The sequence below is a fragment of the Numenius arquata genome, chromosome 7 (genome assembly GCF_964106895.1).
Source record: "Numenius arquata chromosome 7, bNumArq3.hap1.1, whole genome shotgun sequence".
NCBI classification, from domain to species: domain Eukaryota; kingdom Metazoa; phylum Chordata; class Aves; order Charadriiformes; family Scolopacidae; genus Numenius; species Numenius arquata.
The window spans coordinates 31,662,618-31,734,706 of NC_133582.1; the positions used below are offsets into that span (position 1 = coordinate 31,662,618).

The 72,089-nt window shown below is 41.7% G+C and overlaps 1 protein-coding gene across 5 annotated transcripts; it reads right to left on the minus strand.

Annotated features, from left to right (window-relative positions):
* Nucleotides 1–10,021: 10,021 nt before the first annotated feature.
* On the minus strand, nucleotides 10,022–46,989 carry AFTPH (aftiphilin). 5 transcript variants are annotated; one of them, XM_074150141.1, is made up of 10 exons: nucleotides 45,189–46,958; nucleotides 32,965–33,116; nucleotides 32,323–32,449; nucleotides 31,940–31,996; nucleotides 29,480–29,602; nucleotides 23,043–23,103; nucleotides 21,305–21,388; nucleotides 17,167–17,290; nucleotides 14,233–14,235; nucleotides 10,028–11,243 (listed from the first exon to the last, which is right to left on the minus strand). In XM_074150141.1, exons 1-10 carry the CDS (start codon nucleotides 46,956–46,958, stop codon nucleotides 11,099–11,101), a joined length of 2,646 nt encoding a protein of 881 aa, XP_074006242.1. In that variant the 3' UTR covers nucleotides 10,028–11,098. The 5 variants fall into 5 exon arrangements, with proteins under 5 accessions (XP_074006246.1, XP_074006244.1, XP_074006245.1 ...); XM_074150145.1 differs by lacking the exon at nucleotides 14,233–14,235 and having other exon boundaries at nucleotides 10,022–11,243; nucleotides 45,189–46,970; XM_074150142.1 differs by lacking the exon at nucleotides 21,305–21,388.
* Nucleotides 46,990–72,089: the final 25,100 nt, after the last annotated feature.

The following is a 72,089-nucleotide window of genomic DNA, read 5'->3' on the forward strand; positions in this document are numbered from 1 at the left end:
AGTCTCCTCCTGCCTCCCAGGGCTTTAGCTTTACCCTAATTTTTCAGGCAAAAACACAGTTTTGGGGGAGAATGGCTTGAGAGCAGCCCTGAGGAGAAGGACTTGGGGGGGTGTTGGTGGATGAGCAGCTCAACGTGAGCCTGCAGTGTGCACTGGCAGCCCAGAAAGCCAACCCCATCCTGGGTTGCATCAAAAGAAGTATGGCCAGCAGGACGAGGGGGGGGATTCTGCCCCTCTTTTCTGCTCTGGGGAGACCCCACCTGGAGGCCTGCATCCAGCGCTGGAGTCCTCAGCACAAGGAGGACATGGACCTGTTGGAAGGAGTCCAGCGGGGGGCCACAAAGATGATCAGAGGCCTGGAGCACCTCTGCTGTGAGGACAGGCTGAGAGAGTTGGGAGGGTTCTTCTCCAGAGCCTGGAGAAGAGAAGGCTCTAGGGAGACCTTATAGTAGCCTTCCAATACCTAAAGGGGGCTCCAGAAAAGCTGGGGAGGGACTCTTGATCAGGGAGGGGAGCCATAGGACGAGGGGGAAGGGTTTTCAACTGAAAGAGGGGAGATTGAGATGAGATATTGGGAAGAAATTCTTTGCTGTGAGGGTGGTGAGACCCTGGCCCAGGTTGCCCAGAGAAGCTGTGGCTGCCCCATCCCTGGAGGGGTTCAAGGCCAGGCTGGAGGGGGCTTTGAGCAACCTGGTCTGGTGGGAGGTGACCCTGCCCATGGCAGGGGGGTTGGAACTCAATGATCTTTAAGGTTCCTTCCAACCCAAACCATTCTATGATTCTAATGCTTCTGTTCCAAGGAGGTCAGTGCCAGGCTCGCTGCAGGGAAGGGGGCTGAGAGAAGCCCTTAGTGCACCTTTGCTGTACTCTGCCTGTCACACCACTGTCACTGCAGAACTGACTCAGCCCCTACAGAGGAAAAAAAAGGTACGATCTGGAGCTCCTCACGCTGTTCGAACACACCGCAACCGCAACGCAACAGCCTCTCGAAAGTTTTCTTTAGAATTCAGAGGGTAGGGCTGTTCTTCTGAAGGTAGAAATATTCAATTTTGGGCAGCATGGTAATACCACTGCACTACTTCATTTTTCATCTGTTGCCAGTCATCTGTTGTCATCACCCCGCAAGCTCTGATCTGAGGACCGATACTGATTTAGGGACCACTTAGGAGTATGCCAAGCGGTATAAGGGTATTAGACACCCAAATTCATGGAGAAAACAACAGAGCACCTGAGTACTTTTTCCATGAACTAACCTTTCTGCAGCTAAATGGGATCTGCTGACTTATTAGAGGCAAATTTATCTTTCAAATCCTTTCGTTTCTGCATCCCTCAAAAAAACGAGCTTCTCTAGCAGCAATACTAGGAAATCTGTACATTTCTTTCTGCAAATATGTTAAAATCCTCCTCGCCGCTGTATACCACAGCTTTTTCCACCATCGCTTGTAAACCAGGGCAGTGACGCTGTGTTCACACTTGCGAAAAACAAGAACGAATATTCAACCCAGCCGATCAGAAGCGGCAGAATAAGATCAAGATGTCAGCAAGGGAGATTTCTGCACATAAGGCCCATTATTTGCTAATGAGATTTCAGCAGTGATCTTCCCCACTCACATCTCCGCGATCAAATCACGCGTCAGAGATCAGAACACTCTGAAACAGGTTAACAGCAAATCCTGAACTATCTCCCCCAACGCTATGGTGCCACGAGGCTGGCCTAGGCAGCATGAAACCTCACCAGTGCCTAGTCTAAGTGTGGACCAGTACACCTCTGGTCTGACTGATTTTTGTCCTGGGGGTCCAGTATATTTTCCAGCACATTTAAAGTGATACAATACAACCCGACATGCAACACACCAACTTAGCAGAGCCACGATCCTATGTGCGCTGCCAGCCCAGAAAGTCCCCCACATCCTGGGCTGCCTCCCCAGCAGCGTGGCCAGCAGGGCAAGGGGGGGGATTCTGCCCCTCTGCTCTGCTCTGGGGAGACCCCCCCCCAGTGCTGCCTCCAGCTCTGGGGCCACCAACATCAGAAGGACACGGACCTGATGGAGCGGGGCCAGAGGAGGCCACGGAGATGCTGGGAGGGCTGGAACCCCTCTGCTGTGAGGACAGGCTGAGAGAGTTGGGGGGGGTTCAGCCTGGAGAAGAGAAGGCTCCGGGGAGACTTTAGAGCCCCTTCCGGTCCCTAAAGGGGCTCCAGGAAAGCTGAAGAGGGACTCTTGATCAGGGAGGGGAGCCATAGGATGAGGGGGAAGGGTTTTAAACTGAAAGAGGAGAGATCTAGATAAGATCTCAAGAAGAACTTCTTTTCTGTGAGGGTGGTGAGACCCTGGCCCAGGTTGCCCAGAGAAGCTGTAGCTGCCCCATCCCTGGAGGGGTTCAAGGCCAGGTTGGAGCACACATTTCAGAAGGCAAATCACAGAATCACATACTGACAGGGGTTGGAAGGGACCTATGGAGATCATCTTGTCCAACCCCCTGCCAGAGCAGGGTTACCCAGAGCGGGCTGGACAGGAATGCATCCAGGCAGGTTTTGGATGTCTCCACAGAAGGAGACTCCACAACGCACAGCCCAAATGCCACCTTTCTCACCAGGACGGAGGTAAGGTCTGCAAGTCCTGCAGAAATCGTTCAAGTATTTATTCACCAACCCTTTCCCTACATGCAGGACCTCCAGCTGCTTGTGCAGGTCAAGGGGAACTGCAGTCCTAATAGCACCTGAGGGGCTGACCACATCCATCTCATTTTCTTAAAACCTACTCAACTCGGAGATTTAACCTGAGCAGGGCTCAACTGGAAAATTCCAGATCTCCTTCCTAAATCCACTTCCAATCTCAGGGGAAAGTGGCTTTCCCAAAGAGAAGGGAATTTGAGCGTGCACACCACAGCACTTCTGTAGTTTCCCGAGACAGGCTAACCCCCAATGTGCCAGCCCGGTCCTCCAGTGCACTGCATAAATGAAACACTGCGAATAGGAGCCCGTGCCAGCTATAGTGGTCCTAACAAGCTGGAAAGGACCAAACTCCCAACCTCTTTGGTCCTGGGCTGGGGGAGAATTGGCTCAAGCTGCCTCCCGAATGAAAGAGCAGCTTTCCTAACGACTGAGCTCACATTGCCAGCTTGCTAAGGAGCTGCATTGATTGGAAACCTAAAGGCCAGCTGTTTCTTCCTCCCTTCCCACCCTGCTTCCTCCTCCCTGGCCAAAGGAGGCGGAAAGTTGCCAGAACGGACTTCATCTAGGTGGACAAGGAAAGAGGGAAAGAGTGGATAATCCTCTCTTCCCCGCCCGCCCCCCCCCCCCCAACAAAAAAAAAGGAAAAGGATGGAAAAAACGTACCCTTAAGAGCACAAAGCAGCTGTACGACTGCTCGCTTTGCCATTGCCAGAGGGAGGCAGCTCAGTCCAAGAGAACGTGGAGTAACCTGCAGTATTCCCTACAGCTGCAAAACACCCGGCACCAGCTGCGTGTCCATTCTTAACTCGCTTCGGCATTAACTAAGTGACAAAAGGCTTTAGTGCTCCTAATGAAAACACAGTCCCTGCACTCAGGAAAATAACACAGCCGTGAAAAAAGAAAGCTCTTTTTGGTCGCAGAATTTGTGCGCGCAGAGGTTTCGAGTCCAAGTGGATGAGATCTGGACAAAACGTTTGATGAGATTTGGGGCTGAGGAGGGAAAGGAAAGGGAGGGTTTAAAGGTGTGTGTGCGTGACACTTCACGTCTGCTTTCCATTTGTTTCCAAAACAGCCACATGCTTTTGTATTTGTGCTACGGCTCCCTGTAGCTTAAGAGCCAAAATGTGATCAGAAAAGGCCTTACGGACCCTGAGCCAACCTTTGCATTTTTGAACAAGCCTGTTAGATACTTTCCACTCTGCTCTGAACTCCTGGGGAAGCTGCTCCCAGAGTCTTTTCCAAGGCTGCTGTGAGGAGCTGAAGGGCCTTATGAACAGATCCAGGACAATTGTTTTGCCCCGTTTTCTGTAAACTCCTTGGACTGGTGAGCATAAAGGAGTAAGAAAGCCAGCAGTCTGACTGCTCGTGGAGTGTCTGCGCAGAGCTGCCAGCGTCCACTTGCTCTTTCCAGGCAGCCTCCTCACATCCTTTTCCCCCAACTGAAACAGACCTGAAAAACCAGCTTCAACCGCAGCAAAAATTACAATTCAGTCAATATCACAGCTCTGCAGACCTGAGTGACAGCCTGAGGGGACACTAGAAGAGACATTAGACACCTTTTCTGCTGTGACCAAACACATGTCTCCTACACGTCCCACCGGAGGTCAACCTGCCCCTCTGACCATATAGCTTTGGAACAGCATGCTGGGATGAAGCAGCGTGGCAGGAACTCCAGGGCTGCCCTTCCTTTCCCTGTGTCACTGCGGCCAAGACTTCTTGCCATCCCAAGCAGCAGAGCAGATCCTGATTAGCATGTTCTTTTGGATATTTAGACGAATAAAATATTTGCTGCAGTTAATAATGAGAAATATCATTGGGACTAGCACTGGAGAAGTCAATTTGTCTGTTTCTTTTACTATTAGAGTTGGAGTCTGTTACAGAGTCCAACCAAAATTCCCCAAAGTGGCACAAAGTGCTGTAACAAACACCACCAAAGGCAGTTGGGATGGGAAGGCTTGTTCTTCCCAAGATACAAGTCCAAAAGGCTCGCACCCCTGCAGAGCCAGAAGACCACGGTGGTCTTCAGGGTTTGTACCGCAGCAAGGCTTGCGGTGGTTCCTGTAGTATAGGCCAAGGCCACCACTACCTGAGGGATGCAGGACAACCCCTTTTCCTGAGAGGCCTCCTGAGCTGGAGGCCAGTCAACAGATTATAGTCTGATCCAAAGAACTTGCTTTTCTCCCCTTGTGTAATGCCTTCTGAAGACCAGCTCAGGCGAGACAACACTTCCTGCCATTTTGAAGACTAAGGCTGCCTTGAAAACTACACCTGGCTTCAGCGAGCTGCCCTCGCTGCAGTTCTTCACTGTCCGAGGAAAACAAACACCAAGTGTTTTATCGCTTAAAGATTTCAAACCAATCGAGAGGCATTTCATTGGAAAAGTACAGACAAAGACACAGACAAGGCTGCTGAGCTGAAAACTGCCCCTTCTGCTTCCCCTCCCTCCCCATTTAATAACTGCATTGCTTGAAACATGGGAGGTGACGCTCATGCAATGGCAACGATCCTGGCAGGAAACCTACTTGTATTCTGTGGGGATTTGCTTGCTAGACCCGGCGTCAACCATGCAAATGCCTGCGCATGCACGTGTGCTAATAAACCCCCCACGGTCCGGCCCTAACGAGTAAGGACCAGCTCAACCACCACAGCTCAATTGCCAGTGTGAGCACAGGCATAGGCCAGCAGCAAGTGCCACCTTGGGCACAGGAACAGCAGGGACACGGGCGGAAGCCCAGCAGAGGACCTGAGAGCATGTAGCCTGAGAGAGGCAGCTTCATTTTGATGCCTCAGTTCAGTTTACTGCACACACGGGGACATATTCTAAAGATACAAAACTATGCCAAAAATGATCACTAGAGCACATGAAAAACCATGAGAAAAGGGATCGTTAGGCAAACATTCCAAAGTGGTTTATACCTTAATTTTACTCTCCTTTGAATTAGTCTTTAGTTACAGAGTCTCATTATTTTGTTTTCCATGGGACCATAGTCTCTTTTTAGTACAAAGAGAAGCAGTTTTCTGCCCCTTCACATTCGACAAGTAGTCCCCAGCCTTATTTAAGGCACACAATCCATTCCTATATGGAATACAGTATTAGGAACCTCTGCAAGTACGTGCCCTAGTGCCAGGTGAGTAAGGACCTGACTAAAACAGTGGATCCACAGAGGAAGATTCAGAGCCCGTAAAACAGAAGCTTAATTTTCTTCAGTGCCCATATAGTGAATCCAGACCCAAGACGGTGAGCGGTCCCCTATGCCTTTGAGATGTGTGCGATACCCACATCAGCTGAGTCCTTCTCGGATGTCGCTGACAAACTACAAAGATGAGCATGGCTTTTCAAACGGAGCCAATCTCCGCAACCTTGCTGTAACGTGGGGATAATGACATATATTACAAGTTTAAGAACAGGCTGATGGGATGAAAACAAGAGCTCCAGCCATTTCAGGTGCTTAGCACATGCACCTGACCCCTGGTGTCGCAGAGCCCCGATTGCGTATCAAACAAGCAAAGCTTAAGCTATGCCCCAGAGCGATTAGCATTTCTGCACATCCCAATCAGGCAACTCACACTGGGCACCAAGTGACAGAAAAGCACAACTGACCTCCTGCAAAACAGCTGGCGTGGCCACCCGCTTCTAGCCAGGAGAGCATCACACTCTCCTGTGCCTTCCCCCGAGCTTCCACATAAGGCCATCTTTAGCTCTTTAGCCCCAAGAAGCAGGGGCCCTGCAGAGAAGAGTTGCACTAAACTACGCCGATTCAGAGAATAAATCTGTGCAGGGCACGAGGCAAGGACAGGGTGAAGACAGGATGATAAGAAGGCAACGACTGTCACATTGCAGACGCACGGCAGGACTGAAGCTGCAGTTCCAAATCACAGCAGCAGAGCTTAGCTTTTGAGGATCTGATTTTATACCTACAGTCTGGATTTATAACGTACCTCCATATTTAAAAATAATTTTTAAAAAGGTCTTCTAACACCTGGACTTGTATCGATGCTAAAACATGCACCAGTAGCTGCATTTAAACCCTTATGCCTGCGGTCCAGCCCTCTATCAAAAATAATTGATAGCGATAGCAGGCTGCTGCAACACACACAACCAACACTCACCCAACAGGTTTGCCACATTTTCTCCACAGTACAGTAACACGGAGACTGGGGTCTCTGAGGCTCAGTTCCAGATTTTGGAGAAACGCAGCCAGTGGGCACAGTGTGTGTGTGTGTGTTACTGTAATCCATCCCAGGCTTTCTCTCCTCTCCAAATGCCCCTGCTCCTCATGCTCGTATCCCACTTTCTCCACCACCTGCTCTTCCTATAGCTCTCCCAGCTGCCTATGCTCAGAGTCCTGCTTCACCTTCTTATTTCCCCTACTCAGAGCTTCTCCTGAGCTCTTGCTTCTTCCTATTTTCTTCCAGCTCCTCCCCACCCTGTTTTTAGCCTCCTGTTTCTCCCCATCTCCTTTCACTCTCCTAAGGAAGCAGACCAGGCTGCTTGCCACCTTCACCGGCTGCGCTCTTCAGCACAGAGGCCAGATTATGAAAAACTTCTCTGCTTTCGTAGCAGACATTCCTAGCAGGTGCCATGCAATTACCAGATGCCACATGCTATTATAAATTATATTCAAGTGTATTTTGCAACTATCCTGTATTTCCAGACTGCTCTGAAACTTAAGAGATAATTATGCAGAGGTAAAGAACCAGCACAAAGAAGTTGTACCTAGATGTAAGCGGCTGGGCCAAGGCTGAACCCTCTCACACGTGCTGAGCTAAGCCTCCCTCACATCCTTTAAAGGCTCCTAGATATTCAGCCCAAGCAAAGTGCTCCTGCAGTCCAACAACAAAACTTTCCACATGCCGATTTCATTATCGCGTAGAATTCTATACAACAATCCAGTGTGATGAAGGGTTAACTTCAGTACATGCCAATTGCATTTGAGGGCATCTACGTACATTGTTTGTCAGCTTTATTTTTGGCATCTCAAAATGAATCGGTCAAGCTAATGATATTCTGAGAAGGTCTTAACATTTCAAGTGCTGTGGGAAGTCCAGTGCTGCCAACACCTGCAGCAGGTGGTAAAGCTCCTGGAAAAGTCAGCGCCGAACGACTGAGCATCCGAGCACAGTCTTTTGGATAACAACAAGCAGAGTCCAGCTCTTCTTCGCAGTCATTTGGGGCCCGCAGCTCGCTTCATGGCAGGAGTTTTGGACTTTGCTTCGTGGCCACGTTCCAACTCTGGCAAATTGCATCTGAACCAAGTGTCCTCTGCCGCTTCTGTTGGCTGAGCACGTAAGCACCTCACTATTAAATGACACCGTTTCTCGAGTATATGTGATACACATCAACACGTCTGGTGACAACGCACAGCAACACGTATGTGCGGAAAGTATCAATTACCATCCTGCCCATAAACCTACTGGCAAAATTCAACTAGATAAGGCACCCCGTGTCAACGGGAACAGCGTGGAAGGATGGCCCCGAAGTGGCCGGATCTGCCAGACAAAACTTTCTGCGTGAGAACGAAGCTGCCCGTACAAGAAAGGGGGAGAGAGGACGAGGAGGCTGCCCATCCACCCCATGATCGACAAGAAAGAAGGGAGGCTTACGCTAGGAGACAAAAAGCAATGTTATGTTTTAAGGCAAGCAGCATCCACCTCCAAAGGCTGAATTTAGATGAAAGATTTATGTCTTTCAGCACTGTGATGGTCTGTGGGATGCAATTATTTTATTTTTTTGGCAGAAAGAACATAACCCCCCCCCAAACACACTCTAGGTAGTACCAGGTTTCACAGAAGTTTCACACTAGTACATCAGTCACAATAGAAATGTCCTTTTCCCTCTGCCATTCCTCTCCCCTCCCCCATCTACAGCGGGCCACCAGTCCGGCGCTGGGAGACTGGAAGACAAATGCGCAGCTGCCTCTAGAGGCAATTGTGAGGAGACTAAAGATCAACTCGCAGCTGGCACTTCCACCCCCACCTCTCCTTAATACTTTAGTCCACTTGCTGCCAGACAAGGATCATGAGTCAGCTCCTAAACATATTCTCCTCGAAACAATAGCTATAGCTCCCTACAGCAGCTATAGGCTACTCTGGCTCCAAGGGACACGCCGCGGTTAGGAAAACAAAAGAGCTGATTTTAACCTACAGCAGCCCAACACCAGAACTGAATGATATAATAAGCATACACTAAAGAATACTGCACTAAACCTGCAAGATTAGCAAAGCTAATTTTGACATGGAACCGGCATGAAGTCAGTGCTGTGATGAAAATCTGCAGAAGGAGCAGAGAGAAGTGTTTTTTGGGGATCCATGGTAAAGCAGATGGCTTTTGCATAAGCCTTTTCAGCTCCAACAGGGTGCAGTTTGATACCGTGGCATTGTACGCTGCAGCACTGACTGAAAGGCAAAGGAGCCAATTTAGCCTTTACAAATTAACTTTACCACAACTGCAGGAGCTGCGCTCTCAATTCTAAGGAGCCATCACTCACTGAAACTCCTGTGTTCATGAAGGTAGAGCTCCAGCACTCGTCTCTCAAGGATGTTTCAAGATTCCCTAGAAGGAAAAAGCTTCCTTCTGCAAGGACAACATTTCAGCTTGTCACCTAATGACATCAAGCCCAAACTTTAACTTTTCTGACTCAAGTGATGTCAGATGATAAAGAATTCAATAAAGAGGTAAGAAAATGCACTGGAGATTTTTCAGAACTAGATGTTAACCGAGGAACTGGTGGTGACCACTGAATGCTTCAAGTCTTCTGTGCACGTAAGTAAAGGTTAGACATGAGGAGTCTACGCCCATGCAAGGCACTCAAGAAATATTAGCACCCAGGGCATGCCTTACCTGCAGACAGTCCACCGACAGCCTCTGAAGAGATGTTGCTGAAAGAGCTATAGTGCAAGCTAACATGTTAGGAAACTCAAATCCTACCTTTCCGTTTTTATTTCTAGCTAAGAAATAGGCAAAAATCAGTTGTCCTTTCTCACCTCACCAGAATTTGTGCTTCTTACAGCCGAGTATCACCAACTACTCTGAACAAGCCTCTAACCCAAGATACCGACATGTCTTGAGCCACATCGCCCTACAAGCTGGCAGGCAAGCTGGAAAAGGAAATAAAAGACTCCATCACAACACGTTCATAGAGATGGGACAATTAAAGAGAAGTCTGCTTCTCCTTCTGCAGGATCCCGACGGGGGTGTTTCAGGGGTCTGCATAACACAAATGAGAAGGTTCTACTGTTAACGCAGTGCATCAACTTTACCATCAACAGAAAAGGGAATAATGTATACATTCTGTATAAAAAGATAGCAGACTATATACATATGTATCTTTTAAATTATTTTATTTTGTGTAAGCTAAAAGGAAATTTACACACTTAAATCTCAAAAGACCTTGGGCATGCACATTGACCTTTTTAGAGGTTCTTCTACATAGCTCTCTTTTTTCCATAGGAATTTCCCCAGACATTTACAACCCATAGTTTTTTACTGTATATACAGCCTAAAACCATAGCAATCTATGATTATGTCATTTTACACTGTGCAAAATCAAACAGGAATAGTGGTACAACAGAACATAAAAATTTTTAAACAGGTAAATTTCATTGTAAGACATTCATATAGTTTTGGTCCTTCTTTTCCAAATCAAACTGATTAAAAGCAGACAACCTTCTAATGACCCCCAAAAATCAAGTGTTTAGACAGAGATCCATAACTGGAACAAAAAATTACTGACAGCATACCCTTCAAAAGGCTATATAGTGACACAGCCATACTATTGAAGTTTAAGAACATAAAAACTGATCAGCCAACCAATCAACCGGGGTGGGGGGGAGGAGAAGAGAGGGGGAAGAAGAAAAGGAAAAACACATCTTAAGCTTGTTAAAACAGAAATGAAATTACTGGGTTTTAAAGAAACAACAATAACTGAAAACCCACAAAGGGACAATTTAACCTTTTGGGTTTTTTTTCCCAGCAACACTTATTTTAATATATGCAGGAAAGAAAAAGATGCTCAATGCAATCTGAAAACTTTTGAGGGGGACTTCACAGATTGTGAAGATTGACATTTTCATTATGTGTTTCTAGGATTTTTTTTAATTTTTTTTTTTAAACTTTTTAAAAGTTTTGTAAGAAGGACACCACCAGTGTATTTCACAAAGACATAAATGTATACACCCCAGCACAACAAAAAGAATAGATCTTCAAAAAGATTTACCCCCAATTATTTACATTTTTCTCTAATATAAATTTAGGACTCCAGTATGTAAATAAATATACATTATTATGTATACCTTTCTAGTGCTGCTTACCAACAAATCATCTGAACTTGATTTTTTTTAATTAAAGCAAGATTGCTTTTTATGACCCACAGAGGGGGGAAAAAGAAAAAAAAAATCAATAGAAAACGTCCAATTCACATCACTTTAGTCTACCTTTTCTTGGCAGCTTGTTGAAGGTGTTAATGTGGCTGGGAACATCAACACCTTGGCATGCATGAAAGTTAAGTCAGGAAGGCTAGAAATCACCTTGGCAGCCTCTTCACTAAGATGTTCTTCCTTTTTAGGCTTCCTGTTGAGAAGAGAAGAACAAAGTGCATTAATCCAGTACCTGATATCCCTTGAATCACTGAAAGAATCACTGATTGAAGCAATGTTCTGGCAGTTTGTCTCACATTGACAGGCACTTCTCTAAGTTACGTGAAGGTAGTCTGATGTTCTGATACCTACCTGCCTACCAACAAGATGTTAACATAGAAAGTTGGCAAAATGTTCCTGAATATTGTTGCAATTAGGAAAAAAAAAAAAAACAACAACCCAATCCTATTCAGATGCTAATTTTTATGTATTTTTCTTTTTTTTTTTTTGCCAGGCTCCAGCATGCTGCTCTGGGACCACTCGCTTGAAGAAACAACCATGCCCATATTCTAGGGATAAGACAATAGGACCATTGCTTTTAAACTATCTAAAATCCAGTATAATCTTTCAAAAAAAAAAAAAAAAAAAAAAGGAGAAAATCTTGAAAGGACATTAAGAAGTTCCTAACTTCTTAATTCTTTCAAAATAAGAAGAAAGGTACTTATGCTGTGTTTCTGACATGACCGTACTCAGATTAGACATCAAACTGCTCTAAGTCGAGATCCACAAACCCTTTTTCCCCCCTAGGGCTCAGCAGCAGCAAAAGGTGGCTCACAACTTGTAGCAACTTGCTTTGAAGTGTAGTAGTATGTGTAGCCATAAGGATCCATACGGCAGTTTGGGAATCACTGGTGTTTACTCTCCCTTTTACGTTATTCACAGGAATTTTCTGAGCGCAAATGAATAAAGAGGTCTGAATCTCATGTGGCTTGGTTCCCACTATTATGCAAAACCCTCACATTTCCTAAGTAAAATGAAGCCTGGCTTAGACTGCTACAGAAGATCCCCTCTCTCCTGCCCAAACATCCATACTTTACAAGCTTATCTTTGAAGAACGCTGCCTATTACTAGAAATACTCAGTTTTCCACCAAACGTTATTCCTGCTCCAAAAAGTGCCCGCTACACCCTGTAACGACATTAGAAATTCCAGCTAAATAAGCTCCCCCATCTTTGGGGAAAAAAAAAAACTCACCCAAAACCAACAACTCAAGACGAAAGGCCCGAACCAAGTAAACTGCCTTTCCCTAGAACACTTCTGAAATTTCCTGCCTATATCTTGTCTTAGCTATAAACTTTAAAATGAACCCATGAGAGGGGAATCGCCACTCTGATCCCAAAGCAGCATGTACTTCTATTTTCTTTTGTCAGCCCCATCAGGATTGTTTCCTGAACCGATCAGAGATCAGGGGAAAGCAAAGGGCTATGTCTTTGCTTCAGCAGCAGCCTCAGAATTTCAGCTAGGAGGAGTAGAAAAAAAGAGCTGAGTCAAACTCATCCTTGACATCACTGATCATTGTGTTGACACTGAACTATCACTTTTGTTTGCTACTTCAAATCTCCACTTGATGAAAGATCTCTAGATGAGGCAGCCTAGATACTTAATCTGACTTTCCTTCACTAGAATAGCAATATTTTCTTTTCTCTGCTGCAGTGGAATTTCATGAGCCACCGACTAGGCAGATTCCCAAATTCTGGAGGATAAACAAAGCTGTACACTGGATTTACTGAAGGAAGAAGCAGAGAGCCAGCATGTGCCTCCTCTAACAACCTCACAGTCAGCTCTGTTTGTGCTCGAAGGACTATCTCTGAGCTGTTGAAAGGTGGTTGTCACCCACCACTGTGTTATCAGGATCTGGTGCCACCATTAGTAATCACTTGCCACAAGCCTCTTAAAGGTACAAACTCCTGATGAACAAGGACTTACAGCTAACAAAAGAGTGTTTGACAGAGGAAGCCAAAGGAAGAGGGCTGACTCAGAGATCTGCATTAAAAGGAGTTCCTGTAATTGTTAATCAGGCAGGGAGAAGGAGCTCACACACTCCTTGCTATTTATATGCCTCTTCTTCCCCTGCTCAGCTGCAGCACGCTAAGAAATGGCACTGCTGGGTCCCAGAGGCAGTGCTGTATTTTATTTGGTGGTCATACACAGGACCTTTATCACGGGATGATGCTATTACTCTTGTTGTACTAGCTGGTCTCTGCAACGTCATGGTCAGACGTGAATCCCACCCCATCACGGAGGGCTGCCCTCCTGGCAGGAGGCCCTTTGCAATAGTTTATCTACTTAATATGGTCTGTAAAAAGTATCTATAAAGAAGGATAAGCTAACACATACAGCAAATGTTATTAAACTATGAACAAGTTACAGCTATAGATACAATCACTTGGTGATGAGGCTTAAAACCATTTTTTAAATCATCTCAGTACGGAGGGGAATGAGACAGCCTAAAGTCTCCATTCCTCAATGGAGAGAGGCAGGTTCTTCCAGAAGACAATAAAACTTGACACTGCAAGTTCCCTTTTCTGGGTAAGTCAGCACCTTCAGTAGCAAATATCACCAGAGCAAACCCTAAGGAATTACCCACTAACTCTCTAAACTTCAAAGACAGTAGCACCATCACTGGAGTCCGCTTTTACCCTTAAAACTTCCCAAACTGCCTAACAACTGTGATGCCTTTTGATAGAGGCAAGAGAAAGAACTATGTCAGAGGCATTAATTTCAGGCACCACTATTGCTGAAGATGTTCCCACTGTTAAGACATTCTTTTGCTAAACCTTGGTCTACGGCTGCAGAGCTTCTACTCATGTCCTCTTAGTTTCTAGCTACCATGGCTAACAGAATGGACACCCGAGGAAGGGGATTGTCAGCAGCAGCTCTACTACCTCTGTCTGCTGATTAGAGCAATGCACTTTAAAAATCACTCTCTAATTAAGAGTTAGCCTGCTCCATCCAACACTGCCCACAAGGAGTATTTCCAGTTTAAATGAGAGTTTCGGCCGCTTCTTGGAAAGGCATCAGTGCTCTGCGTTCCTTCAAAAAGGCAGCAGATAAACTTTTGATCTCTGCCAGTTCTGTGGAAGCGGGCAAGGCCACGGAGTCTCTCTGGGAGGAATGCTGCCCTGGATCCCTGACCTTCACCACCTACTGCTGCGGCCAAGGGCTCAGGCTCAAGCTGAGGGCGGAGTTTCCCCTCCTCTCCCAACACTCTCCTTCGGAGAAACTGACTTTTCCAGCTTTAAGAAATCAGTTTGCAAGCAAAAGACGGGGCTGCTTCAGACAAAGATGACTCTTCACATGGCATCCCACAGCTGAACAATGGTATTTTCACTCTAAACTTTAGCCTAAAGATTCTGAGTTGAGGCAAGGCACAGACACGGGATAGCCTTTGGCAACTAAAGTGGTGTTAAACCACTGGCCACATTTTCCCCTGGTCAGTTATCATGGATGTCTACTAGTCCCCATTTCCAAGTTGGTGCATCAACATCACCCTTTTTGAGGCGGCTGTACCCCACCCCTCCTGTTTTAAAGTCTCTAGTTCATTAAAAAAAAAAAAAAGAATAAAAATTTCAAAAGAAAAACAAATTTATTAGAAAAAGCTAACATATTGCGACACATTTGGCATACTTCCGAGATAAGGCCTTCTTATATCTCTGAAGGTTTCTAGCTAGAAAGACATAAAAATCACAGACTTGCAGTCAATTGACTGCTTTTCTTTTAGAGAGCATGAAATTAGAAAAGAGAAAAAAAAAAACAGTTGCAATTTTAAAAATTCAGAGTTGACAAAAACATACAAAATGTACTGAACACTGAAAACAGCTGCTTTAAAACAGCTAATCCTTGCGTGTGTCTGAACTTAACCGCAAAGTCTCGAGTCCCCAGCATCTCTCTATAGCCTGATCTGTTCCTACAGCACAGACCTATCAGTAAGCAATGCTTACTGAAGGAAGAGGAAAGAACTTTGACATCTGGATAAAGAGCTTTAACAGAGCAGGTAAAAGCTTTCAAGCCTGCCGTAAAAACCTCGGGGAAAACCCCCAAAACCTCTCATATCAAAAGTCAACACTATAGGAAAATTAAGGTCAATGCTCATTTTAGCAAAGCAGACTTCCCTGTTCCTTTGTAAGGAAAAAGCAAGCTAAGATATCTTAAAGCAAGCAAGCGGGTACAAATCCATGAATGGAAATAAAATAATTAATAATGATACATTTGGAGTCTGTATGTCCTTGCTGTGAATTTGTGGTTACTTTAAAATTAGACTTAGAATATATTACAAAAATATTTCAACTGAAACCATGTTTTCTAATTAGTGAAAGTCCAACTTTCCCACTAGTGTATCTTCAGGAGTACACGCACTCCACGGATAGAAAAATAGGCAATCCAAAAACCGAGACACAAAAATCAGCATGGAAGCGTGGAGTTCCCTCTACTGGTTCTCCCTTGAAATTTCATGCCTTGTTGACCTTTTTTATTCAGTGTTCACTTTGAATATTTTCACTGCAGGAGAACTAGCAAGATAGTTTTCTCAATGAAAGAACATGTCGGAGCGGGTACAGAGGAGGGCAATGAAGCTGGTGAAGGGCCTGGAGAATAAATTGTACGAAGAACGATTGAGGGAGCTGGGACTGTTTAGTTTGAGGAAGAGGAGGCTGAGGGGAGACCTCATCACTCTCTATAACTACTTGAAAGGACATTGTAGAGAGGTTGGTGCTGGTTTCTTCTCACAAGCAAATAGCCATAGAACAAGAGGGAATGGCTTCAAGCTGCAACAGGGTAGGTTTAGAATGGACATTAGGAAGAAATTCTTCACAGAAGGAGTGGTCAGACACTGGAACAGGCTGCCCAGGGAGGCGGTTGAGTCACCATCCTTGGATGAGTTGAAGAGTCGTTTAGATGTGGTGTTGGGGGATATGGTGTAGGGAAGAACTTTGTAGAGTAGGGTAGATGGTTGGACTCGATGATCCCAAGGGTCTTTTCCAACCTAGATGATTCTATGTTTCAAAAGAGCTCCTGAAAACTATAGCTTTAGTAATTTTTAGAGAGCCAGCTATGTCCCATCATTACAAATCACTACATTTGCCACGATTCTCTTCAACCGTGCCTCCTCTGTAAGCGCTGTGGAAATGCATCTACTTAGTTTGAGAGTGCTGAATAAACCCTAGAGCTCACTGACAAGTGAGGCTATGTTACTATTTATTAGTTGCAAAGCAACTAATATTTGCTGCATGTTGAGGCCTGCATTTCCTCAACAATAGAAGCCTTTTATTTGGTAAGAATCACTCAGCAATTCTTTAATGGGCACAGACATTAATTACATGTTAAGACAGCCCAGGTTCCTACTGCTAAGATACACAATTCCAAAAATAAACCCAAAGAATACAGGCTTATAAGTGGAGAGACAATTCTGTACCCATTCAACAGGCCCATGGAAGACATTTGACATCAAAAGCCTTTTACATAGCCTCTACTTATAGAAAAAGATGCACAGAACTTCACATGAGATCCACAAAGCAGAAAGGACATCCTAAACCAACTACACACTCGTTTCTTAACTTGCAATAGCAAAATGAACCCGATGTTTGGTCACTGAAGTTTTGACAGGTGCCAGAAATATATCGTAAGGGACAAATATTTTCATAATTATTAGTCCGTTTTATTATTTTACTTGGGGAACACTCCATATCTATTAATTACATGGAGGACAGAGGAGTCTCTTCTGTCAAGGTTCCAGGTCGCTGAACAGCGTGGTTCAGTTCAACCTTCCATTCTCAGGAATCAGCTCTGTTCTTCAGAAAGTCGCTTCTCCTAGTTCCTTTGACTCTAGCATTTCAAATTATGTCCTGGTGAATTTTTTCTTTCAGCTCATGAACTGTTTGCCATCTTATTTTAGGGTGCTACGTTAATTTGAAATATGAACTACAGTACGATGAATTTCATATTTAAATGGAATTGTTAAATTTAAGCCTTTTGATCATTCAAGAACTTCTGACCTAAAATAGCACACACATTCACTCCTCACATTTCATGCCACCCTTAGAAAAAGAAGAAAAAAGGTGCAACAAAGACTTATTTATTTACCTTGTGGACGTGCTTGCCTTCTCCACAGTTGACATGAGTCTTGCAAACGCATCAGTCACTCTGTTGCTTGCATTGGAAGTTTCCAGTTTTGAGGTTGTCAATTCATACAACTCGGGATCCACACCTTATAGTATAAAATGATAATCAGTGATGGTTGGAGGCAAGTACAGCCATAATTAGCCACAGACCAACTTGCTAGAGAATGTTTTCTGTAAACATCTGAATCATTTATAATTTCAAGATACACGAAAAGAACATGACAGAACATGTCTGTGTTTCTAAAAACGCTGCCTTTTCTCCCCACCCTTTTTCTGTAGCTTTTGTAGTTGTGCTACAAAACACACATACATGGGATCAAGTCTGGCATAGAAGGTCTCAGTCTAAGAGCAAACCAACCAAATTTGATTTACCTTTTAGGGCGAAACACCTTTAAAACGTCAGCTGGGTTAAAATGGGATTGTTTCAAATGACTGCAACTCAACTGTTTGCATTAAAAGAGCACTGCGTGTTAACAGGGACCACCTCTTTAACGAGATATTCCGACAACACTGGCATGCACTACGGTGCATTTAGTATCTTGCTTTTCACAAGAGGTTGTGTTAAAAAAAAAAAAAATTAAGTGAGTAAAAGCAGCTTCTATGATACACGCAAGTGGAATGGCATTAAAAAAGTTACATACTAATATCTATAACGCTCCCAAAACTTTTAGTCTATGCTTCCTTGTCATTGTTCAAGTATTTATAAAGCATCAAGTATCTGGATGTTTCAGCCTCGATTTCTGAGTTTCAGATATCTTAAAGTCAGATGCTGAATTTTGACATCACATACGCTGCAAACGGATTTCAAATTTTATCAGCAGAGGTCATTCTGAAAACAATGCAAACAATGGAAACTTGCACCCAAAAAGATACATACGTATGGGTGAAATTCTACCTGGTTAATATCAAGCATCACACCTCAGTACGTAGTAGCTGTAGAATTTAAGTATGATATTAAGATATGTTTTCTTTAAAAAAGTGTCTAGGAATCAGAATTATCAAAACAAATTAAGAGGAAAGTTTAAATTAGTGATATTCCTCTAGTTACTATTTCAGCTATTTTGTGCTTTGTGGGTTTAAACGAAATGTGCCTATGTGCCATCCACAATTATAAATATTTTTCAAAACCAGCGTAGAATTTTTGTACAGAAGCACCGTGTGTTACGGACACCCGCATTCTAAACAAGTTTAACACTAGCGCCAGCTGGTTTGGACAACACAGAAGTGTTTCATACCACTGCAGAACAAACGTTGGACAGGATGGTCCCATGCAGCTACCAAGTATAAAACCAGCATTTATAAAGTGATGCACTGATGACTTTACCCAGTTTACTTGCTTGGATCAAGACACTTTTAGAAGCATTTCTGAAATACTGCAAGATTACTAAATAAAAAATAAAAATGCCTGTGCCTATCATCCCGTCTCTTGCAGCCTGTAATCGCAGTACTACGTGCACAAACAGATGAGGTTGATAATCCTCATGCCTGCTTTGCGTGACATCTCCCCAGGCAGTGTCCTGACCATTTGTCATCTGCGCCCAAGTTCTCTGTCATTGTTAGGAAACTAAGCCCACCAAAAGATAAAATTAAGGAAATCATCTGGTGAAGCTGCAGGAGCTGGGAGGGGGAAGATTTGCTCCATATAATACCAGTTGATTAGAAATTGATCAGTTCTCCTTTCAACCTACATTTAAGTCTGCATTTTCAAAGTTAATTTCATCCGGTTTCATGCAAAACACCAAAATATGTACTGTCCTGAGACCAGTATACCAAGACTTTAAGTATTATCAGATGTTTACAGAACTTGGAAATAGGAAAAAGCTCAGCTATTCCATAAAATACCCACTTTCAAACAGGGAGAGGAAAACTTGAAGAAATACACTTTGACTCGCAGAAGCCTGTAAAATCCCATTAAGGTACAAATTGTAAAACTAATTGAAACAAGGAGGCCTTTGACATGCAACTCTGCAACCAATGTTAAATGCAACCTTATGAGTTACATCATTTAGATATTCACATTTACGGTCCTGAATTCATTTTCATTGTAGTCACTGCTCAATTTACTGTTCTTTAGGAACCTCACTGCTCAATTTACTGTTCTTTAGGAACCTCTTAGTCAGCTACATTTATGTTAAACTATTAACATGAAAAATAAAACAATACAGTAAATCTGTGGGAACATACTAGAAACGGGTTAACTCCCTGTTCATGACATAAAATGCAAATTTTAATAAGAAGTGATTTTGGCTGCTGATGAAATCAGGCTGAGAAGAATACAGCGTAGAGCTATAGTAAGTAAAATTAAGGTCTTCAGAGAAAGAACAAACTTCTATTACAGATAAAAGTTTCTTCTTTATGCCAAAAGGTCTAACAATTTGTCTTTCAATTATTTTAGTTATTTTTAAGAGTTGCATATTCTCCATTTTATTCAAATAAATTCAAATCAAAACTCAAATCATTAGAGAATATTTAAGGAAAGCACTGCGAAACCTTAATGAGATATTGAAGGAAAGTTAGGCAACCAAACCCCACACAAAGCTCCTAAACACACACACAAACACACGAGCTGCAAGCCAAGAAACAAATGACTTTCCCAGAAACAAGTCAGGAGGAAAGAAAAGCCAAACCAACAAAAACAAACCACAAAAAAACCAAAACAGAAACAAACAAAACCAAAAACAGGCACTATAGGGCATACCGGGGAAGGTGATAATACCTGTAACTTGATGAAATAACATCATCATCATGAAAAAAAATGCAATAAAAGGCTAATAGAGTATCCCTCCAGTAATGAGTTCAGGTGGGCACACAAGGACATACCCAAGTGCCCGGGCAGTACATGGACTGGGGACCGACAGCTTTTATGTCCATAGACTTGCACACACTCGTAAGAGAATCTGTAAGACTCAAGCATCATGAATTTGCTACCTATCGCGTCCACGACAAACCTGCCATCTTTCATCTGACAAATGCCATTTCTCACGGGTAGAATGAAAAGACACGTGGAATGCGATGCCGTAAAATTGCCTTCAATGATCAGATTTCAAAACTAAAAAAGCAGGTGTTTAAGAGCTAAAAATACAATAATTATAAGCACTTATTTGAAATGTGGGAAAAGCCCAAACCTCTTAAAAACTGATTTTTTTTTTTGTTTTTAAATTAAAATCACTAAGAGAAAAAAAATTCCTTCCTATGAAGAAAATTATTATCATGGCTTCAGGCATTGTATTGAAAGAGTATTTGCCTTATCTGCTTAACCTACGCACTAGGATAAATCCCCAAAACATTCCCTTAAATTCCCACAGAAAATTTATTCAAAGTGTAGGTTTTCACAAGCTCGCGCAAAATACTCAGAGCATGTCAAAACCAAGCGATAAATTAATTCAATTACTTTCACGTATTATTCATTGGTGAGAGTGGTGGTTTTGTCTCCTTTTAAGGGAGTAAGTTGCAGATAAAGTGTTTTGGTTTTCTAATCAACATTCATGAACTTCTGATGTCCCACAAACATGCAACTATCTTTTTTTTTATTATTATGAATGTTGTTAAAACACTTTTTCACTTTACCTTTAATATTAGTAGTTCCCACAAAGAAAAAATTTACAACCTTCTGGTACCAGCAAAGACCAGCAGGGCTTGGATGTATTAAGACCCGTAACTTTACATTCACATGTAACTTCCAATAATATCATAATCCTATGATTTGGAGGTGCTCAATTCAGAAGAGAGAATAAGCCTCATTTTTTGGGAATCATCACATCTGCAGCATTTTTCAATTTTTCTCAAGTGCTTAGAAAAGTTAATTTTCAAAATTTCTCATTTGAAACAAGTGTTTTAACATCTTATTTGCAAGAGTGTAAGAGCCATTCCTTCCTTCAGCACGTGACAAATACAGAGCTGACAGTGCCTTTTATATACCTCGCACTCGATACAAAACATGAGAAAACACAACACAGATTAAAGGAAAAATGCAGTAGAGAGACATTTTAGAGAAAGGCAACGTAAAATTTCTCCTTGTTTATAGGAAAGTCAAGTGATGTGCTCATGCTTTTTAGGAAGTCGTTATAAAATTACAGTTGTGGTTTTAACACTCTGCTGACCTGGGATTGTGGTGGTGCTGCTAGAGCTACTGTCATCCACGGGCCCAAAGAAATCAAGGTTCAGAAGAGTGGAACCTCCACTAGCTTGAAATTCAGTGACCGTGTTGGTAGGCAGCCATATAGAAGGTAAGCCAAGGGAGGGGTTTATGTGTAAAAAGGGGTAAGACACACACTTGAACATGCAAGTTATAATTAGTACTCAGTAGGCAATTTAAAAATTGACATGAAAACAATGTTTACAGTATTAGTTTGTACCTTCTAAAATGTTAACAACTTAATTCAGTGCACATTTCCTCATGTACAATGCAGCAAGGAAATCAACACTAGTAACTTTAAAATAGATATATTTATTTCAATCTAAAAATGAAAGAGAACCAGCACGACCCAGAGAGAAAGATGTGATCGGTTAAAGGGAAACAATATATAGGTCAATCAACAGTCAGAATATAGCAGGTTTTTTCTCCCCTCACTGAAATCAAAAGCCATTGTTTCATCAGGAAGACTTAGCAGATCCCCAAATAGCAAAGAACCAAAAAAAAAAGCTTTAAAGTTTTATTTAGCAGCTTTAAGCTATTAATTATCATTATCTTAAAGCAGTGTGAACACAGGGTAACAAATGCCACTCTTATATCCAGTTCCTCACTGGCGAATTATACTGTTCCCCTTTAGTACTAAAACAGAAATCAAACCAAGATACATTTTAAAGAAGTTGTTTGTTAAAAAGAAAGCGTGGTGATTGACTGAAGTAATAAGACACCAGACAACAGCAAAAGGGTCCATCCAGGCTTTCCTTCAGCAATGATATTGCTCTCCAAACTCCTAACATCCCACGTGTTCCCAAACACCACCAAGTGCAGTGAGAGCTGCAGTTTATTTTAGCCTGCTTTCCAACAACTCCTCTGCCATCAATTAATTGCTGTGACCAGGCTCCTCACAAAGGTATCGGTTTCCTTACAGGTTTCTAGTCTATCGATCAAACAAGTTTTGGAAACTTGTTTTATTTCCTTTGCGTGCACTTACATTTCTGAGACTGGAGGCAGTGGCACAACTCACTTTGCTATTAAAATAGACATAGGTGAAGGGTCTTTTATGTGACAACTATATACATTTACAGATACAAATAAGTACGTAGCTACCTCTTTAATTTCATATATTAGCTATAATTAGCTCTTCAGTGTAAGCAAAAGTGGTAACAGACGAAGTAACTTTTTTGAAATATAAAATTATCTGTAAATCTGAAAACTTTCAGTTCAAGAAGTGTATCTTTTGCAAACAGTTTGTGGTTAAAATATTGTGCTTTGAAGTAGCCACTATACACAAGTTTGTCATTCAAAGGATGTCTAAAGAGATAGTTTGTTGGTGAAAAATACTTTTAAGAAGTAAAACTTGTCAATCTAAAATGCTCATTTGTTCAGAGCTTCGTTGTAATCTGCAGTTATGTATGTAATGAAGTATTAATATTGCCACTGTGTCATTAGCATACAGCAGGAATCTAAAATAATACTTAACTTAGTATTTTTCAGACTACATAATACTTCACGTAAGGGCACAGTTAATCAGAAAGAAAGCCTGAATTTCCAAAGTTAGGAGTAAGAAATAAATATTATATATATTTATATATATGTGTGTGTGTGTATATATTTAAAAAAAAATAATAATCAGCAGATAGATGTTTGTCTGAACTTTGTAGCTTTCTTATCTCTAGCTCTGGTGCTAGAGGCTCTACGGAGAGACGTACCATCTAAAGGGTTAGTAAGGCCACTGCTACTCCAGTCAAACTGGACAGGTGGTAGAGATTCCTAGAGTTGAAAAGTCAGAAATCAGATTTTACAGTCAGTTCAGGTTACAACAATGCAAAGCAGTTCAAACAATAGATTCTTTAGCATCTAAATACTAAAAAGACAACTAAAATGAGCAAGCTTCAACTTTTGGGAGGTGTGTATTTTCATAACATGCACAAAAGATTCAAAGTGGATCTGTTCTACCACAGGAAGTCTCATTAAATTCTGAACAGTACAGATTAGGTAACTTCTAACTCAAAGAGGATTTGCAAATTAACTAAAACATATGAATTGGATAAAGCAAAAACCCTTAAGGCATAGTTAAAAGTTAAATGACTATTACTTTAATGGAAGATGAGATATTTTGCATAAAAAGTTATGTATACACAACTACAGGACAAATTTAGAATAGGGTTATTAGTGAAAGCTGTCTGGACATCCATGCTTTGTCCTGATTATATACAAAAATCAGTTATTTACCATCAAACAGCCCATGATTCTTGTGCTTTATTTTGCTTTCAAGACACATAAACCCTCCATGTGATAGACAAACCATCAACATCCTCCCCACTCCCTTTAAGAAAAATAAAAAATAATAAAAATCCTGTGACTTATTACCCTTTAGCAATTAACTCATTCCAATATATAAAGAAACCATTGGTAACAACACTTGAAGAAGAGGAGAATGGAAATGTTGACTCCTTCTGGAAGCCCATCCTTGCCTTTTCATTGCCTCTCGTGAAGCCTTTTGCTCACAACCAGGTAAATCACACAAGCGGCAGGGGCCGTGCTTTAGGGGGAAAAGCGTGTTCTGTGTTCTCAGGACACAAACTGGATGGGACAGTATCAGAAAGGTCTGAAATAAGTTGATCTTTCTACTTCTGCACGTTACGTTTCTGCTGCCTCCCCAGTGAAGGCAACTTGTCAAGAAGTACCGGGGAAGGATGTGCCTTCAGGTTCTAACAGAACCATCAGGCTTATGGGAGAAAAGCAATGGAATTGCTCTGCAGCATTATTCAAAGTGCATCATCAGATGTCAAGTTTCCAGCGGCCAAGACCACTTTTGCTTTTGTAGAAAGTCAGGCTTTAATTTTATGTTTTCTTTTAAAACTGTCAACTCTCCAAGACTGAAAAAACAGGCACATTCACGAATCAAGCCACTAGCAACCTGAGCTAGTTTTGTACAATTAAACTAACCGTAAGAGGCTTTTGCCAGGTGATAGATGTTTGCAGAAAGAAACATGAAGGGAGCTGGAAATTACTGTGTTTACTTATAGCAAATGCCTAAAAAAATTATATATATATAGAGCTTTCCTACCTAATGACTTGGAAATATTTCCAGTACTGAGCACAACTAGAAGGGTACTGACTCCATGGAGCTCAGGGAGCTGATGCCGCACTTTTTACTTTGGTAATGAAATTACCAGCACTGAAATGATTTGCATGGAAATGTAACGTTAGCAGCAGGGAAAGCTACACCTGATGAAGTAACCATCGCCAGCAATCAGTAGCTTGTTTAAAGTTTCTCACATCTAAAATACATTAACACTAAAAAGGGTTTGTACAGAAAAAAACAAACAAACAAACAAAAACCAAAACAAACCCAGAAGCGAGTATGACAATTTAGTAGCTTTCTGCCCTGAGGAAAATGAACTCAAATTGGAACAAAGTAGCTTCCTACCAACTCCCACTTCCTGAGGAAAACGCCCACTACATTTTGTGTCACAAGACTGAGGAGTGTGACAGAACCGCATGGAAAAGGCAGTACCACTGGCTGGCAAAGCTTTGCCCTTTAATGATTACTTGATTCTCAAATTTGCCAAGGAGAGGATAAAGGAAGTGATGAATTCTTCCTAAAATGGGGGGGGGGACACGGGAGAAATGATCTGACTCCAAATCAGTAATAGTATTTAAGTGTATTAGCATGGTCTGTGGGATGAGGTGACTCTGCTGACCCTGTGGAGAGGGAGGTGGCAATAAAGCAAACCCCGTCTATAGAGGACACTGGCAGACCCCTGTCTGTGCCACAGCAGAGCAAAAGGAGAGGGCAGGGATAAAAGCCAATTAACGAAAAAGGGAAAATTTTCTGTTTCTAGTGACCGGGGCTCTAAGAAAGCTCACTATACCAGGACACCCGAACACAGCATGGATGTCTCAGGCACTGGGAACATGCCCTGCAAATGGGAATATAGTGGTTTGTCTTTCAGAGATTGCAGGGTTGCTGGAGTGCTGCATCTACAACCAGGATTTTAATAACATGCTTTAAGGAAAAGTGCCCAATTTAGAAGGATATCGAGAATCAGGGCAAACTGCTCTCACTCCTCCCTCAAGCATAGATCACCGGACACAGTACAGAAATGAAAAAGTACCCTCAGCTGTCAAGACTCCTTCCTTACTGCGAAGGAAGTAAGAAAGAGGAAACTAAACTGCCTGCCGCTTTTACCGCATCGTATTTCACCTTGATAAAAGTGAGAGATGTTTTCACACAGTAATTTTAGAACGGTATTATGTAAGAGCTTTTATAATCCAAAGGAGTAAAATGTAAGTGTTTGTGCCAATAATTACCCAAAGAAAATTAAACAAACAAACAAACGGAAGTATTTTGCTTTCTTAAAGCTGGGGGGGGGAAATAGAAGCGCTTGTAATACAAATATGATATCAATATTTAGATAGATTCCATATAGGAGCATCATAACCATTTCAGAAAAAAGGTTTACATGGAAGCAATTGGTACCTTTCATTGTGCGTATTCATTGGCAAAATTACAACAGGTCTGAACATTATTTTTCTCAGACACCACCTTTAAGCAACTGTCCCATCTGACAGAACAGCGAGTTCTGCAACATCTCTTCCCTGCAAATCTTTCTCTCTTACTCTGGCAACAAAGCTACATGTATTCTTGGATCTTTCTCCTATGTATAACTGGAGAGCAGTTCCATGATGGAGCCTTTGGCTGGTGGCCAGTAATATGGTAGTTTGCACCTGGCATTGTTAGAAGTCCTGATGGTCCCTTACGTAATTAAAAGTGTTTTTAACGACTGTCACCCCATGGGGTTTAATTAAGGTTCAGTCCCTAATAGCTGGCAAGTGTAAGGTACAGATTTCTATTACAACCCGATCTCTGATTCAGTAGCCTATACGCAGGCAGACATGCTGTCATAGGCACCCACAGAAAATAATTACTCCTAATTTTCCTCTAGAAAGGTCTGATAGATTTCTATTCCAATATAAGACTTACTAAACAACACTAGGCAGGCAAGAAATCCTGAAGTTATCCCGTATGCCAGGACAAAGCTACCACTAGGCTCTACCAAAGAGACTCAAATAGAGAAAAGAGGATGCTTTGAAGCCATACCGAAAGAGCAGAAATATCTAGAGAGCTTTTTGCAAAAAAGCCGAAGTGAAGAAAGTAAATAAACTTTAAAACTATGGTAGCCAGGGAACAGTATCAAATCAAGAGAAAGCAGTCAACGTTGACTCCAGACAGCAGCCTTTTTAACCAGCACTGGAATATATTTTAATGGCACTGCCCGAAGCCTTAGCTGTGGCGTAGAAGCCCTCTCTGGCAGATGCTGTAGAACAGAAGAACAGGGTTCCTGTCTCAGGTTTCACAATCAGAGGTCACCTATTTGAGCCTTTCTTACACCTGATGTGCCTTGATAGAGCCTTTAACTTCAGACCTGAGAAACCTTTGAGACATCCCATGCTAAGATAAAGGCCACAGCAATCAGGGGATTATTTCCTATTCTGCTTCCTGCCTTACAGTTATAAGCACAGAGGAACAGAAAAATAAGCCCCCCCCCCCAATTGTCAAGATAAACAACCAAAGAAGAATTTAGAAGTTACCTTCAAATATAAAACAGAACGAGTCTACAAAAATCATCTCTATACAATAAACTAATGTGATAGATCAGTCAGTAACTGAACTTGCCCGAGAGGAGAAATCATCATTTTGAAAACCTTGTCCTTTTGTGGCTCAGATGGAAATTTGTCCATTGTGTTTCCACAGCCTAACCAACTCAGTGAGATCCTCTGCAGGGAAGGAGGCCAAAACATACAGTTTATATAATAACTAAGAAAAAAAATTATTGCAGCTCATTTGCTGCTTTTTTCCTCATTCTTTCGATTTCTAATGCTCTCTAATTTACATCTCTGCAGGCTCTCCTCCACAACCAAAAAAAACTAAGGAGGCATTTCTGTTTTTACAAATGTTCTTTCTACTCCTATTTTTGCATCACCACAGTCTTTCTTCCAAAATCTTACTCCCTCAGCAGGAAGTCATACATGCACACAGACAGATGCTGATACGTATACAGGTCCCCTAAATGCCAGGCTTTCAACAAAGGAGACCTCTTCCCCTTTCCTTAAGCAAAGCATAGGAGTCTGTTAACCAGAGCCTCTCTTTCTAACAAGAAACTCCGTATGTTGAAGTTTCTGAATATAAGAATGATAAATCGTCATTGCCATCTGAAAATAGAGGCATTTAGAAGTGTTGCCCAGTTAACGTGTAATTGCTTAGTTAAGCTTAAAGATACCCAAGTTGTTGCACCTAAACTACTGGCGTTTAGAATACAAAGTTTCATGGTCCCCTGAAATTGCCAATAATATTTCCATTGCATATTTACTAACATTCATAGCATAGTTCCTAATTAAATATTTACCAAAGTTTGGGCACATCATCCTAATACCACTACAATCTGGAATATTCCTCAGAGGCAGTCTGCACAATGGGAAATGAAGCTGGATTTTCCCAAAAGCAACCAGAAGCCACCAAACGTTAACAGAAGACGAGGCCAAGAAACAAACACGGTCTCAAAGGTGGAGAATTGATTGTTGCATGCCCTGAAATTTTCTGAATGTCACTTAATTGTGGCCTCTTAGCGTGCTTACTGGTTAGAGCTCTAACTCATCTCTACCCCAAAAGCTTATTTTAGTATTTGTCTTCTGGAAAAAAATAACATAAGGCCAGCAGCACAGACAAATAGCAAAGAAGCTTCTCATACGCCCTAATGGACCACAACTATTGCACTGAGATGGCCTTGTCAGAATAAGCTATGGGACAGGATTATCAAACTGTGACAAGTAATGGGAAATTCTGCTGCACGAGTATCGAAAAGTACAAATTCATAATTAGAAAAAAAAAAAAAGACTTTGAGAAGGAGAGGTTCTTATTTTCAGCACTCAGCATTGTAACTGCCAAGAAACTGAGAAAATGGCACATGTGAGAGATGCTGCTACTTCAGGCTCTTGCAGCTCTCAACATTATGTTTAGCGTATGGTTTAATCTATGTTTTGCCCTTTGTAAAAAGAGGAACTTTGAACGCTGCAGAAAGCTAGTGAAATTTGCTTACTTTTTTCATATGCAGAAGTCACACAAGTGATTTCTTCAGCTCAGACTAGTTACAATAATCATTATTACTACCTTTTCTAATACCCAGATCAGCTGCTCAGTTCCACTACAGTATTTGTGAGAAGCAGCCCAGGAAGCATCACCAAACACATATATTACTACACAAACCAACCTCAGTTCTGAGTCCACTCACATACTTCTACTCCACAATGAAAAAAAAAAAAGATATTTCTCCTCTAGTACAAGCACGTCACTTGGAGCTCTGCACTATGGCAGAGCAAAGAGCGCAAGGAAATCACTACACTCAGAAGAACCTAGCATTAGGATTAGATGTAGCAAAAGGATAATTCATTTTGGAATACCTTCAATCAGAAGTCACAAGCACAGCAGGTAACTGAAGATGCTGGGCAGATTAAACAAGACCTGCACTAAGGAGGGACACAGCTGACTCTCTGAATGTGTGTCAAGTACCACTGTAGTGACACTGAAAACGAAGTGTCTCTGCCTATCCCATTATCTAGTTGCCAGCCACACACGTTGCAACATACCACAGCATTAAAGTGGTTTGCTAATATCACAATATCAAAACAACAACAACAAAACAGAATTCACGGAATTCAAAAGCTCACTCCTACACTCCTCTGAATTCATCTTGTATCAGGCTTCTACAATAACCTTCAGAAAAAGTAAATATGAAAAAAGTTAGCCAGAGGAAGGACAACTGTAAAGTTAAATCTAACATTTGTGGAACTAAGTATCCACTGCCTTTTACAGAAAATTGCTGTATAACAGCAGTTATCATCAGGACTCTTAAATGCTGGCCACCAACTGCTACAGACTTATCATAGGGACTCCCTTCCAGTCACACAAGAAAAGTAGATCCAAGAGCAGGACTTCAGTCTGACACAAGGGACACCTGCCCTTTACATACAGGTCTCTTTGAACACATCATCTAGATAATTTAAATATGAAGGAGAGAGCAAGGCATCCCATTGTTTCCCCTCATTCTTTCTTTTCCTCTCCTTCCCCTTCTCTGTTTTTTACCTGGAACTGATCAGTTGTACATGTGTTCATCTCTGGTGATACAGGAGGTGTCTGTCCTATTGAAGCTATTTTTTCTGCTGCAGATATTGGTTTCAAAGGTTCCTTGGTAGGCTCTAGCATACCCTAAATAAAGAAATAAATTATAATAAAAAAATAATAAAAAAATCACACGCCCACACAGACACACTTATATATATTCCAAGAAATCAAGAACTGCAAATGCAAAAGAATAGAAGACACTATGTAGTACTGCCCTCAACTAGGGGCTGGGGGGTAACCATACATCTCTGGGACACGTTCAGTGAGGAGGACACAGAGGGAACAGGGCAGGGGAGAGAATTATTCTGGTTCCTCAGGCCTAAGAAACATTTTAGAGCAAATAAATCCAAGTGCTTAGCTGGAGCTTGCTTTCAACTTTCCATAGTGTCATTTAAGCTGGAGGAAACAGTTACTTGATAAGGTGACATCTTCTCCTCCCAATTGTGTGCAGGCTATTCCAGAAATATCAAATGGCCCCTCAGAAAGGTAAAAGTGAATACATTCCATTTCAATAATTAAGTAATTCACAAGAAACAAGTCAAATTATTGGTTTGCAGAACAATACCAAGAACAGTAATTACTGACAAGGAAATAGATGCATTAAAAAGCATTAAGAAAATAATTAAATCCACTTTTTAAATTTTAAACAAACTGTTCAAAGCTAAACAGTACTATGAAAAGATGCCTGAAATCTCTGGTGTTTCTGAATAAAATTGAGGGTGAGAAAGCGATCTATAGAAAGACCAGAGTTTGCACCGAGATGTGCAAAGCACCTCAGAAAAATGAGGTACGAGAAAAGAAACACCCAAATAAAACCAGTGGATTTGCAACTAGTGTATTTTAAAATAAATTTAGGAAGTCAGCCACCAAGAATCAGCCATCCCACAAATGTTTCTACACCATGTTAGGGGAGCTTAGAATTTAAACCACCAGTTAAATCAATCCTTCTGGACACTGAAGAAATACATGAAGCAGTGTGGCAACAGAAAGCCTACCATCATCCCTGTCTGCCTTATTGCGTGGACAAGTATATAAAAAATTTGGGAGATAATCCATCAGCAACAACAATCTGTTGCAAAAAATAAGTGCACGTTGCATACAAACATAGTCTTGCTCACAAGTATGTTACAGGATGAAAACCTGTGATTGCTATGAGATGCTTTATCTCTCTGTGTCTGAACACCGTGCTTACATCCAAAGAAGCGCATGGGCTGACCTTGATACATCAAGGTCAAAACCAACAGCTCCAGTGACTGCAGAAAGCACTCTACAAAAGTAATCTACAGATTAAACTGGCCTAATATATACCAAAGAAAACTGTAATCCTTTAATATTCAATCTGTGAATGACTATATAAAAGCATATTTTTAGGTGTGTATATAGAGAGAGATGTTTCCAGAAAAAAGAACATATTTGTTCTGTTCAGACTCGCAAAAGTGGCAAATCCTGTCTTCTGAATGTTTGTGTGATTATGAACTTTGAACAGAGTCTGAAATGCCAAACGGGAATTACAGAATATTGGCTTAAATAAAAACAGTTGATCTTGCTGCACAAGCATACTTCAGTTTCCTCCCATCTACAGAAACCTACATTATGCTTGCTATTTTTTAATCTAGCACGGGGCAACACAACAATACTCGCTACACAATTCTTCTTGTATGCATAAATAGCTTAATATATACGGGGGTGCTTTATTAATAAGCCAATAACACTGCAAAACATTACCAGGCATCTCTCTTGACCCAGAGACATTGAGATGCAACAAAGTAATTAATAAACAGTCAGTCAGAGAAACAATTACACAAAAAGTAATGCTCAAGAGCGCAGAGAAAACTTCCTACACGCATTTCATGGGATACCATAACCATCTAGCAGTTCTTGACCTTCCTCTGAAGCATCTCTTAGTGCCAGAGCTTCCCATAACTGCTGATACAAACTGATGTTTTGATTAATTTCCACGTTCCTTTGTCATTTTTGACAACTGTTTAACCATCCAATTTCTTGTGTCAAGTTTTAGTGGACATTTTTACATCTATACCTTAACATTTAATCATTAAAATTCAACAAGAAGTACTTTTTATTGCTGCATACACATCAATACATGACTTCAATCATGTTTTTCTTTTTTAGAAAATGTCTCAAATTGAGCTTGGACTAGCCAGCCCAACTTATTAGATAAATAACTTGCGCTATGAAGTAAGTAAATCAATTCTTTTCGCATTTAAAGCCAAGTATCTGCTTGCACACATAATGAAAATTGTGTATTTGACGATTCTTTTCTAGCATTTCATGCGACGCCTAAGCCGTAACTGTACTTAGGAAAATTTCTTTCAGCATACCTGGCACTTAAATTTTGTTTAACGTATTTCATTGTATAACATTGTTGGAATAAAAACAACACTAACAAAAAATAACACTTACCAGTCCTGCTGCATACATGGGTACTATAACAGGCTGTTTCTTGTTGCCTGTAAAGAGCTGATAAAACAATGACAAAAAAATTTACTTAAGAGTTTCTGTGTTGGTGACGATAATATTTTCTTTTTTTTCAATGTTATATAACTTGTAAGAGAATAATATCAGAGAATAAATATTATGTCAAATGTAACACAATGGTTAAAAACTAATGCAACTTTTAATATTAACAGGGCTTATAAAAAGTTGTCAGATGGGCTGTCATGAAAAGCCACGTTCGGTGCAGCTACGCAATCAAGAGACAAACATTCATGCAAAAAGAATTCCACCCCATTCTACATTTAAAGTAGCTCCATTATTTAGAAAGCAGGTTTTATTGACAGACTCACGATATTTCTTGTGTCAATTCCCAAGGAGCACAAAAGCTTTTTGTTGCTATGGGAGCCACCCCACTGGTATCTCAGTCCATATGCATCATGGATATCCTGCAGCTCTGTCCACACATCCATCACTTCCCTACACAACCCATCAGAAATCAAGTTATCAACAGGAAAAACAGCTTAGCAGTCTTGAATAGTTATTTTAGTTTTTAATGCAAGTGACTTATTATACGTCCCAATTAAACTTATGCCCAAGCACAACACCCAGGGGAACTAAAACTGCACAGTGTTCTCAGAACAATTATAGTTCACACTTATTATTGGAAAATTATGTCTACAGCAGAAAGGACACGGTCACCACATGAATAAATACAGCAATTTATATCAAGTCTAACTAAGACAACATATTCTGATTAACTCAGAGACATCACTTAAAAGAAGCTGATACACTGCTAAGTTTATATGCTAAGTGAAATACTCCTGGTATGTGCAGTCACTGAAAACAAGCACTCTACTAGATAGTTAAAACTTGACAGTTTTTCAAAATGCTTGAAGCAAACAACTCATTTTGAATTACTGCTGTATGTTTTAAGTTCCCAACGACGACACATTTCTACTTCATTTTAAGTTTGTGGCATTGTGGCTTCTTACCCAGCATTTGCTAAGATCTCCTCAGTTGTCACTTGCTTTTCACCTGCTTCCAACAAATGATTCAAGGAACTTATTTCTTCTTCAACTTCAAGCACAGGCATGGAAGGAAAACACACTTCAAATATTCGTTCCAGACGACTTAGCAGTGTTGTCTGTATCAAAGAGAAAATACTTACGTCAAGTTTTGTTAACTGCTTTTAAATTATAAAAATAAGTAAAGATGGAAAACAACACGTAGTTGATACAAAGTTTCACTTACCACAAAATCTACAACTGTCAGAGGATCACAAGTTTGGTTTTTTTTTTTTTTTTTTTTTATAAGCATCAGACACAGGCTGTGAGCTACTGAGAAACAGTAAGGGTCCTGCCCTCTGCAAAGTGAGGTCTTACAGAAGAGTTCAGAATAGTTCTTACCGCACTCACTCTTTGTTATAAGTTAGCAGAAAAGATGCACAATGAATGTAAAGCTACATTTACTTGAAATGTGTTAAAAGTCTCCAGTTCTACACATCCGAAGGGTTTTACTGAACACGTTTTTTCAGCAAGCTTGGTATTCAACATGATCTGAAATATGAACCGAAAACAGTATCATCTCTCTCAATGACGATGCGCTTCAATCCAAACTTCAGATGTAACATTTATTCCGGGGACAGCTTGACTTCTTACAAGATGTACGCAGTTAAAAAAAATCTCACAAAACTCAGCCCAAGGTGCAACACGCTCACGGTGTGATCACAACATTGAAAACGCTAAGGAAAAACTATTTATAGTCCAAAGACAGCACACGTCTTAAAAACTGTTAGCACCAATGACTCGGATGTAGGAAAACCATTATCCCCAGCTTCCTTTGCTACAGTTCACCTGACACTCAGGTATAAAGCTGAAGAGCCACGACTAAGGCATTTAAACATATTGTTTGTCAAAAAGTGTTTGTAAGATTTGGTTTTTACTTCTCAAGACCAAAAAACTAAAGAAGAAAATGAATTAATGCCTCACTTTCTTGCCCTAAAACCTGTTTCTGTGTTTTCATACATTAGAGTCTGTTTAATTTAAATAGAATTACTTTCCTCCAAGCAATTTCCCTTTCCTCCCATTCATGATTCAGTCGATGCTGAATGCTGTGATCCCATGGAGGTTAAAAGCTAACTTTGGGAATGCTTCTATCCCAGCCAAACAGCTTAACAAAAAATCCCTACTCCATTTAATTGTAGCTGTGTAAGAAGCCAGCTAGATAGGTGCATGGTTTGCATACCCACAGCTTTATCAATGTTACTCTCCTCTGACCTTCTTTCTGCTGCCTTACATTATAATCTCACAACAAGAGTATGTACATAAAATACTCAAGAAGTCTCGTGGGAAGCCCATGGATCTCTATTCCAGGGTTTGGAGCGACCAGGCAGGATTTCCTGCTTCTCACAGTAGTTGCAACCCTGTCTTGATGTCACCACCACTTCAGTGGCCCTTGGGAGAAAGGAAACTTCAGCCTCTGAGGAAGGCAAACAAGGCTCTTTGGTTTCACAACACAGCAAATGTCTCCTGCTTTTTCTCTCCACCAGTGCCAGGATCACCGCTGCTGGGTGGGGTAAGGCCTCAGCAATATAAAGAACATATAGTGGTACTAACGGTTTCTAGGAGTTTTGGTTCCACAGCATGCACTGGAGAATTCTCTGATTCTTGCCACTTGGGCTTTGGAAGCTGGATTTAATATTAAAACCAATAAAAAACCCCCTCAAACAAACCTCCTGCCCCTCTAAAAACAACAAAAAAAATTCCCCCTTTATTTTGGACAAGCTTAGTATACTTTCTTCTTTTTAAGTTCTTTCCTTACATTTCTATCTCTTCTTTCTATTTCCATATAGCTACAGAATTTCAATTTTATTATAGCTCTACTGTCTCAGAAATGAGATGTACCACTGCCACGTGGTATTTCCCAGTGCAAAAGGAGCGCTGCTGTCTTTCTAGTTTGGAGTTCCACAACAGCTGCCTTCCCAATGCTCTGCTGCACCATCTGCAGGGCAGCGCCCAGCACCTCCAGCACCCGCCGTTCTACTGGGAAAAGGGAAAAGAAACCCAGGAGGTGAAAAATCCCCCAGCGTGGGCTAGTACAGCTATGGCAGCAGAGCCCTCCTGTGGAGACACAGTATATTCCAGGAGCAAAGCTGAATTTACAAACGTAAACCTCAGGCAGAGTTTTTTTGGTTACAAATAAAATTATTTAAAGTTCAGAGAAGCAAGGCTGGTAGGTGGCAGTTACGCATTTTAATTAGACCAACCGATACAGCCAGGACAAACCTTTATGCACCAGAGTATCTGCTTCACAACTATAATCATTATCTACAACATTTCTTATTTGCATTTTTATCTGAAAAAATCACCTCGTCTCTTGTCTCAAATTAAGGAAGCCACCGACCATGTACATCAGAAACAAAGTACAGGAAACACACCCAGAGGCAAACGCCACGTTATGAGAATATCTTGATTCTGTGTTGGAGTCAGGATGATGAGTCTGGAACTGGGAACCAAGTCTGTTCAGTCTATTCTCCCTATTCAATCGCTAACTGCAAAAAACCAGGAAAAGTAACTCGCTTAAAACATAGGTTCTTCAGTTTTGCTACCTGTGAAAGAAATGCCTGACAGGGATAGTTATTGGCAAAGCACAATGTCAAAATGCCATAATTATTATACTATCAAAGGATCTGAATTACACAGCATACCTGACTCACACTTTTTTTTTCCTCTTCATTACCTCACTGATATATTCTGACCATAATGAGTCATGTTCTACAGTATATAATTTTCTTTCTAATCATCTCTTAATGCCCAATCATTTTGGGCATACAGTAAGTCACAATACTTGTCACATTACTTGTAGGCTGTTTTGTGTTTGTTGACCAGAAGACAGATGCTAATTTACCTTTTTAGGAAGTAAAACTAAAGAGCATTCCAGATCCAAGCCTACCGTTTCAGCATACAAAAGCATGCTCTACTTCAGTTTTAAAACTGAACTTTGCCTGCAGTGTATCGCTTGCCCTTATCTTACGTGAACGGGTGATGCTTCATTTCTGTAATACAGCAAGAACACACATCCCCAATGAAAAGGAAGAGGCAGATGAAAGGCATTGTTTCATGAAAACAGCAAGGCATCACGTTTCTTGAAAAGGATCGACATTTGAGAACAGGCTAGTGACTAAGAATATGCTCGCTTAGGTAAAGAAAGAATTAACAGAAAGTCTCTAAGAACCAAGCAGCATCTCAGTCAGCACCCAATTTCAAATTTGAGCTTAAGAATTGTGCCAAAATTTCAGGAACAGTTTAATTATAGTATTCTTTACACTTCCTTTCATCTTTTCTAAATTTCCAGAAATGCTTAGCCTGTATTTATATACGATAGAGAAAAACTGTTCCCATAGCAAACCACAGTAATTAATTCTGTGTGTACAAAGGGACATGGAGACAAGTATCCAAACACACATCTCCTGGGCAATGGCCCTAAAGGAAGCAGCTGAGCTTGTTCTTTTAATTGGTAACAAAATCCTGTGGTCACAGCTCCCAGGTATAAAGGGCATTACCAAGATTTTGAAATGAGTGGAAGTACCCATCTTCTACAAACCTCAATCTATCGTTTGCACAAAACACTTCTGTCGTACACGGTAGTGTCGCATCTTTTAGGGTGAAAAATCATGGAGAAAAAAAAAAGTAGAAAAAAAAATACCCAAAAAACTTCTCTAATTTTCATGGTGAAGTTCCCACTGACTGGAAAAAAGGGAACATAACTCCAATATTCAAAAAAGGAAACAAAGAAGACCCGGGAAACTACAGGCCGGTCAGTCTCACCTCTGTGCCTGGCAAGATCATGGAGCAGATCCTCCTGAAATCCTTGCTAAGGCACATGGAGAATAAAGAAGTGATTGGAAACAGCCAACATGGCTTCACCAAGGGCAAATCGTGCCTGACAAATTTGGTGGCCTTTTACAATACTGCCACAGACTTGGTAGACAAGGGCAGAGCGACTGACGTCATTTACCTGGACTTATGCAAAGCATTTGACACTGTCCCGCACGACATCCTGGTCTCAAAATTGGAAACTCATGGATTCGATGGATGGACCACTCGGTGGATAGGGAACTGGCTGGATGGCCGCATCCAAAGGGTTACAATCAATGGCTCAATGTCCAGGTGGCGGCCAGTAACGAGTGGTGTTCCGCAGGGGTCGGTACTGGGACCAGTACTATTTAACATCTTTGTTGGTGACATGGACAGTGGGATAGAGTGCACCCTCAGCAAGTTTGCTGATGACACCAAGCTCGGTGGCGCAGTTGACATGCTGGAGGGAAGGGATGCCATCCAGAGGGACCTAGACAGGCTGGAGAGGTGGGCTCGTGCAAATTGCATGAAGTTCAACCAAGCCAAGTGCAGGGTCCTGCACCTGGGACGTGGCAACCCCAGGCACAAATACAAGTTGGGTGGAGAATGGCTGGAGAGCAGCCCCGAGGAGAAGGACTTGGGAGTGCTTATGGATGAGAAGCTCAACATGAGCAGGCAGTGTGCACTGGCAGCCCAGAGAGCCAACCGTGTCCTGGGCTGCATCAGGAGAAGTGTGGCCAGCAGGTCTCGCGAGGTGATTCTGCCCCTCTACTCTGCACTCGTGAGACCCCTCCTGGAGTACTGTGTCCAGCTTTGGAGTCCTCAACACAGAAAGGACATGGACCTGTTGGAACGGGTCCAGCGGAGGGCCACGAGGATGATCAGAGGGATGGAGCACCTCTCCTATGAAGACAGACTGAGAGAGCTGGGGTTGTTCAGCCTGGAGAAGAGAAGGCTCCGGGGAGACCTTATAACAGCCTATCAATACCTGAAGGGAGCCTACAGAAGAGCTGAAGAGGGACTCTTTGTCAGGAAGAGTGGTGACAGGACAAGGGGCAATGGTTTTAAATTGGAAGAGAAGAGATTTAGATTAGATATAAGGAAGAAATTCTTTACAGTGAGGGTGGTGAGGCACTGGAACAGGTTGCCCAGGGAAGTTGTGGATGCCCCATCCCTGGAAGTGTTCAAGGCCAGGCTGGATGGGGCTTTGAGCAACCTGCTCTAGTGAGAGGTGTCCCTGCCCATGGCAGGGGGGTTGGAACTAGATGATCTTTAAGGTCCTTTCCAACTCTAGCCATTCTATGATTCTATGATTCTATGTCACTAAAAGCATTTGATACCCAAGTGTTCTCCATTGCCATTTGAGAAGAGTAATTCTTGAAAGCACTCACTGAAGATATGAACGAAGGCTACAGCTGCCATTCTAAAAATTAACTGTGATTCTCCAAACAGTGACAAACTCAAAGCCCCATAGTTTCTGTGACTGCACAGAAGTTTTAGGTAAACACTTAAGATATATGGTAATCACTACCTGAAACAACCCAAATATCACAGACATAACAGACTTTCAAGTGAGAATGATAACCAAAGGATGAGAATTTATCTCCTTGGCAGTTAAATAGAGGGCAAGATCCAGCTCTCAGAGCTGAAAGGCCAAAATATTTGGTTTGCAGAATTTGCTTTTCCTTCTCTTCTCCACCATGAGGCTATAGAATCAATGAACTCCTTCAACACAAGGCAAAAAAAATTGGCCACCAGGCACACTGAATCCTCTCCAGCTGCCTCTGCCGGAACTCCACAGCGACAGGTCGCTGCCTTTCTTCAGAGCTACGAAGAGAGGAGAAACTTGCCATAAAGACAACATACTTGGGCCACGCTATAGAAACAGTTGATACCAATTGCAGTTTTCACCATATCACTGCTGTAATGATTCTTTGGGTGAAGTTTCAGGGAACTCCGTGTAGAACCCTGCCTCATCCATCTTCCTCCCCCCCCCCCCAAAAAAAAAGAATAGTATTTAGAAGTATTTGGAAGTATTTAGACATTCAAGTCTTATCTGATAGAAAAACATATGAAAGCAGACAGAAATGAGCAGATGAAGGAACCAAGATGCTAGATGTATAATTTAGGAAAGGAATAAAGTCCATATGGACATGATCGGCTTTTAGTTAGAACTCAGAAGCCAAGTGAAGGCTCTCAAAAAAACAGCAGAACAAAGCTCAGAGGCCAGAAGCCAAGAAAAGAAACTGATTAACCAGAGATATTTTATTTATTTATTTTAAATCATGAACCCACTGCTCTGGAGAGTGCCTAGCACAGGCCTTTATGGCCATTTTAACAAAATAAAGCAGAGATTAAATGAGAAACTCTTTGCTGGGTTTTCTAACAAGCAAACCATATTTTCCAGGAACATATTTGCCTGTGAGGAGCTAAGTCACCATATACTTTCTGTACCTTCACCATGTGCGTGTGCAGGGGCTTTGGTGGTTTTTTTGTTTGTGGGGTTTTTAGGGTTTTGTTAAGTTTGGGGGATTTTTTTTAAAATTTTTTTTTTTAAGAGCTAAACTACATGCCATTAACACAGGGGAGCTGAGAAACCAATTTCAATGGATGCAGCTCCCCATGGGGAACACACCCACCAACTTCAGTGGATCTCAACATCTTTTGAACTCAAGCATGAAACAAAGCTGAACAGTGAATTAACACATAAGCAGACAAACAAGTCACTAAGTTCCTAGTTAAATGGGAGTAGTTTTTCCTTTACTGACTGCTTAAACTAAGAATCAGTTTCTCTTTCGCATAGCAACAATTTCTTTCTTTCTCTGCTGTGCAGGCTCTGCTTAGCAAAGAGAACACCTTCTCAAAAAGAATGGGAGAAGAGCCGCAGGCAGAAAAACCCTGGAGTAAAAAAAGAGAAGCAAAGCTTATAAAGAACGCTAGTTTAACTTCTCATGATTCAAATGGGATGGCTTTTCTCCACCCCTCCACGCCCTCCCCAAGAAGATAAATGTAAGATGGAACTGTGGATTTCTTAGAGGTAAAAACCAGAATTGCTTAATTTTTATTACCGCAGGTAATTTATAATGGAAACTGGTCCTAAACTGAGATTTACAAGCCCGGAAGAGGATGCCACAAGAGCTAAGAAAACCCTCACCAATAAAATGAAGAGTAAGATTTTTTTACAATTTAAAGAACTAAAGAAGGCAAGGATAGTCCTAAATATCCCAAAAATATTTTTAAATAATAGCTATAAAGGTCTTGAGCCCAACTGCAAAGCAAATCTGAAAATTTAGTGGCTTCAGAAAGAAGAATAAGCCTTCTCTGCTCTTTTTATGGCTCGATATAAGAGAGTTATAAACTGCAGGGAAGTTCAGTGTAGAAATGTGAAGGTACCTCCCTCTTTCTTGCTGGAAAGCTCATGCATTTATTCTCTCTCAGCTGAAGAACATCCCAAATCTTGCATATTCCATTCAGGCAAAGTGAAGTTTAACAGCTATTTCTATCTGGACTACACAACGCTTGCTCCCCATTCCTGTTGGACACGTTACGATTCTCCAGGGGTGCTGTACTAACTCTTTGGTCAGGCTCTGAGAAGTAGTACAGTAGACAAAACTTATGTGTAGAAGGCTGAAAACAATTTTGTTCTGTCGTATATAAGCAGTTTACGAGGGGGTTGTTTTAGTGTTTCTATTTTCTTTTGTAAGATGCCCTTAGCCAGCCTGTTCTGAAATAAAGCAATTATGGGCTACTAATTATGGTCTGTCTTTTACTGTTAGTCAGCTGCACATACTTAAAAACTCTGCTGTACAGTTAAAAACCCCCAAACCTTTCCAGACAGACATATTTACACTGCAAGTTGTTACCCAACTGTCTGAACTTAATTTAGCCAACACTATCTCCATTTATCTTAGTGAACTAGGAGGTTGAAGTCTTTACAGTCATAATTACTTCTTCCCAAGAGGATGACTTCATTCATTGCCCAAGACAAAGTACTCTAAGGGACAGTAATCCAGGGTTATCTTTGTCTTGATGCAACCTGTGGCTTCATAATTGTACATCACCCACACTGCCCATTTCATCTGAAGAGGTAGAGCCCATGCTTTGCTGCTTAAGTCCTATATATATTCTTAATGCACAATGCAGCAGAGTAACCCCCTCAGCTGACTGACGTTCAACACTATCTCACAGGAAAAGCTGTGCTATGAGCCCTGTATTCCTTATAAATATAACTTGGTAGCGTGTTCTGTCATCTCGCAAAGGGGATTAATGCATATAGTACATTGCAGGTTCGCTCAAAGCTTGTTAGAGAAGGCTCCAGGGAGACCTTATAGCAGCCTTGCAGTACCTAAAGAGGCTACAGGAAAGCTGGGGAGGGACTCTTGATCAGGGAGGGGGGCCATAGGACGAGGGGGAAGGGTTTTAAACTGAAAGAGGGGAGATTTAGATGAGATCTGGGAAAGAAATTCTTTGCTGTGAGGGTGGTGAGACCCTGGCCCAGGTTGCCCAGAGAAGCTATGGCTGCCCCATCCCTGGAGGGGTTCAAGGCCAGGTTGGAGGGGGCTTTGAGCAACCCGGTCTGGTGGGAGGTGTCCCTGCCCAGGGCAGGGGGTGGGACTGGATGGTCTTTAAGGTCCCTTCCAACCTGAACCATTCTATGATCAACGAGTTCACCCACCAGTACATCCTAACTCAGTTTTAATGAACACGAAGGCACATCTCTATCTAATGCAAACCTGCAGCTACACTGAAACCAACTACTATGTATTTTTTAGCTGAAAGAGACATTAAATGATTAAAGGATACTTTAGCATTAATATGGGTTCAAATAACAGCTTGTGTATCTGTGCCCATCAGCCTTTGAAACTGGAACCTTTTCTAAGGGGTTACAAATTCTTCCAGTCGTTGTAACTGAATATCATATACCATGTCCTTTTTCTTCTCTCCTCCACCCAACACTACTGAATAGAAGAGGTCAGCATGTTACAAATCCTACATTTCAGATCGTGCACAGGATTCGGAGAGCCTAAGACCAAAGGCAAAGGAGAAAAGACATAATGATCTTTTTGCCACTATATGTCACTACATCAGGTCATTTCTGTGACCTTTTTCCTCCTACTTTCTTCTTTTATAGTCTATATTTTATAAGAAAAAACAGATTTACTAGTTGAATTCTAGCAAAGTGTAGTTTGTTTTTAATTAAACATTATACCAAACCCGCAATCTTTAAAACAGTTTGCCTGACTGTTTACAGTTTATATTATGATTGAGATCACATTCAGAAAGCACAAAATTTTGTTTCTGCCTCCATATCCAGAATACACAAACTAAGGAAACAGAAAGGAAAATATACAGAGACCACCGGCAAGGGAATTTGAGGGACTGGTAAATAACTTCCCTTTTATGCTGCACTCTGGATGGATGAAAATTGCCATATACGTAATTTCCACATTTAAACAGTAATGCTGCTGGCTTGGGATACAAAAGCAGATATCTGAAAAGTAAAGAATTACATTAGTGTCGTTCTGTTTATATGCCACTCAAAATGATTCTCTACCACGATACAGTGACTCTCCCACCTCAACAGCACAGATCAAGCGTGCACAGGATCCTGTAAGTGATCCTGGTTCACCTTTAGCCTTTGCTGAGGTCTCAATTTTCACACTTCTGTCAAGTGTGGAACGGACGCGGTATTTCTCTCTTGCACAGCCTGCTCCCTTTATGTTGCTACAGCGAGTGCTTTTTAGACCTGCAAGTGATCTACTCCTTATCCTTCTTCGGTCAGGGTGATAAAAACTTTGTTTGCTTACCTCGCCCTAGCTTTATTTTGCATGCAAGTGTTTCTTGCTTTTGCCTCAAACAGCTCCCGAACTCAACTTTAATACATGGGAAACAGAAGAGCAGCAAATACTTTGAAATGCTGTATTTTGTGGCTTGTCCTCAGGGACATCCTCTTAAGTGAAAGTAAAGAAGCCGACCAAAATCTGAGTTTAATTTTACTAAGATTCTGTACTCAAAGTACTGGGACCATCTGCCGGCTCATGTTGACTCAACTAATCTCAATGTTTCCAATGGCAAGTTACTAAACTGTGGCTCAATGGATTAAAGACAGAATTACTACATAAGATTAAAATAAAAGTACTTTTTATAGAAAAAAAAAGTTTCAAGAGATCCTTCCAAAACTTAAAGCACTTACAGAACACAAAATAAGTTTTGAAAGTGTGTAACAATGTGTAAGAGTTAACTAAAACAAAAATAATGTAGCAACTAACAGTCATTGCAAGGCTAAGGAAACTATTACAACAGAGAAAACATATCCAGCTCAACTTCCTCTCCAGCTTATTTTGTAAAACATTCTTTGGGTTGTACTTCCTCACCGGCAGGGGAGGCAGAACATCGCTTTATATCCAAACACACAAAACTGGCTGTAGTATCAACAGAAGGAATAAAAAGAAATAATAAAATATTTAAGTCTCAAAACTTGCTTTACCATCTAACCAAACCGCTGTATGACTTCATGACACATCACTGAAGAATCTCCATTGTAACTTTACTTTTATCTTTTGTTCAGGCAGAATTAGGGGGGGGGAGGGAGGGGGGGAGAATTACAGAACCTCTGAGTGTTCTGCTTTTATAACATTCAGAAGCGTTTTCTATTGAAACACCATCATAAAATTATGGAAAATTTTAAGTAAAAATAAATGTCTGAAACCTTCAGACTATCAATTAGTAGCATGATTAACTACAAAAAAGGATGATTTTCTAGAATCATCTCCCCACCCCATCTCTTTGTCAGATTCTTTCAAGTGGCAACAGGAACAATTTAGATTAATTGCACTAATGACCTTAGTACTCTCCAATTTTATGGGTGAATGACCAACAGAATAGGTAACAACAGATTCCTGCTTTCAACCTGAGAAACGGACCCATGCATTCAGGTGATGATGAGCAAGGTTTTGCACAGGCACAAAAATCCACCTGCAGGTTCACTTGCAAGTCTTTTTTTGGCTCATAAAGCCACTTTGAAATTTGGTGTGTTAATCCCTACATAAAACAGCAAGAAGTATGTGTCAGGAGCTGAGGCTCACACCTTTTAATGTGACAAGAAACCAGACCTGAGCCCCAGAAGCTCCATTCTGTTTGCTGATGCTTGCAAAGCTCCCGCTGCCACAACTTTCGTCCAAAAAGCCATTTCACCTGTCACTGGTAGGAAAGGAAAAGAGGCAGGGCTGCCACCAAGCCTACGTGAGGTCCTGGAAGAAAGGACTTACCTCATTTCCTTTGACTGCCAGAGAAGATTCCTACCTTTTAGACACACATTACCACTAATACCCGTTATTGCTGATGTTGTTGCACATTTCAAAAAGACAGAGCATATTCTGAACTAATCACATGGGATGACATGATTAAAAAAAGCAGTGAAGAGAATTTAAAAATCAATTTGTTGATTTGAATTTTCTAAAAGTCATATTAAAAATTATCTGTGTATTCTATCTATCTATCCTATTCTATCTACCTATGTGTGCCTAAACAGGCACACATCTCAAAGATGACTGGTAAAAACACTTAGGAAGGAACTGATTAGCAATTAACACATACATAGCAACTGAAGTAGAAACACTAGGGGCTGGGGGTAAGAAATAAACCTACCTACGCCACCCACCCCAAAACTCCAAATTAGAATTAACAGCAGCTTTAAGAAATCATCAGTCCTACTTTTGTGATGCTGCTATAAAACAGAGCTTCCCACAATTAATGTGTAACTGAGACTTATTTTTAAGCACCTTTTAAATGGTTAACTTCCCAGGAGTTGGAATACCAGGACAGAACTCCATAGGTCATACTTTATCATGCTCTCTGCTCTAAGCAAATGAGTGCAGTGAATTAAAAATTGTCATCATTTTAAATCAGATTTTGAAGACACAATAGAGAACGGTGGTGAAAACCAGTAACCTCAGCTTCCAGTCACACCACTACTTTATGAAAAGGCAACATCAGAGTGCCCACCCCCGCAAAAGGCAGTAAACTATGAAGCAAAGAAAAAACTATCACAGACTCTGAAATGTTTGACAGCTTATTCCTTTGATCAGTTTATGTAAAGGACCAAATATAATCATCAAAACAAATGCATACAAGTTCCAGCGTACCCCACTCATTTTTCTGCAGGAAGTAGCAGTGCAAGAGATACAAGATGCAAACACAGCAAACTATTTCATATCAGCCTGTCTCACCAGCCAAATTAAATCTCTCCCACAAGACAAACAAGAACTATCCAAACATTTGTTGGACGCAGAAGCAGGAACCAGGAAGAGCTGTATGCACAAGAGCAGAACAAGATGGAACGAGATCAAGAACACCCTTACCTGAACTGAAGGTGCTGGCTCTTGAGATTGCTTACTGGTAGTTCCTTGGAAAGATGCTAAAGCAAAACTGTCCGTCTTGTGTAATACTGGACCATCAATCCTGGCAGATGCCTCTGTCCTATGTGACTGCCACGTCTCTTTTCTGTGATGGGATTCACCAGCTTGGTCATCTCCAAAGGCAGCCCAAGAACAGCTGTCTTTTTGTTCATCTTCAAAAGCATTCCAGTCTGTAGCCTGGTTACAACCTGCTGAACTGAAGTCCGCAAAGTCATCAGAGTCCTGAAAAGCAACACTCTCATCTTGAGGTTTTGGCACTGAATCAAAGTCTCCAAATTCACTATCATTACCTTTTTCTACCTCAGTAGTATGCTGGAAGTCTAAGCCTGAAGTTTTACTGGTAGTATCACATTCTAAAGTGTCAGCAGCCTGATTTAGTTCAGCTTGATCCAACCTCGCTGGCTGCTGAGAAACAGTACTTGTGTCCCTGAATTCACCAAACTCATCATTAGGTTCGTCACTCTGTGTGGGCTGTTCAGAAACTCCTTCTGAATCTAGAGCATTTATGGATTCTTGAGCATTAATGAAGGTGGGAGATACACTGCTGACTGAACCAAAATCACCAAAATCATCATGCGCGTCACTGCAAGCTACAACTTCAGTACTGCTTGCACCATTCTTAAGATCTTCAGAATCACCAAATTTTTCTCCTGCGAGATCACAGCTTAGGCTTCGGACCTTATCAACCTTGATGTCCTCTGTTCCCAAAGAGTCATCAGGCCTAGTAAAATCTTTGCCATTCTCTATGCCATGTTGCCTTCTCCTCCCACTGCGTTCTCCGTTTTCAGTAGTGCACATTGAACTTCCAGTTGTTTGAGATGTACTAGAAATTGCAAATTCATCATCTTCCAGTGCTGAGGGACCCTGTTCACAACTAATTTCTGAAATGCAAATCTCTTCTTCAACACAAGTTACTCTGTTTATTCTGTTGTTCTCGTGAATGCTCAGAGAGTCTCTTTCATTAAGAACACAGCGTATTGTAGGTCCTGTTCCCTCTAAATGGATTGGTTTTTTGTTTGAGAATGTAGCAAAATCTGCAAAGTCTTCACCTGAGCTAGGCATTGAGTTCAAATTTTGCTCAGTACTATGGACGCTAACTGTTTTCAGTCCCTTTGAGTCACCGATACTGTCTAGATTTTCTGTTCCCTGAGGATTTACAGGGTCTGATGCTGCAAATCCGTTTGTTAGAATCTCTAGACATGGAAGTTTCTCACCATTACAAGCATCTATTTGCTCATCCTGGCTCTCAACTGCTATACTAGTTCTAACAACACAAGAAGAAAAATCCTCTGACTTCCCAGTATTGTCTCTTTGTTCCCCTCTTTTGTTTATATCTTCTAAAGCATTACCTGAAGTTCTAAACTTAGATTTTTCTTTGCTGGTACTAGTAGCTGACATATCAGAAAGTTCCTTACTAAGAGTAGGAAGCTCTGCAATGCCGTCTTTATCTTTAACATTTTTAACAGATGTGAAAGTTGCAATGCTAGCTACATTGTCCGAATAATCATGAAGTGGGATGAAATGATTTGTGGGTATAAACTCTTCCTTTGGATGACCATAGTCCGGTGTATCAAAATCAGCAAAAGCTACACCAGCAGTGCTTACACCAGAAAATCCTCCAAATTCTCCAAATTCATCTTCTTCATCATCATCAGCTCCATTGTCTAGTGGTGGAGGGGATGAGGAATACATTCGAATAATATCTGGTTCCATTGTTTAGTTCCACTTCAAAGTTAATGTATTTCTATAATAGGAGGGAAAAAAAGTACGTTAGAATTTGGCTAGGTTTTGTCATCTCTTATTTTTTATTTTCACGCTTTATTTTAAACGTGTGTATGAGTCAATGTCCATATTAGACATGAGAAAGAAATGTTCACCAAACCCATTTTCTAACCAATTCTTTTGTTTTAGAAGTCACAGAGAATCTACTGGGGACAGTTCAAGTCTCTTGTAAGCTATGACATGATCATCTTCTCAGCAGACAGTGCTGAAATGCCAGAACACAAAACACATCTGTCTTGAGCTGTTGTGCAACACACTGGTACAAACGAACTCAGTTTTAACGCATCAGTTCTCTACCTCCCATCACCAGTGATTCATAACAGACCCAACAATCCTGGTCCATCTTCTACCACACTCATACGTGCGCTCAGCTGACTGTGTGACAGAAATTAAGTCACTTGATGGACTATGCCACAACAGTCATGTATGTGAGGCACCTTCAGCAGCACCAAAGATGTCAAAAGATGTTTCCATAAGCTTTGAGATTGTGAAGGAGTGGAGGAAGGAACTGCTGTTGTAATCATAGTATCGTCTAGGTTGGAAGGGATCATTGAGTCCAACCATTAACCTAACACTGCCTAGTCCACCACTAACCCATGTCCCTCAGCACCACGTCTGCCCATCTTTTAAATACCTCCAAGGATGGTGACTCCACCATTTCCCTGGGCAGCCTGTTCCAATGCTTGATAACACTTTTGGTGAAGACATTTTTCCTCATATCCAATCTAAACCTCCCCTGGGGCACCTTGAAGCCATTTCCTCTTGTCCTATCACTTGTTAGTCGCTAGCTAGGATCCACTGCCCTACTGCTTACGTTTCTCTCTACTGATTCATGGGTTTCTGTTGGGTCTCCCTGTTCTTTGAATTTCATAACTGTGAGCCAACATCTTCACAGCTGCTGCCACCAGCTTGCTTTTGTCTTATGAACTGCCAGTTGGGAAATACCATGATGGGCACCAACAAAGCCTAGAGCAAAAATAAACTTCTTCATCGAAGCTTATTCTCAAAAGCAGAACAGAGCAAGATTATCCATAAAATAATTAAAAGACAAATCACTAAATCAGAGGAGGGGGGGGAAAAAAAAAAGAAAGAAGAAAGTAGTCCCACGGCCTAGATAGAAACAGATTAAGGACTCTGTCTTAACACTGCAAACCATTACAGTAACAGCAAGGTATAGATGGAGAATTTTCTGTCCTGAAGAGTCATCTTGATTTTTTTTTTTAATATTGTGTGTAATTAAAGTAACTACTACTATTTACAGACTCACAATTGTACACATCACTTTACTTGTTCATACCTTAAAGCCAGAGCTACGACCAAGTTTCCATTTCAAATGACACATCATGAATAAATCGTAACAACATACTAAGCATTATCTACAGAAAGAGTTGAAACAACCTAGACATGTTAGTAAATATTTTAATTTTTAACCAGCAGGATAAGTGCAGACTAGTGCACTACTACTTCTGAAGCACAAATAAAACATGATCCTTAAATGACATTGTACATGCACCTAAACAGCTGCACACAAAGGGTATAACACCACCAAGCCCTGCAGTTCTTCTCAAGCATAACGTACCTCAGCACTGGAGCTCCTGGTATTTGCCAGGAAAGTCTGGTATCTTTAAGGTGACTAACATACTTAGAATTTTCTTTTTTGTAAAAAGTGTATTTTGCAGTTATAAAAGAACATCATGCTTATCAGATGAAACCATGAAGCAATTGGTATCATCACATGCAAACTGAAGACGACTGGAAATTTGTTTAGAATAAAGAGTAAGTTGTCAACAAGCTCCCACATAGGCTTACTCAGCACCAGCTGCTTAAGAAGGTATTTGAGAGAAGAGCTTCACTCTCTTATCTCAGAGGCCTCATCTCTCAAGAGCACTCTCCTTTTTACATCAAGGCCCAGCAATTGCCGTTTAATGTCATACGTGAACATAAAAGATCCTTTCCAAGATTTCTGTAGAGTGTGACTTTGTGTTCCCACCAAGATCACTCCAACCCATTTACTTTCCAAGCTTCTGGGTTTTCAATCCACTAAATACAACATTAGCATTTCTTCTTTGCAACTATCAGAGCAGCCATTCCTTCTTTATATCCAGATTTCCAAGGTCTACTGCAATCAACCATCAACACTAAGATTAAACACCCGATATATCCAGACTACAATTGCTTCCTGACTGTTTCAACTGCAGAGGAAGATCCATACATTATACACAAAGATATGCCCTGGTGCTGGTTGTTCTTTTGTAGAAAAAAAAGACCGGTTAGGTAGATATTGGTATATATTAGCTGTGCCCATCTGAAGGCGCCTTATCCGGGGGAACTGCTCTATGTAAAGCTCTAGGGGAGGTGGTTAAACAGTGAATGGCATTGTGTCTGCCATTCATGACTCCTAGGTTCATGAATCAATAGCTCTTTAGGAACTTAGGACATTTATGAGAGAGGACAGAGAAAATGGCATCAATCGGGATGGGACTCAATCCTTCCCTCTAATTCCTGGAAAAGGGAAAGGATTTCTTGGTTTCTTTTTTTAAATTAAAAACCAAAACCAAACAAAAATAGAGTGGGTTTATTTGGTTACACCAAATCATCCCTTGTAACTAAATTTGAGTTCACAAGTTTCCAGATAAATCTCAGTAGAGAGTGGCATAAATTTATTATTAAACTTCCTGAAATTTAAGAAGTTGTTACACCTATTTGGAAAATTCAGTTGACACAATATTTATCATCTTACCCCACATGACAAAAGCTGAAGAGACTGTAAAGGCAAGATACTACTTCCTGAAAAACAAAAACAACAACAAAAAATACCCTCAACAATATTTCAAGGACAGCACTGACTGGATATGAACCTTCATCATCCCAAAAGAAAAAGAAGCTTGAACAGAAACAGTGAAATAGCTGGAAAGAAGGAAGGTGAAACAAGAATCCTAAAAAAAAAAAAAAAAACAAAAAAACAAACCACCCCGATCAGCTTCTGTAGGGTGGGATACACAGCTCCTTGGCCAAGATCAAGTACTACGACTGAAGCCACTGCAACCTCAACAGTTGTTTTATGACATGATTAGACATTTTATTCTTTATTAGGCAGAGATGTACGAGCCCTCTAAAGCACATCTCTGAAGCCGTTTGGAAAGAAAATATTTTAAAATAGAAAGCGACAGTTCTACAACACGTTGATTTACATTGGAAAGAAAAAGCCATATAACTAAACCCACAGAAATTTGAAGGGGAAACCCAATTAAAATTCACAAATATTTCAATTACTCTTGAACAAGTAGTCTATAAAACATTACATGCTTAACAAGTCAAATGCTTGTGTGCTGACACAAGCTAAGCTAGGAAGTTAATACTTCCTAGTATGAAACTTAAGATTTCTGAAGTCCACAAGATCCAACCTTGAAGCTTTCATGCAGTATAAGTAATAAAGATCAAGTTTTGTTTTATTTTTAAACCTTCTCAGATTTATAAGCTTGTATAACTTGATTTTCACTTGTGTTCTTTGAAATATCACATTCAGCTCTGTATTAGTAACTGCTCCATCACTAGACATCAGAAGATCTCATGCAAAAAATGCCGACAAAAATGAATTCTTAACCTGCACTGGACATACTTCCATATATTATCCATCATAACAACTCTACTCATATTTTTTGCTGACCATTTACTATATTATTATCTTAACCTCAGTTAAAAATAAACCATAAAAGAGTTGAGAAAATCTTTAGGGGCAAAGATGATCTAAAAAAAAAAAAAAAAATCCCAAGATGCAGCATTCAGAACGCAAACTGGATAAAGTGAGAGCAGCAAGCATCAAAATTAAAGGGAATTTACCTACAAGACTCCTTTTCTATCCAGTTAATATGAAAAAAGGGAAAAGAATAGTAGGGACAAGCACGGGACAAAGATAACAGGAAGGGGCTGCACGGGGGATGAAGCAGAATGCCAAAGACCAATCAAACACGTAGGAAGATCTCCGACCATCTGATAATTTTCTCTCCTGCAATTTCTGCCATAGAGAAGAAGAAACTTCCTTCAATTTTTCATTTCAAAGCACTTTTAAAACATCACAGGGACCATTTACACAATAGCAGTTCAGTAGCACAATACTCTGCTCCAGACACGTTTCAATAACAGTTGCCAAAACAAGATCTGCAAGGAACATTAATCGTGCATTTTAAAATCTGATCATAGGTATGATAGCCTACTACCTGTTTAATCAGTTTAACCCATAACACCCAACTACATAATCAATTGCAGGACTTGTGTCTACTTTTTTTAAAAAAAAGGGTCAGCTATTTCTGATGATGTTACAGCTGCATTTTGAAGGCCAAAGTTAGAGAGCTCTAAAACGTCTGAATCTGTATTATATATGAGTGTAAGGTTGCTAACACAACTTAATTGCTGTTTACAGAACTCAAAAGAATATCATGCTCAAAGTGAAACAGAAGGAAAAAGAGTCATACCAGTATTCCCCATTCCCTTTACTGACTAATTAGTGATTTTTTTATTTTTTTTTAAATGGGGCATAATCCCAATTCTCCTTGCAACATAAAAAAATAACATGGGAATTTTTAGCCTCAATGTAGTTTTCTTCAGAAAGAATTTCATTTATGATCCCCTTTCTCAACATTCAAAAGCATTCCACCCGCCAACCATAAACTATTGCACCGAATCCGTTGTCATCCACTGGAACGTTAACTTGGGGGAAACCCACAGGTCTGACAGAACAACAACTTTGTTCATTAATCCATTTAGTTAATCCCTGCTTTGTCTGGCATCTCAAATAGGGCCTAAGAGCTGGAACTGCGGCTTCATCTTTTGTAGTACTTTATACCCAACTCAGACATATTCTTGGTCATGACATTAGGCTCTATAATTTTGTAAAGCTGGTATTTCAAGCAATTAACCCAAAATGCAATTTAACTCACGAAGAAGAATTTGAACAAATTTAAGACCAATATGCAGATTATTTATCATCCCTGTATTTTTGAGGGAATTGGCTCCCAAATTTAAAAGTCAGCTATGAAGTTAACATGCACTCTTACACCTATCTGTTCATTCTTGCATGTTTCAAGAATATTTTAAACAAATGGAAAACACTGATTTTTCAGCACACTATATAGTGAGGATGCTGCTTTGAGGGAAGTTACAACAGCTTTTACTTGCAAATAATAGGGCAGCTATTTCCATGATTTGTAACACGCAACAACACAGGTTTCTGGCAGCAGACCTTACACCTTGAAATGAAGACTCTGAAAGAGTTTAAGTGTTCACGCTTAGACTGGATTATTTTAGCCACAATCACAGGATTTATGTTGACAAGTGTCAGCAAGCTTTTCTAAATCACAATACTTCATAATATTAGTCTGATGATGGATTTCCACCAATTCCTCATGACATTCAATTGCCCAACATTTTCCCGAAAAAAACCCTATTAAAAAATTGTGTTCTCTTTCAGATGCATTTTTTTTCTGCAAACACAGTTTTCAAAACAAAAAACTGAAAACACTAGTTAACTGTCTTGCCTCCACGTTTCCTTATATTCACACTTTGATATTCATTATGAAGGAACTTCACAAACAAATTTCAGTATCGTAAATATAAAATCACTGATAAAGTCATGCTATAAATGTAATTCACCAATACACTTAAAGTACATATTGACATTTTACTTTAAAGAAAAAACCCACAAACATTGCTGGTTAATTTGGTCAGATTCCATTCTGTTACTGCAACTCTTCGTTCAAACCTTTTTCTAAGGTCACAAGAATTTAAGAACGTACCTTGGGTTGATTAAAGCACTCAAAAGAAGAGAGAAAACAGAAATCAGTAATACTGGAAAAGATGAGAGTAGTAGTTGTCGTAAGTTTTGAGAGGGCAAGAATTCAAAAAGGCAAAATGCATATTCTTCTTTTATCTCAAGCCACTGACCGAGTTTCTAAAACATTTACTAAATCTTATTATTTGCTTGCAGCAAATAGGGAATAGTATCTCCTTTCCTCATACACAGATCACACCCTTGTTCATTACCTTTTTGTAGGATAACAGTAACAGTCCAACAAACACATGTCAGCAAAGACAACTATGCAATTGCAATACACAAAAGCAGGTATAAATAGTTCCTCTGTGTATCTTCTAAGGCAAAACTTGAAATAGCATGTTTGGCTCTTACATAAGATCTAAAAAACCAGGGAGGCCACAAACAAAGAATATCTCTAAAGAAATATTTGAGACGTGAATTTAAAAGAAACCGCTCGTAGAGCAGAATGTCCCCTTTAACTCAAGATGCAATGGATGACCTCTCAACTGTGGATTATTCTGAAAGCAAAGCTGAGTTAAGCAACCCATCACTTAAAGCATAATAATCAGAAATGGCGTGATCAAGATCTCCGTGAGAGAAACGACAATGCTACTGCAATGCCCTACAGTGAAGGCCTTGCAATGGCAAGGAGATGGGTTCAAGTCATTAGCTGCAAGCATCTGATCTTTCCAAGAACACACTCCTGCTGCAAGGGAATTCCTCAAGCAGATACCAAAACCACCGCAGTAAGGACCAGATTTAGACTTCTCATTGCAGCAAAATGCTGGCTTCCAATAGGAAAAGCTGTCCTCTTGAGTTTTAACTTTACTTTTTCATTGGCTCATAAACAACGGAAAAAGGACTTACAGTCTTTCTGCATCTGACAACTTATTTCTAGAGGGGCCATTGTAAACAAGGAGAGCTTATCTGTTAAAACAGCATTCCTGCAACCCAAACCCACTCTCTAGAGAGAGTCACCAGCCAGGCTGAAGTCAGTATGTTCTTAAATTGCTTTAATAAGCTTACTTTTATTTTTTGAATAAGTTACCAGTAAACAAAATACAGCAAGAAAATGTTTACTTCATAAAGCCTCTGAGAAATCAATGTTTTCGATTTTGAATCTATTGCTGTTACAGCCAGAAGGTCCATTACCCAAAGCAGGAGTTTCAAAGTACCTTTTTTTTTTTTTTCCTCGCTTGGACATATATGAGTTGAAGAAAACAACGTTCTCCAGTTCCTATAAGCCCAATGTAGCTAAGCCTTATTTCTCATTACCCGACATTTGGAAGTAATCAATACCAGCGCACATACTGTGGTTTCAACAAACACCGAATATGCTAGACACCTTCTATTAGAAAGCGTATGTAAAACAAACATTAAGTAACAAAACTCAGGAGACTGCCGTCAGGATTCAGGCACTTATCTCAGGCAGCTCGTTCTTCCCCAGACAACCCAGCCCATACAAGATTCAAACCTCTTTGACAGTGCTCCTCCTCCTCCTCTCACCACTGAGAACGCAGGAAGACTTAAGTTAGGTGGCAGAAATGTGACATTTAAACACATTTGGGATATAGATGTCTTCCTTTAAATCTTGTTAGATTATATAAAAAAGCAACCAAACATACTTCCACTAGTTGTTTTTCCCCATTTCATTTAGGCTTAGCTGTAGAATCGGGGGAACATATGAAAAATACGAATCTAAATGTGTTAGTTTATGAAACTTTTTTTAAATCAAGAATAGCATCACTTGCCCAAAACCAAAAGACCAGGTTACTTTTATAAAATTAATCTAAGCAAAAAATTTTAACGTTTCAACTCAAAATCTACTGACCTGCTTCAACAGCTGCAGATAAAGACATACGCTGTCTGTCCCTCAATCTGTAAACAGTGGGCAAAACGTTGTAACAAGCATGTTTTTAATTCATATAAGCAAACACATCTGGCTGGGAAAATCAATTGGGTTTAAGATTTGGCTCTGCAGGAACACAATATTTGTGTGCCATGTAGGGCGCACATCCATAAAAAGTGTAAAGACAGATGTCCTAAGTGACACGACTGGGATGTTTTCATTCTTACCATTTCTTAAATTTCTTTTAAAACAGCATTCAACTCAGTGAGAAAATTTGTTTCTCGGTGTTACCCTGAAACATATTAGCTGGGAACCTGCTCTAAATTAAGACAAAAAGATGCTGGATTAGAAAGTATTAGAACTAGATTACTTGAAGTCAACTGTTCACAAAGATTTATTTACAGAGCAGTATGTTTTCCAAAACATATAAACCCTTCAAACTTCACACAGCAGATTACAACTGCCAGGGATGCACTCTTACATGACATGTTCTCCCACAGCTTGGCAGAGGAAATACAGTCACACAACCATCGGTCTTCCCCCCATTACTGCAAACTTTTGCTTGTTTTTAAGTGAACAAATACTTTCTTCAACATGCAGTAAGCAAGCAGGTGAGAAAACAAAACAATAAAAAACCCAAACCCTGACTGAAAGCAAGTAAAACACACATAGCAAGAACAGGCTTACGTTATTCATCATTTACCCCACCTACAGACATTATTTTGTATTAAAAGCACAATACAGGAGGGGCACCTAATATTCCAAAGAATAAAATCTATTTTCCATCACTTATACGAACTTGAGGTTTCACATTTCCTTCCCCTGGTATCTACTTTTGAACCTAGTAAAGCGAAGACAAGATTTGCCCTTCCTTGGGGTTCTTCCAAAACAGGACTCTTGGATTTGAAAAACCCAAATTATTTGCCTTACAGAAGCAGACTCATTACATCACCTTGCCACTGGTACCAGTACAGAAACATCTCTTGCAGTGCCAGTCCAAAACTTTAGACATAAGCATGGAAGAATGTCTACTGGAACTGAGACTGTCAGTTTTCAAACAAGGCACGTTCTTTGCACGCATAGAAGCGGCTTACGCAGTGTGTTTTCTGCAGAAAGGGAAAAGAAAATTAACAGACAAAATTTCTGAAACCTAGCAACGAGCAGGGTCTAAGACACTTCTCTTAAGAGAACTATCCAGAAGAAGTTATGAATATTTTGAATCTCCACGAAAACGTTAGCACATCGTTGCACTGAAATGTTCACAAAGATGTAGTTTAACTTGTCAAACAGTACGATAGCACAGAAAGGAATGAGCACTTTGTTGAAAAAGATAATGAGGATCTGAAAGAAGAGTATGCTGCTGAGTATAGTGAAAACAAGCAGATCTAGCATCAGTTTCTTTACCGCTGGGTTTCCAACTGATACCACTACACATCCGCAAGGAAAGCTCTATGAATATTTCAAGAGGAAAGGGCAAAGAGTTGACAGAAGTCCATCTAAGCCGCTCTATTATTTCCACTGTGAAAGACAAAGCTTTTCAAAGCCCTTGAAGTTTCAGAATATTATTTTATGTAATTAGAGTGTTAAAATACATGCATTAACTTAGTAACTTAATAAAGCAATTTTAAAATATAAATGGAAGATCACACGCTGTCTTCAACAACAGAAGTATGTAACACAAATATGATTAAGTCTGTATAACTGATTTTTATAGACTATTAAATCCTTTCCTAAACAAAGTCACGATCTGACTAAAAATAAAACAATAATAAAATAATTGGACAGCACAGACTCATCTGTTGAGACCAAGATCCTTCAACCGTTTACTTATAAACAAATTAAGGAAGTAAAAAGAAGAGGTCATACTTTCACACGACCTTAGAAGGTCACACAACACGTACTTTAGGCAAACATCATGTGGAACGGAAACACCAGAGCCATATTAGCTTTTCTGGAGTTCCTTTACTATACAGTTATCTCATATTTTTAAGGTTAAATTCTCATATCCTCAAAATGCTATTTTATTTTAAAGGAATGTTTAAAAAAAAAAAAAACCACCACAAAAAAACCCATCCCAAACCACAACCCCTCAGTTAGCCACAGGCACTTCACCTCTTCCCCCAGCTCTCCCAATTAATGTTATATTCCTCTAGGTACAGCTCCAACTTCAGGACGAGGAACCGCTACCCACATATTAGGTGTATGAGCACGCATAGAAAAATCTGTGTGCACCAACAATACAACCTAACATTTTTATGCTTAAAGTAGGCTAATTGGTTTTCCAAGTCTAGCTCATACACCCAGAGAATAAAACAAGGAGGAAATGCTTTTAATTTTGCTCAACCCCCAAGGAGCAGCCCAGTTAAAAAGCAGCATCCATCAAACTCACTGTACCATGGACTCAACAGCTGAAGAAATCAGTTCTAATGAAGCACAACACACTCTTCACCGTGCACAAAAACTAAACTTCTACGACCAGCGCAGCACAGCTCTTGTCCACGACGCTTCTTCTCCTCGCTCCCTTCATTTACCAACAGACGTTTGCTTTAAAAGGAGCATCAAACTTCTGAGGGTTTCAATTTCTGTGCTGAAGCTGGAAGGAAGGAGCCGTTGCCACCCAGAAGCCAACTTACTGACACCTGGAAAGGATCCCAAGGTTTAACCCTTGGTTTAAGGGACTGTCTTCTCTAAGGAAAAAAGAATATTTTTGGCTCATCAGGTAACCACTTATAATAGCAAACTGAAGCGTCGGCACCTAATAAGCATTTCAGCAATTTGCTCCATTTTACAACCCTGCCTCAGCGTGTCATCTTTAGCAACGGACATGCTTTACGCCCCTTAAAAAAAAAAGCGAGCTTATCAGGAAAAAAAAACCCAACCAAACACGCAGGACGGCTGAACTTCTTGTCCCTCACCACCGAGCCCTCTCTCTCAGCTGCGGCCCCGCTGAACCCCACAAAAACAGGGTGGGGGACACAACTCGCCTCAGGCCGGCTGCCACCCCGTCGAAGGACAAAGCCTCCCGGCCTCTCCCCTCGTTCCGGCGGTGGCGGCGGGACGAGCTGAAGGAGAAGCGCCTCAGCGAGGCCGGTGGGGGGGAGCGCTGAGGGGCTTCACCCCCCGCCCGGCCCGGCCTCACCGCCCTCGCCTGGGGATGGACGGAGAGCGCCGTGCCCTGACAGGGCCCTGGCCGCTGCAGGCCCCCAGAGGATGGGGGGGCTGCTCCCCGCCTGCCTTCCCCGGTTCCCTTTCCCCGGCCAGGCCCTAGGGGAAGGAACCAGCCGCTCCGGAGGTAGCGGCGGTGCCGTTTCTTACCTGAGGGCTGCGCGGGGGGCGGCGAGACCCGGGCGGGCATGGCGGCGGGCGGGGAGGGAAGGGGAAAGGGAGGGAAGGGGAAGAGGGAACGCGGTCGGTTATCTGAGGCCTCCCGCGGCAACCGCCATGGAGGGGGAACCCATGTCACGGCGACAGGAACCGCGTCGTTGCCGGCCCGGCCCCCTCACGGCGGCCACCGCCTCCTGCCCCGCCACCGCCCACTTAGCCTCCCAGAAGCCACCACACCGCCACCGCCCCCAGCGCCACCACGCTTTCAGCGGCGGCCAGGCGGGGCGGGCACGTCAATAAATAAATAAGCGAGCGACTAACGCCGCTGCGGTGATACCTACTCCCCTTACCGGGTAAGGTAGGCGGTGGTTGAACGGCGCCGCCGCCATATTAAGTGCTGGCAAGCCTTCTCTCCCCCCCACCCCTAGTGCGGCAGGGCGGCCATCTTGGGCGAGGCGTGAGGTGATGCCGCGGCCGCCATGTTGAGCTCGGGAGGAAGAGGGCAGTGCCGGGTTGCGGTGTTTTTCGTGCCCTGGCGTGGGCAGGATGAGGTGTTTTAATTTTTAAAAATATAATATATATTTTTTCTTCCCTCCTTCCTTTCCCCCCCGCCTCCAGGAGCGTCGTGTGCGCTACGCCAAGTGTAGCCCTTGTGCCTGGTGCCAGGGATTCTGTCAAGGATCCCGGGAAGGAGGCCGGGGTCGTGCGGGCGGTGGAAAGAGGCGGTGAGGGAAGAAGGGAAGTGGGGACGAATCCCCTCTCGAAGCTGGCCGGCGGTGCGGGGAGGTGGCGTGGAGGAGAGCGGGTCGAAGGGCTGCGCTTTGCCGGTGGGAGCTCCTCCACCACCAACAGGGTCGTGGTTACGCCCATGCTGTGGGAGGGTTTCATTTCCAAGTCTTGAGGCTTAGGCTAGTATTGCTGCGTAGGAAATTGTTTACTGCAAAGTTTTTGCCCCTTTGAAGTGTGGGTGTGTGGTAGTCTGATCCCATATGTATGATCCCGCAACCCTGTTTCCAACCCCACCTCTGGAACAGGCCACCATACCACTATTCTGCCTTTTTTTGTCTCCTCATGACCAGGGGGAAAGTTCCTTCAACTTCAGAGTCTGCAACCCACTTAGCCCAGGTGGAATCCCTGAGGGCCTGTCTGCATCGTGCTGAGATCTTGTCTGCTGGAGTTACCGCCTTCAAAGAGTAGCTTGGTACAAATTTGTTTCTGGAAAAAAAGAGATTTGTATGTGCCCAGGCTTCATAGGGAAGGTGTGTGCGTAGGCTGGTGGCATCTGCAGCACCAGTCAAATTACGCTTTAGCTTTTTACCATTTTGTTTGCTTGTTGGTTGTGCAAATTCTGTAAAAAGGAGTAGAAAGACTGTCAAAAAGGTATACAGGGAAATACGCTATTTTTTAAAATAATTTTAGTAATTTCTCTATGTATCTTATTTGCCCCTTTTCCCAAGGAACAGAAGTAGACAATGGTTTGACCTCATAGGTGAAAAAAACATTTACAGCAAAAGCACTAAATGAAGTAATGAGAAATAACAACACATGCCTGCTTCCCTTTTTTCAAAATTTTTTTTGTTTCTTTTCTAATACCTTTTTACACCGTACTGGTGAATATTGTCAGAACTACCAGCATGTTAGGTCTTTAAAAATGCATAACATGGTTTTAAATAATGTGCAAAGCCTGCCATTCATACTTTGACAGTAGTGAACTGAACGCTGTACAGCAGTTACAACATGTTGGCAAATTACAATAATAAAATAGCGATCAAAGTGTAGTATTAAAGTTTTGTTCCTACAGAGGCTTAAGCATATATTTGAACACGTGGTAGTTTGGCTGAGGAAGGCTCAAAACAAGGCTATTTGTAGAACTTTTCATGTTTGAGACAGGCTTGTGGAATAAAAATGCCTCAAATGCATTTAACAGTACTTATAATTAATCTGCTAATTTAATAAGCAATATAAGGCCTTTGTGAAGCATGGGGAAATTATATTGTTAATACAATGTTTCTGTTACATTAGGAATCCTGTTACAGTAGCTGAGGATAATCATAGGTGACTATTAACGAGGCTGTATGAGTATTACATTTCGCCGCCTGGTGGCTGTTTTCATTTTTTTTCTGGCTTAGTTTCAGAAATGCCGTGTAACGCTTGTGCTGAGCTGGCAGGACAGACAGTGAAGGACTGAGGGAACTGGAAGGTAGGGCAATTTAGCAGTCACCGATCCTTGACCTTCACCCAATGTACAACAACGTGTGTTACAAATTGTAAGGGTGCAGAGAAGAATCTGTAAAAGCAAGTGAAATACTGTGTTGTAAAGCAACAGCCAAACTAGATCATCTCTTCCTGTATATGGCAGTGCTTGTTAAGTTCCAGGGGCCTAAAATACACCTCAGTGTGTGGTGTTAGTCTGTGAACAATTGTTTCCTGTTCCAGCTGTGTTTAGTTGATGATCATTGGCCACAAGTGTTAATCATCCTTATGGCAACATTGTAAATAATATAATTAGAGGAGGTAATTTAATAATTATCTTCTCTTCTATAGCTGATCTATCAGTGGTTTGAACGAGCTTACAGAATAAACACACTGCCCCTAAACTCTCCAGTCAGTAACCTGACTAACCTAACACCCTGGAAAAAAAGAAAAAAAAAAAAAAAAAGAAAAAAAGAAAAAAAAAAAAAAAGAGTAAAGCCCTTCTGTGGAAAAGACCAAAACCACAAGCACAGAAAGATCAGCAGTGTCAGTAATTAGGTTCTAAAATAGAAGGAAATTTGTTAAGTAAAATTCCCAGATGCTTTGAGGAAGTGACTCGATATCCTAAGCTACAAAGAAAGGCAGAAAATCCCTCCAAATGGTCCCTGCCAGTTTGACCAGAGGGAAATTTCCTTCTCTTTCTTTGGTGGTATTCGGTAGTTCCTAGGACCAGGAGTTTTAGTCAGTATGCAGTTTTGAGTTTGTAAAATTAATTTTGCTTTAATGCAGGATCAGACAAGAGGTAAGCGCTCCATATAAAGAAAAGAAGGTGATCTTCACTTAGGCATAGTGTGAATGATCGACAAGATGTGTGGGATTTCTTTAGTCGCTCCTGCGTAAGCTTTGCTGGTTGAAGGAGATTACGTTTGCTTACGAAGGCAGACCGACTCTTTATAATAGCATTAGCCATATTATATATTAGTTCTGTGAAACGGAATCCATGGGTTACAACAATAATTTCAAGGTTATATTTTCAGCATATGAAAGTTTCCGTTACGGGATTGCATGGGTTGTAAATACTGTATGTTATTTGGACATTATTCTAGAGTGGTATTCTATGCATTTAAACATATGTTGGGGGTTTTTTTGTTGGTGGTGGTGGGGTTTTTTTTTGTCGTTTTGTTTGTTTGTTTTGGTTTTGTTTGGGTTTTTTTAAAGCATATACTTGCAAATAATTTATTTGCTTACAGCATGGTGAAAAAACGTTGTAGTTTGAGATAGGGGCTTCACATTGAGACGGCTCTGCATAGTGCCGTAGAGGTTTTAAGTCAAGCAGGACTGATCCTAGTAACCCCGAGATCCAGCCTTGACTTTATGCTGCAGCAACGCGGCTTTGTCAGTCGCTGCTGCCGAGTCCTAAACTGTCAGGAGAGGGCGCAGCCTCCCTGGAAGTCCTAGAAGAAGAAGAACTGGAAAAAAGGTACCGTGGTGTGTCAAGATGACTCAGAAAGGCTGTCTCCCAAAAACCCGCCTGGTCTGGAGACTCAGACACTCCTCCTGGGTTGGGAACTGAGGATGGCAGGGAGAACTTGTTATGGTCTACGTCCATGTCCTTTGTAAAACAGTCATTTGTAATTCTGAAGAAAATCGAGTATTTATAGGAAAACAATTTAGCTTTTTATTTCTCTTTTTGGAGTTTACAATGTGGTTCCTGAATGTAACATTTAGTTATACTGTAAAATGTACCGTGTATCGTGTAGTGTAATGCAGAATATCTTCTGAAAGGTGTTGGATTGTTAGTGCTAGCAGTGGGTAGTGCAGTTCTTCTTATTATTTTTTTTTTAATATTTATTTCAAAAATATGTACAGTACAACATGGCTTATGGCAGTGCAAGCTTTTTCTGGCTATCCTGCTCAGTGTAGGGGGAAGAAACTCACTCTAATGAAAGACTAGATAAATCTTCAAAGTTGAGGCAGTTTGCTCCCCTCTCTGCTGTGTCTGGCAATGCTGCTGATCAGAAACTAGATAGCTGGTTTCCTCCCTCTCTCTCCCTCTCTCTCCCTCTCTCTCCCTCTCTCTCCCTCTCTCTCCCTCTCTCTCCCTCTCTCTCCCTCTCTCTCCCTCTCTCTCCCTCTCTCTCCCTCTCTCTCCCTCTCTCTCCCTCTCTCTCCCTCTCTCTCCCTCTCTCTCCCTCTCTCTCCCTCTCTCTCCCTCTCTCTCCCTCTCTCTCCCTCTCTCTCCCTCTCTCTCCCTCTCTCTCCCTCTCTCTCCCTCTCTCTCCCTCTCTCTCCCTCTCTCTCCCTCTCTCTCCCTCTCTCTCCCTCTCTCTCCCTCTCTCTCCCTCTCTCTCCCTCTCTCTCCCTCTCTCTCCCTTTCTTTCCTTCTTTTTTTTAATTATGAATTTGCAGTTGAATCAGACAATTTGAAGATTTAAAATTATCCATAGAATGAATTTTAAATGGTCTTTGGACCTACCAGATCATTTCATTTAACTAATGCCAAAGGCTTTCATTTCTGCTATTGTCAGTGCAATGCTAACTAATTTAATTTTTTTCTGTGGAAGTGCAATATAAAATAATAAAGCAAATTAAAAACAGGAAATCAAACCATTGCAATTTATCTTCACAGAATGCTTTGACTCTTTTCCCATCCTGACATGAAACTGAAGTCACACATTTCTCTGAAATGTTTTTAATTCAGTAAAACTGAATTTATCTTGCACTGTTATAGCTGAAATAACTGCTACTACTTCATTGTCAAGAAGAAAGAGCTTGTCTGACTGAATTCACCAATCGGCCTCAAAAGGTTTACATGCCAATTGTGGCTGTGGTTTCATAAGGTGGGCATTACCAAAGATAGCTGAATGAATAATATGTGCTTTCTGCTGGCTTCTAAGTGGGCAACAGTTAGTAAAAGAAAAATTCTGCAGTTACTGTTAGCTAAGTTAAACAAAGTTGCAGCTGTAGCACCTGTCAAATCTTTTCAGAGGCACTGGGATACTCTTCTAAACATCTCAAATGCCCATGTCTTCTGCATCACTGCTTCTTCCTTTGGCATTGACCTTTGGGCATGCAGAATGACCAAGCACTGGTTTCTCTTGTTCCGGGGATCCAACAAAGGTGTCTTAGTTTTTCCCAGCTCTTCAAGGAAGGGACTGTCTCCATCTGTTCTAGTTGCACTGGCATAAAATGTAAAACGTTGCAAGACGTGTTTTAGATGCAACATAAAAATATTCTGTTTGGAGTGCAAGTTTGTTACTGTTTTAGACAAATCTCCCTAGCTATCTTTACTGGAGTCGTAATTATGAAAGCTAGAAGACATCAGCAGCCTGTTCTCAAGCCATTAAATTTCCCAGAATTGTCCTTAAAAAATCCTAAATGTGTTAACTACAAAGAACCCTATGTAGTTACAGAAAACAGATGAAATGGCAGTTATTTTAGGGGGGCGTGTCTTAGAAATCTCCTACATCTGAAGGGTACGTAGGTTCTTTTATTTTTAGCTCAGACTTAATTGGGCAAGGATAGGGTTGCTGAGAACAGTGTTTGTTGAGAGGCTTTTTTGGTTGGTTGGTTGCTTTTCTTCTAAGGAACTCCTTTGAGTCTCTACCAGAGATTGAAGGATTGCAGCTGATTTGGAGCCTCTAATGAACATGCAGGCTCACATTCTTGCCATATGAGGGCTACCCAGTGGATTAACCAGCTCATGAATGTCAAAACAGTCCCATTTTCCTGCCTTGCTCTAGACCACATCCTCAAATTGGCGAGTTAATGACTTCTGTGTGGCAATACTATACATACATATTTTTATACGTAACTCATCGGCAGCATGTGCAAATAGTGTGCATACATTTTAATAACAGCAAGGCTTGTCAGAAAAGGCATTAGACAAACCAATGTAGCTGGCAAAAACTGGCAAGCTATTAGCAGTGCTGGCGTGTTCAGGTGTGAAGGAGATATAACAAACGTTAAGATGAATGCAGACTGAAAACAATCTGATTTCAGCCCAAATTTAACTGTGTTACTTAGGCAAGCTGAGAGGAAAAAAACAGCTGTCAAGTGTAGCAGCCCAGTAATGGACAGCCAAAATGAGTAATGACAGCCTTCTACTCCTCTCTGGGGAGACCCCACCTGGAGCACTGTGTCCAGCTCTGGAGTCCTCAGCACAGGAAGGACATGAACCTGTTGGAGCAGGTCCAGAGGAGGTCACAGAGATGCTGGGAGGGCTGGAGCCCCTCTGCTGTGAGGACAGGCTGAGAGAGTTGGGGGGGTTCAGCCTGGAGAAGAGAAGGCTCCAGGGAGACCTTGGAGTCCCTTCCAGTCCCTAAAGGGGCTCCAGGAAAGCTGGGGAGGGACTCTTGATCAGGGAGGGGAGCCATAGGATCAGGGGGAAGGGTTTTAAACTGAAAGAGGAAAGATTGAGATGAGATATTGGGAAGAACTTCTTTTCTGTGAGGGTGGTGAGAGCCTGGCCCAGGTTGCCCAGAGAAGCTGTGGCTGCCCCATCCCTGGAGGGGTTCAAGGCCAGGTTGGAGGGGGTTTTGATCAACCTGGTCTGGTGGGAGGTGTCCCTGCCCAGGGCAGGGGGTTTGGAAGGGACCTTAAAGATCATCTCATTCCAATGATCTCATTCCAACCATTCTGTGATTCTATGTACAGGCAACACATACTGTTTCCTCCCAGGGCTGACAATACTTCCTCCTTCTAGAAGATGGTATTGTGTGAGTACCTCAGCTGTCAGGAGGAAAGCAGGATTTCTAGCTCTCTCAGTAGCAGAGCAAAGCTTTCCAGTGGGACTAATTGTTTGCTGGTTTTGTGATTTGTTTTGTTTGTGGTTTTTTTTTTGTTTTTTTTTTTAAGTTTAGGAACACTGACACCTCTGCAGCTGTTTTTTATATATATATATATATATATATAAAAAAATAAAAGAAGACTTGAAATATCCTGTTTTAATCACACAGGTTCATTTCACATCTATATGTCAAAACAGTCAGTGAAATTCAGGTCCCTGGTTCAGATGTTTTGGACACGTTTTCCTCATGAACTGGTGGTCTGTGACTGGCAGTGATGCATATCAATAAAAATAATTTGAGAGGGGTTTTTTTCCAAAGATCATGTCCTTTCCTTTTTACAGTGAATGGCAAAATGTCCATTAAACATAAGCGAAAGTAGAATTCGGTTCCAGGCTTTAAAATGGAAATGGCTGAGGTTTTTCTGGGTTAATGACAACTTCTGTCTCAAATGCAACTGCCATGAAAGGAAAGAGGTTCCTTTTGCAGATATTTGTCAAAATCCTTCTCATTGTCTTTCAGACCCTGATGCCTGCTTTCAGTACCACATATGCCAGTTTCATCCTTTGTCATATTTTCCTGCAATGGGTTTGCTTTCTTGATCTGTGTTCATTGAGATGCAAAGCATCTGGGATGTAGGCACATAGCAAGGGTAGGTCTCACAAAAGCAGGATTGCTTTCTGGAAAGCTCTTATAGGAGAAATATGTAAGATTGGCCATATCTGGTCCTAAACTAGCTGACAGGGTTGTTGTCATATGTAAATTATAAACAACGAGACAAAATTTAGACAGAAAATACAATGCTCCAAATAGTCTGAGACCCTCAGACCTCAGTTGGTCTCCATGTGGTCCCCTGCTGTTACCTCCCAAGTAGAAAGAAGCAAGACCGAGCCCCTGACATTTATACCGAGGAGAGGCAGAATGTGGGAAGGAGGAGCAGGCAGAAGGAAGCGTGGGGAGAGGTGGTCAGGGAGGGAAACAGCAGGATGAGGAAGGCAAGTACAAAGACAGTGGGACAGATGAGGGGATAAGGTCCAGTCCCCACCCCTTCAATATCCAGGATCAGTCAGAGACCTCTGGAGAGCAGCTGAACCAGCTCTGTTGCCACAAGGAGAGCTAGGAAAAATGAGATTAGGTAAATCCAGATGCCTGAGAAATCTGTTTAAATTCACCAGGCTCTAAGTAGGAACCTCCTCTCTAAATCGTGGCTAACTGGGTTTCAGCCCTGGGAAAGACTGCTGTCTCTGAGCCAGCTCCTTGGTCCTAGTAAGTGAGTGTGATCCCAGCAGGTTTGTGTGGTATCGCTGATGTGCTCTGCAGGAGCCCTTGCCAGGGAGCGCTTCCCTTTGCTGTTCCCTGTGGCTCTCTGCGAAAACAATACAGTCGAAGTGTCATTTCAAGGGAGATACTGTGCATCTTAGCAGTGAGCTGCAGCCACCCCTTCTCTAACCTTATTGAATTCAGTTGGGCATAAGCAGTGAATTTGGTGCATGGTTTTCAGTTTTTAACTGCTGAACCGAAAAAAAAAGTGTAATAAGCACAATAAACCTATTGATTTATGGGGTCTAGCACTCGTTGCAAGGAGCCTCAGTTCCCACCATAGCTGAGAGCGGACTATTTTCAGAGCACCAGTTTGGGCTCTGTACCCTCATCTGGCCAAAGAGGGATCTGTAACCAAATCTAGATGAGGAATTCTCATACCCCCACCCTTCCACCTACACAGAGTTGGAAACATGGCTCCAAACAGCACCCAAAGCACCAAGACCCATCTTCCCAAGACAAGCTGATTGCTAGATGTTTCAAAGGAGCAACTTTGTCTCAATTTCCCTGCGTTTATGGCATTGTTTATAATGTAGGCCACAGGGTATTTGCTCTTTGCTCGGTCAGATATAAGTCGGCAGTTCAGTGGATTTAAATGAAAGACTGATGGTGACTTACAATTGGTTTACATGGAAATGGCATTGGGCCAGTTGCCCAGTTGTGGAATGTTATATGAGCAGAGCAGATATAATTATTTCCAAATTTGGCCACAATCCACATTTTCTCCATATTTAACCATATTTTGCTGCAAAGGGGCTTGTCTCCTTTGGCAAGAAATCCCCCGGGCAGAGAGCATATCCTCAGTATCTCACTGTTTATCCCATACTGGGTGGAGTTTCCAACAAATTCTCCTCTGAGGAGGAGCCAAGATGCATGACCCTTGCTAGTGATGCAGCTATCTCCCAAAATTAGACCTTTCTCTCCTCAGCAGCCTGTCTCACTTAGGAAATGTTGCAGTTTATGAGATCATTCACAGCTCTCTGAGCAGCGACTAATTCTTGACACAAAACCTGTTGGCAATAGCCTGGATTTTTTGAGTAGCAGAGACTCCTGTGCATATCATCACGTGGAGCAGGAGGGAACTTCAGGAGCATTGTAGAGACCTCTCACCAGTCAGGTGCTTGTTCTGCTTATTCAAAGAGATGGTGGGATGTGAACCAGCTTTCGTTCAAAAATAACGTAGGCATTTTAGCACATGACTGTCCTGTGTCCTCCCCCCCCCCCCCCAAGCAGGTCCTTTTGTACCTTCTAGGATCATCTTATCTGACTTGTGCTGATGGAACTTGATTGCTATCAGACAGCTCTTTGCAGAGGTGCTTAAGGGATGAGGAAGATAGAGACTGAGCTCGCTGCAGAAGCTGTTGCAAACTGACCTACTCTTCTCATAGCCAGCCAGTCAGGGATGGATGGTGTAGCCACTTCATGGCTGCAGAGCCATGAGCCTTCTGATCTTTTTTCCCTGTATAAATGTCTTCAGATGCAGTTTGACAGCAGGTTACACTAAGATTTCTCCACTCTACAGGTCTACACCATCAAGACATGCTTAAATTATCCTACAGGCTGTGCCTTCAGAGAGGCCTGTGTTATTACACATCTCTGCTTTAGGCTGATGATTTATATGCCGTTACTAGCTAGGCCACTTCTCTGGAGAGTCCCCCTTTCTCAATCTGACAGAGATGCAGGCTGACGGAGCTACAACTCCATGCTACCTGAAAAAAAAACAGGGTGATAACCCTCTACAAAGCTTGACAAAGAGTCACTGTGTGCTCAGGTTTGCCTTGGGGCTGGTTTGCTTTCACAGAGCTGGACCAGTTTCTCTTGAGTCAGATTCTGTTATATGCAAGCTACAGTAGTGCCTTTAATTCAGTTTAAGAGTACATCAGATAGGTTTCTTCCCCCTTCACAATTATTGCCTTGTTATTGCTCTGTTTGTTAATGTGTATTCTGATAGCATTGCACAGCTACAAGCATGCCCCAGGGCTTCGTGCAGTACGTGTCCGTGGTGTGTTTTTCTCCTAATTGTGTAGGAGTCGTCACTGCATTATAAACTTATCTCTACAGCTTCTCAAGGCTCATTCTTGCCCATGGGAAAAAGTGACCCCAAAAGCGTCAGGCCTGGCTTTCTGTGGGGTAGGCTGGAGGGTTACACCGTGAGCTGAAAGAGGACCGTTTCTTGATCTGCACTGGGGCTGATAGGAGGGAGCAGATAGCAGTAGGTCAGAGCTGTGTTGGACCACAGCCTAATGCTGGCCCTAAGTAAGGCTCCACAGCAGTCCCCAGGTTTCCCTTGGGAGTCATAATTTGGTTAGAGTAAATATGATGGTGAATGAGTGAGTCCCATGAAGAACAGGAAATAATCTCTGCAGTTGTGGCAGCTGGTGCTAGCCTATGGAAAATACATAGCCTTTGTGTGAGCTTTGGAGTGCCAGTTTTATTCCTGTGATTCTTTTTGGATGATGACTTCAACCATTTCACATCCCAAGAAACAAACATCACTACCACAGGACCCTCTTTGATGCGTGGTGTTTGCGTTTCCCGTTGCACCAGTATCACTGAGCTGTGAAAAAACAGAATCACTGTTTTAACAAGGCAATAGATGCTGGAAGAGAGGGGTCTCCCAAGGCATTATAGGTTGTAAGTTGCTCTGTTGGTAGAATGTAACAAGTTGTGGTGGTATCTACCTAACGCACATATGTAGGCTTTGCACTCACTAGAATGAAAAATGTTTTGAAGGTCGGGAATAAATCTGTGTGTGACTGCCTGTATGTTTTTACAGTTTTCTTGCTATGGACAGAAAGAAAAGAATGTGATACCTGTTTTTTTGGTAATTAGTAGTGTTTGTCTGTATGAGGATTCTTTTCTCTGGCACTTTTGTGCCTGGTCTTTTACAGCTAGTGGGCTGCTCCTGTGTAAAACTCCTTCAGAGGATACTCCAGGGGAGCCAACTGCAATTAAAACACAAAAGACTGTGTCTCAGTCCTTGTTTGACTTCCATTATCTTTAAATTAGTGCTGTCACTCTGTCAGAGTAGGTCCACCCTTGCCTAGATCTTTGCCCATGGAAGGTTTTGTATAGCCCTAACCTAGTTAGGAATCTGAGGATTTCCCCCATTTCCTTGGGGTGTATTAAAATGGATTATCTTGATATGAAGAGTAGAAAATAAGTAGAAGTGAAAAAAAAAAAAAAAAAGAAAAAGATCCAGGCTCTGAATCTGTAAGCTCCAAAGACCTCACCATCCTGAACGCCACTGGGAATAAAAAATGCCTGTAAATGCGAAGTCTTGTATCTCCCAAATCTTCAGGTTTAAAAAAACAGATGATCATATCATTGTCCCTCTGTTTTGCAGTCCATCAGAGCCTTTAGCCCCAAATCTTTGCTCAGTCTTTAGTCGGACAAAGTAGACAAGGAATGTGAAGTGAGTAAGAATACATCAGGATGCCTGAGTTTAGCTAAGACTGCGTATAAAAATAATATTGTCTTAGAAAATAAAAAGCCTGTGCCCTGCATCTGCTGAGCAAGGGATTTCATGCCCATGTTTTTTTCCTGCATGCTGGCAGGTTCACAAAATGGGACGCATTCTGACTGCAGCTAAATAAGCAGCTGGAGGGCTGTTATCTCTATGCAGAGACGTGAGCCTGTTTCCTTTCTGTTTTCAGGCGCTCTGCCTGTTCCCCCTCCTTTGTATGGGCTGCAGCCTTATGGGAGGCTGAGCACATTCCCGTACATCATAGTGTTGGTGCTAGCTGAGACCGAGCTCAACAAATTGCTTCTGTCCCATTGTCCCAGACGTGGTCACTTAATAATTAATACCTGGTAATTATACCTTTTGGTAAATCACTCTGAAACACCTGTCAGGCTGACCTGGACTTTGTGTAGGCCATGATCATTCACCCATCTCTGGCATTCAGCCATTCGGGGTGATAAAATGTAAGCTATGCACAAACCTGGCAACCCAAAACAGCTGAGGTCAGATCTGTTTGCTGCTGTTGCCTCCTCGACACCAGTGGAGTACCAGTATTGTTTCCTCTGCATTCAAGAGTAGGAGACAACCGAGGATTGAAGGCTGGATACCAAAACATTGAGTATTCCCAGCGCTGTTTGCAAAGAAACCAGTGCAGCCGAGAGCTATTTGGTAGCCTGGATTCTGAGAAAGCTCTCTTCTGTGTCTTCCTTTATCTGCTGGTACTGAACAGTTCAAAAAGGACAGGGATAAAAAAATTACCCTGTTCAGTCTAAGCAAAATGATAAATCTTCTCTCTTGAAATGTGATTCTGCTTTATCTGGTTTTACTTTTGGTGGAAGGGGAGGCATGTGGTGTTTTCCTATCACCACCTGTTTCTGGCAGTGCAAGACCTACTTGAAAGCCACTGAAAGCTCCCATAACCAATAATTACTTTGGATCTGGCTAATAGGAAACTCTACTCTCAGCAATATGGAAAGTAATTAAAAATAAATAAAGGTCACATGTTTATAAAGCCCTTTCCACATCATGTAGTGTTCCTAGTTGATAGAGCTTGTTGTGTTTCTTATTCCTATGTGTAGAAGATGCTTGCATCACCTGTGGGATGCTGAAGAGGGATCTTGTGCAGGTGCTGCCCTAAGTGCCTCGGTTCCTTCCAGGCCTCTTTATTCAGATCCCTTCCCAAGCCTGACAGGACTGGTGAACCCCTGTGGAAGAAGAATTGCAAGTGTCGTCTTTGTTGTGTGAGTGATGCATAACCCTCTGCCTTCAGCACTGAAAGCCTTTGCTGTTCTTCACGTTCTTAGGGTGGTAGTTTCCTTCCTATTAGCAAGTCCTTAAGGAAACATCTTGAGTCACCTATCTGTGGTCTCTTGTTTCCAGCTCTCTTCTCTTTTTTTTTTTTAAAAAAAAAACTTTAAACACAGTGTGTGTGTATGCGTGAAGGGGAGATCACACATCTCCATTTGTGTGTTTGGTAGAAGGTGAGTGTCCTCAAGGTCCCTTTATAAACATTGGAGTTAAGGCCTCTGGAAGACCATTCCAGGCATGAAAATTCTCTCTGCTAAATCATCCTCTGGAGAAATGTCTGTCTTTCTGCTGCCCATATAGGGAGCCCACAGAGACCAGACTGAATTACCACAGCTGAAATTAGATGCTGCAGAAGGTGGCACGGATACCCCTGCAGTTTCAGCTACTACTCACCCACTAAAAGGCTTCCAGTTTTCCCATTAATGTAGCCACTCAGCTGGCCCAAGCAAAAAAGCAGTCTTTGTGGAAAAGTTGTGTATTAAGCATCAGACTTTATTGCACCAAATAGCTCTTGTAAATCCTCACCCTGGGAAGCTGTTGACACATGTTCAAGTCACTCTTCTACCTTCTCCCAATAAATGCGTGTGTAATTGTATTTGTGTGTACTGGTTACACGTTGCTGTGGAAGTTTTGGCATGCTGATATAGATCTGCATGCCAGCCCTCACGGTCTGTGGTTTCACGGCCGTATATGGAAGTTCACCTGTGAAGGTATCCAGAATTTCCCTTTGGATCTGTTTGAGGTCTAAACAGAGCAGCTCAGAAGGGGGCAAGTGGAGCTGCTACGTGCCTGAGATGGGTGGCAGTGCCTGGCAGTGAAAATTGTGGCCTCCTGTTTGAAACCCAGCTCACGTCACCCTGAATGCCATGAAGGATGTTTCTTCCTGCCATGTCCTCTCTGGAACAAGATGTTCCTTGCGGATTGGTATGCTCTGAGAGGCTGGATCTGGCACAGCAGGAAGAAAAAGATGGCTTGAACATAAAGGAAGCCACAAAAATAAGTTGGAGAC

Bases quoted from the DNA above. Each gene is read 5' to 3' on its own strand.
- AFTPH (XM_074150141.1), bottom strand. From the start codon at position 46,958: ATGGAACCAGATATTATTCGAATGTATTCCTCATCCCCTCCACCACTA. The intron at 31,997-32,322 runs GTGAGTCTGTCA...TTGTTTTATCAG, and splicing joins GAATTGACACAAGAAATATC to CTCTTTACAGGCAACAAGAA. The intron at 21,389-23,042 runs GTACGTCTCTCC...CTGAATTTCAAG, and splicing joins CCTTACTAACCCTTTAGATG to CTAGTGGAGGTTCCACTCTT.